The sequence below is a fragment of the Odocoileus virginianus genome, chromosome 14, assembly GCF_023699985.2.
Source record: "Odocoileus virginianus isolate 20LAN1187 ecotype Illinois chromosome 14, Ovbor_1.2, whole genome shotgun sequence".
NCBI classification, from domain to species: domain Eukaryota; kingdom Metazoa; phylum Chordata; class Mammalia; order Artiodactyla; family Cervidae; genus Odocoileus; species Odocoileus virginianus.
The window spans coordinates 974,190-1,042,462 of NC_069687.1; the positions used below are offsets into that span (position 1 = coordinate 974,190).

General features: G+C 59.5%; 2 protein-coding genes across 4 annotated transcripts; one reads left to right on the forward strand and one right to left on the reverse strand.

Moving 5' to 3' along the window:
- Nucleotides 1-8,126: 8,126 nt before the first annotated feature.
- Nucleotides 8,127-14,261, reverse strand: MRPL36 (mitochondrial ribosomal protein L36). 3 transcript variants are annotated; one of them, XM_070476444.1, is made up of 3 exons: nt 14,182-14,261; nt 10,303-10,750; nt 8,127-8,881 (listed from the first exon to the last, which is right to left on the reverse strand). In XM_070476444.1, the coding sequence occupies exon 3, from the start codon at nt 8,866-8,868 to the stop codon at nt 8,566-8,568; it is 303 nt and encodes a 100-aa protein (XP_070332545.1). In that variant the 5' UTR covers nt 8,869-8,881; nt 10,303-10,750; nt 14,182-14,261; the 3' UTR covers nt 8,127-8,565. The 3 variants fall into 3 exon arrangements, with proteins under 3 accessions (XP_070332545.1, XP_070332544.1, XP_070332543.1); XM_070476443.1 differs by lacking the exon at nt 14,182-14,261 and having other exon boundaries at nt 10,303-13,569; XM_070476442.1 differs by lacking the exons at nt 10,303-10,750; nt 14,182-14,261 and adding an exon at nt 9,271-9,393.
- Nucleotides 14,262-14,375: 114 nt separating this feature from the next.
- NDUFS6 (NADH:ubiquinone oxidoreductase subunit S6) lies at nt 14,376-19,264 on the forward strand. Its single transcript, XM_020886850.2, has 4 exons — nt 14,376-14,564; nt 15,412-15,465; nt 18,277-18,399; nt 18,907-19,264. Exons 1-4 carry the CDS (start codon nt 14,433-14,435, stop codon nt 18,970-18,972), a joined length of 375 nt encoding a protein of 124 aa, XP_020742509.1. The 5' UTR covers nt 14,376-14,432; the 3' UTR covers nt 18,973-19,264.
- Nucleotides 19,265-68,273: the final 49,009 nt, after the last annotated feature.

Consider the following 68,273-nt stretch of genomic DNA (forward strand, 5'->3'; position numbering starts at 1 on the left):
TACTTTATGCTGGTTTATTAGAAAAGAGAGTGAGATTGGGGAGTCTGACTGGATCTTGTCTGCAAACGTGCACAGCGAACCCTCTGCAGGAGCTTGGTTTAAAAGGGAGGAGGGGACACCCATCAGACTTCTTCTGGGTGCTGAGCTCCCTGGGTGCTAAGCCACCCGTCTCCATGCTCTGGGCAAATAGCTCCAATTCCTGTGTGTTCCGAGGAGGAAGAGGAGGAGAGCTTTCGCCTAAAAGCCCTTGCAGGCCCAATGGCAGACGCGTGAGAAGATGGCCTCTGAGGCCTCCATCTGAGGCTGCGGCCCGCTGGGAGGCTGCCTGGGCAGGAGTGAAAGGCTCTCGGGGTCGCAGTTCCACCTCTCTTTGCAGGGGGTGGGGGCTTCCGCGCCCCCGAGGGGATGAAGGGGAGGATGACTCTTCAGTGACTGCCCGCGTCTGTGTGCAGAGGCCGTGAGCAGGGGCTGGACCTGACAGGGTGGCTGGCAGCCGGCACCCAGTCGCGTCTGGAGTTTGCGCAGATGACCTGGGGTCACCCGTCTGTTCTTCTAGCTCAGATGGCCCTCCCGGCACTCCAGATGAACAGCTTCAGTGACAGGCATTGATTTCTCACGGTCCTGGGAGCTGGACGCCTAGCCCGGGGTGTCAGTGGACTCTTCCCAGGCCCTCACCCCAGCACCCCACCCTCGTCACCCCGTCTAAGCGTGCTCCCCCAAAGCCCTGCCTCTGACCACCACGCTGGGGTGAGGGTTTCCAGGTGGGGTCAGGGGGCCATGGGCGTCCGGTCGGTCCCGCTGCAGCGCGCCTGCCTTGTGTCTCCCCAGCTCCGCGCTCCCACGCGGTTCCCGCCCCTGGGGCTGTCTCCCTCGTGGGTCGGGGTCTCCCCCACCGTGGTCGTCGGGCGCGGCCGTGGCGGAGTCCTCTCAGAGTCCTCGCATCTCACATGGGCAGCTGGCTGGCCAGACTGATGCCTGAGCTTCTCGCTAGCCTCCCCCTGAGCAGTGTCCTCCCGCCGGCCTCGCTGATCTTGCTACGTGGCCACTGCAGGCTCCCAGGGCGGGTGTCCGGGAGGTGCCTGGAGGAGCCGGGTCCCTGGGAGGACGCTCTGGCCAGAGCCCGATGTGGCTGCCCCCGACCCTGGGCCTCCCGAGCTGAGAAGTGAGCGTCTGCTGTTCACAGGCCACAGCTTGTGGGTCTCTGTTAGGCAGCTTGAAAGGACTCAGACAGGCTGTCTAGAGAAACGAACCCAGAGGGACGCAGTCTAGGAACCGCCCTGTGAGAGCCAGGGGCCCAAGTCTGGAGACCAAGGGCAGCTGGCTCGTGGGACCCTTGTGGAGGCGTGACGTTCCCGCTGCGACCACACCCGCAGCCTGGGGACCCTGGCAGGGCATCTGTGTCGGTGTTGGGCTGGGTGCCTCCTTCTCGAGGCCGGTGGACTTGGCTCCCAGGCCTTGCCCCGGTCGGGTGAGGCCCACCCACAGCAGGAGGGTGACCCACGGGACTCAGAGGCCGTGGCTTGCATGCTTGTCCCATCTGCGGGGGCCTGCTCGTCAGACATCCAGGCCAGCGCCTGCCCCCGCCGGGGCTCACCCCTTGGCTGCCCCGTGCGCCGTCTCAGCAGTGGTCAGGTGGTCACCATGGGCACCCGCGGCAGCTGCAGACCAGCTGAGGGTCTTTCCAGAGAGCGACTGGTCGGGACCCCTGACTCAGAAACTAACCCCCAGAACCTAGAGTCTAGGTGGCACCCCTGCCGCACCAGCTCCTGGGGGCCCCGGGCCCCTGCCCCGCTCCCCACACCCTGCGTCCCTCCTGTGGTGGCCGGAGGGGGACCCTTCGCATCCCACATCCCTAGGCACTGCACCTCCAGGCCTGGGCCGGGGAAGCACTGGGTCCACCTTCACTGGGCCATGCCGGTCACCAAGGGCCATTTCCGGAGCAGGGAGACACACGCCTGTCCGCCTACACATGACCAGACCATCCCGCCTCCCACGAGTGTGCCCAGGATCCTGTTCACTGAGACTCAGGCTTCCCGCTCCCATGGCGCCATCGGAGGACCCAGAAGCCTCAAACTAGAAACTGTTCGTGCTTTGCGGCTCTGCCGGGACCACGGTGTCCCCCACTCGGGGCTGATTCTGCAACTATCTGGGCTGCCACCCTACTCATGGAGAAGCCCAGGCAGGAGCCTGTCCGCCCTGCTGACTGGTGCCCCGTGTCCACACCCACAGACGGCCCCCTTGCAGCTGTGGACGCCCTGTGTTTCCCACCAGCCCGCAGAGTTTATCCCCACGCGGGGATGCAGCCTCGGCCAAGGCTCGTGGTGCAGGCTTAGGGTCTTGATCAGAACATTTCTCTGACAGCCGGGCAGCTGGGAGGCTGTTCCCTGGTAAAAATGCTTCTTAAGGGATCAACTGAACTTGGGGTCACACGTCTTCTCCCGCCTGCCGCTGGGGGCCATCGCCCCCTCACCAAGGGCCTGCCTGCTCCCATGGTGCCTCAGCCCCTCATTTGGAGGGGGGAGTCCTCGATTCTCAGGTCTGGCCCCCCACCTCAGCCCGGCCTGGGCAGAGCACCCCTGCCACCCTCAGCTCCCTCCAGTCCCCCACCCCGGGAGCCTGTGCTCGCGGACCCGCCCAGCACACCTGGGACCCACTCCAGCCTCTGCCCCCAGGCTTTCTGCCGCTCTGCCTGCTCTCTGGGTTCCTTCCCCTTGGGGCGTCCTGGGCTGTTTCTGCCCTCTGTGACTCTCCACCTGGAAGCCTCCCCCGGTCCCCCCTACACACCTTGCTGAGCGCATCTCCCCTGCCACTATCGCAGCGAGGGGGTTCCAACCCCACCATGGGGGATGGGGCCGCTGACCCAGGGCTGAGGGTGGAGGCACGGTCACTCCCCCAGCTCCTTGGGATGCTGTCCCCAGCTCACAGGAGAGCTCCCCGCAGTAACTGGAGCCGAGGGCCGTTCAGAGTCCTCGCGTACAGGACAGATGTCAGACCTTGGCCCAAGAAAACCCAGCCTACCTACATAGATACAGAAGAACCCTGAGACCAAGTTTAGTCCCTGCAGGGAGAGAAAGGGGCAGAGCTGAGGGTGAGGGAAGAACCGGCGTGGAGAACAGACCCAGCTTCCTGGAGGCCCCAACCCCCTTGCTTCCGAGCTGTGCAAATCTGCAACTTAAGAAAGTTGTTTTTTTTTTTTTTTTAATTTTAAATAATGGGCAGATGTTTCTGGTAACTGAGGCTTGGGAGAAAGAAAATGACGCTCGGCCACCCTCGCCGCCCTGGTTATAACAACGTCTGCAGACCAGGTCGTGCCATCAGCACAGTGCAGGGACGACCGAGCTCGGCGGGGGGGGGGAGAAAAACCCTATTTAAACAGCCAGAATAACAACCCCTGCACACAGTCAGTGATTACTCCAAACACTAAAGCGAACAGCAAGATCTGCATTTCAAAATAGTAAAGAAATCAACTTCTGAAAGCACCAAGAACTGAAAGGCCAAATAAAAAGCCTTCTAATAGAAAGTATTAGAATATCAAACCAGCAACTATTATGGCATCTTACCGCTTACAATTCTTAGTAAGCAAGTTATACTGAAGTTCCTGCAGTGGATGAAGCCCTTCCTCATGGAGGGGCCCATTGCTCGGAGATGCGCGGAAGGTTCTGGACATAGATGTGTCGTGGGCAGCCGCCAGCTGGGCATCTGCTCCCTTTCTCTCCTTCCCCCGGGCAGTAGGGCCCTGAATACAGCTGGGCGGTATTTCTACTTCTCCTTTGCTCTCAGGGCAGTCTCTGGCAAGTAAACAAAGTTGCTGGGTGAATTGGGGAAAGTTGCTTAAAAGGATGAAAGGGATGAGGACAAGGGGCAGCTGGTGTTCAGTTTGTGCTCTAACCCTTCCCTCTTTGACTGCCTGGAATGTTGGACATGATAGCTGGAGCTCCAGCCACCATACTGTGTCAGGAGGTTGCCACTAGAATAGAAACCGAGACCGAGAATCATGGGTGATGAGAGGACAGAAATCGACAACTGCTCCAACAGCTCACAGTGCCCTTCCGATGGCCCTTCTCCACGCATGTGGGCAAGACCCCACACACTTGGTTCATGTGTGTGTGTGTGCTAGTTCCAGCCTCTGTCTCTTGCAGTGGAGACAACACACATTTGATTCACATTGTCAAGCTATCAGACAGGACGACTGCAATGTATGAATTCATACACCTACCAAGTGTCTGGCACATTACATAATGCAAAAGAAATGGACAAATAAGTGATGAATCACAAAGTTTGATTCACTTACCGGAGAAGACTCCTTGATTCCATCATCTCAAACAACAAACTAGGTAATTGAACCAGTAAAAGTTATAAGTGAAAAACTGGCTTCGTTTTAGAATAGGTGATTCCATATCATCAACTATTGAAAGAATCATTACACCTTTAGATAGAAATCTTAGGAGAAAGACACTCTGGACTTCCTGAAAGACTGAATGAACTGCCAGTATTTCTGCACTGTGATTCATATTGTTCTTAGTATAATGGCATCACTATATAAGGAAAAACATGCATCACTTTCTGGGGAGAAGACAATGAATCTTTCATGATGCCAGCCAGACGAAGAATCTGTCTGAGCTCCCATGTGGGAGCTGGTTGACTGGGCCCCAGAGGTTGGCCAGAGCTGGCTTCCAGACAGCTCTTTTCCTGTTTAAGTACCACACTGCCACCTTCAACTATTCGTGCAATGCAAGACAGTGCTTTTTGTTCTGTGAATTTCTCATTTTTTTTCCTGTGCTTTTTAAAACTGAAAAATGAACCTGGAGGAAAAAGTAACTGATCTCTCATTGGAAATCACAACCACCAATTACAAAACAGGACAAGATGCCTTACACAGCAAAAAAAAAAAAAAAAAAGTAAAAAGAAAAAAAATCATACAGACGCAGCAAAATGCCCTAAACTGAAAACAACACTTACAATATCCTACATCAACTTGTTGAAGACATAGGGGCAGAGCCACTGGTGACAGGAGCATGCCCTGCGGTTGTTGACATGAGCCACTGTCCAGCTGTCCTCAAGTTTAGGACAGTGCTCAAAACAGGGCAGGCACAGGATTCGCAGGAATTTGCCTGTAGATTCTCAGGACTTAAAGGATGATCAAGCTTGCTTCCAGGGAGAGAGCCTGGGTCTGGAGTTGGAGACAAAGACCAGCACTGAATATGGGCATCTTTTGCATGTTGAACAATTTGAATACATCATCTAGTAGTGATAATTAATTTAAATGAAAATTGTTTTCAAAAATCTTCGACACCACTTGCAGTGGATCAAATAGCACATCCCGCCAAAGCTACGTCTACTCAAAACCCGAGAATGCGACCCTCCTGGAAACAGGGTCTATGCAGACGTGATGGAGTTAAGGATGTCACAATGAGGCAGTCTTAGAGTAGGGGTGAGAACGCATTTCTGTTGCTTGAAGCCACCAAAGCTGAGAGTTTGTTACAGCAGCCCAGGGAAGTGACACTCCCACTTTTGCACCTAGATTATCTTGATTTCTAGTCAAGAAGATCACTTAATAAACAATGAATGAAGTGAAGTGAAAGTTGCTTAGTCATGTCCTACTCTTGCGACCCCATGGGCTGTAGCCCACCAGACTCCTCTGTCCATGGGATTCTCCACTCAAGAATACTGGAGTGGGTTGCCGTGCCCTCCTCCAGGGGATCTTCCCAAACAAAGGATCGAACCCCAGGTCTCCTGCATTGCAGGCAGATGATTTACAGTCTGAGCTACCAGGGAAGCCCCAAAAGAAAAGGTACAAAGTTCCAACTGAAAGTTGCTGAAGATTAGATCTTAGAGGTTCTCGGGACAAGGAAAAATCTCTGTAACTATGTGTGGTGACTGTGTTAACTAGGCTATTGTGGTGACTGTTCTGGAATATACACAAATATTGAATCTTGATGTTGTACATGTGAAACTAATATAATGTCATATGCCTCAACAAAAAAAGGAAGAAAGAAATGCTCAGAATAAATTATACTGGGTTCCAACATCTAGTTGATTCTGGGGCTCATGGTCCGGGGATCCCACAGCCCTCCAAGGAGACTGAGGTTGGAAAGTCTTGAATGCAAGCAGGCGCCTGCAGCTTCAGGTCGGCTCTGTGCAGTGGCTCACGGATGTCAGGTGGAGCCTGGAAAGGCGAGTGGGTCCTGGCCCGACAGTGAGGGGAGGGAAGCGGCAGGCCCCGCGTGGAGGGCTGGCTGTCATCCTCCCTGACAGACGCCCCGCCCCCCCCCTTTTTCTTTCCCCACCTTTCTGGCTCATTCTTTTCAGTAAGCAGATTGTTCACAAATGTTCACACTTTCCTCCTAGATACCACTTATCAAAGTAAGATACGAACCTAATTCCTCAAAAAATCCTATACCAAAAAGTAAACCTTCATTCCCATCCCATCCCACCCTCCCCCGAGTACTGCAGATAACTGCTGTTTTGGTGTGCTTTGCCCCAGAACCTTTTTTACACCAGTTCTCAAATATTTTTACTTGGAAATTGTTAAAGATTTGTAAGAGTTTTTTACATAAATGAAAACACGCTTTGTAGCCCAACGTCCAATTTTCTTTATATACTTAATACTCAGAAATTTGTCTGGGCTGGCGTCTGTCATAGCTCAGAGAGCAATCATTTATCTCAGGGCCGCGTGCCCTACCCTCCTGGGACCATGTCATCATTGGTTTGGCAACCCACCCCCGGCAGAGCATTTGACTGTTGTGTTTTCTGCCCTGACAAGCGCTGCCCTATGGATTCCTGCGTGTGTGCAAGTATCTCACTGAGATGACGCCCAGAGCGCGGTCAGAAAGAATGTGTGTTTTACACGTAAGAGTTGCCTGGTGCCTGCAGACACCACCACCTGCAGTTTATAGGAAACTCTGTTCGAGGCCAGCGTTCCTCCTGGATAACGTATTTCTTAACGTCTGCAAATCTGAAGGGCAGACATGCACTCCATGTTTGTCTCATTTCCTGATTACTGATGAGACAACCACATCTCTATGGGGTCTCCTGGACACGCGCCTATTCATGCCTTTCACCCATTTTTGTCAGCTCATGTGACCCTTCTCCAGGGATGCTCTTTTTGGCACCTGAGACCTTCACCCTGATGTGTGGCCCTCGCGCATGGGGCCCCTGTCTTGTTCCATAGGATGTGTGACAGTACCCCTTGCCCTGGGTGGCTGAGGGCAGCAAGAAGGACATGTCCACACCTTCTGGGGAGGTCATGGACCAGGACCTCGGGCCTGGCTCTTGGCTGGTAACATAAGAAAACCCTGGACCCCCAAGGCTGCACTTCTCAGAGGGGAAGAAAGAAGACAGGCAGGACTGTGAGCTCAGCATGGAGGGAGCCACCCTGGAGACGTGGGACCCTGTGCCTTGGATTTGGAACCTCAGGGCTGGAACTGGCTTCCCTTGGGGACTGAGAGCCGGGCCTGGGGTAGCCTCTCTGCAGCAGGATGGAGGCGAGGCCACGCGAGCCTGGGGGATCTGATGCTCTTTCCATCCGAGGGCAGTGCTGATGTCGGTCCTAATCATGAAGCCATCGACTCCTGGACTTCATGGAGCAGACGGAGGGATGTGGGGGAAGCAGAGGAGAGAGACAGCTGACTCCAGCAGGCCACTCGGCCTCCGGGGCTGGCGTCCTCTGTGCCCAGGTGTGGAGTTCACCTGCAAGGACAACCCGCCGTCTTCCTTCATGACTTCTGGCGTCTACACTGCGCTTGAAAGATCTTCACGGATTTCTGCCTCCTGACCTCAGCTGATCTTTCTGTGGTGCTGTGATCTGGGGCTCTAAGTTCTGGTCCACTGGGTACTGGGAAGAAGAGTTATGAAAGGATTCGGTCATGCTCTGACCTTTAGAGACGAGTGACTCCAAGAAGGGTGACTCAAACATTCATCCACTGTAACCTGTGATGGGCGACACTGCACACTGGCTCCAGGACACACTCTGTGGAGTCCCCAGCAGCAGTTTTGCCGACTCAGCTCACACCCACATGTGCACAAACACTCATGCACCCATGCATACAATGCACACAGCACCCACACATACATGGACACATGTATGCACACATACTTCCAGTCTCAGACCAAGGATGACAAACACATTTAATCAGTGTCCAAAATACATTTATATACATATAAACGAGTTCAGTCTTCCCTGACTCACAGCAGGCTATCCAGCCCTTCCCCGCTCACCCTGGAGGCAGGAATGCTGAGAACAGGAGTCTGAATTCACAGGCTGCAGCACGGGTGTGGCTGAACAGAAACGGCAGCCTCAGAAGAACCTGCCCTCTGACGACGGACAAAGCCAGCTTTCCCTCCACCCGACGCCTGTCCGCCCGTCCGCTGGAGCACCAACACAGCTGAGTTCACACGAGATAAGAGGGACCGGATCCCAGGTGGGGCTCTGGCTTGGCCGGATCCGGGGCCACAAGGAGGTGAGCCGCAGGCCAGGACGCAGGGAGTCAGCGCGCTGGAAGGCTGCAGGGTGTTCACGGGCCGTCGTCCTCTCAGTGCGGCAGCACCGGCTAACGGGCAGGGCTTCTACATCTGCCTCTGCTTGTGCTTCGGGTTGGTCTTGCAGTAGACGAACCAGCGCCCGCGCCTCTTCACCAGGTAGCAGCCCTTGCAGCGCTTCTTGAGGACGCCCTTGGTCTTGAAGCCCAGGGCGGGCTGCAGGCCGAGCACCGGGCGCGCGGTGAGGAGCGCGGCGATCAGGCCGAGGGGCGCGCGGGCGGCAGGACCAGCGCGCGGGGGTGCAGGCGCGAGCGCGGAAAGCGGGCGGCCCCCCAGCTGCAGCAGCGGGCCCACGGCGGAGGCCACTCTCCTTAGGAGGGCGGTGGCCATGTCGTGGCTGGACCTGGGGACGGAGAGAAGTTGTCACAGTGGCCGGTGGCTCGCGCCCCCGAGAAAACTGCCCTCCCTGCGCCCCTGCGCTCGGGACACGGGGCCCGGGAGGCAGCGTGTCCCCGGGAGGACACGAGCGCGGCCAGCCGCACGGGGTCCCGCTCTGATCCCGGCACAGAGGCCGGGATCCCCGGCCGCGGGGCCGCACGAGGCCCGCGTCCACGTTCCCCCCGGGCGGCCCGGTCCCGGGGTCACAGACCACAGGCGCGAGGTCCCATACGGTGCCCGGCCCGCGCCCGCGGCCAAGCGGGGGAAGTCGATTCCACGGGTCCCCGACACGCGCCCTTCTGGAGCTTCGAACTTCTCCCGCCTCTCGAGCCCCTCAGGACCCCCGGGACCCACCTGGAAAGAGCGCGCCCGGCGCGGCTGTGGCGCGCGTCCCCAGCCCGTGCGCCTGCGCCCTAGGCCGCGCCTGCGCAGTGGGACGGGGACGCCGCCGCTCGGAGTGTCCGCCAGGAAGGAAGATGGCGGCGGCGGTCACGTGGCGGTCCCAGCGGGGCCGGACACAGGGGCGGAGCCAAGTCGGTGCGGGGCCGAAGGTCTTTGGGTTCCTCCCCCTGTGGGCTGCCTTTCCCTTAAAACGCGGCCTTCGGTTCCCCGCGTGTGTGCTCAAGTCCCTCAAGTCCTGCCTGACTCTGTGCGACCCCATGGACTGTAGCCCCACAGGCTCCTCTGTCCTTGGGATTCTCCAGGCAGGAACACTGGAGTGGGCTGCCAGCATCCCTCCATAGAACATTCCCGACCCTGGTATCAAACCGCGCACATGCATCCTTTTTCTGGGGACTCCCTCTGCCTTGTGGGCCACAGGGCATCTAAAGGTTTTGGGGGGGCCCTGGCAGGTGGGGACTTTTCATACTATTCATGGGGTTCTTAAGGCAAGTCTACTGAAATGGTTTGCCATTCCCTTCTTCAGTGGATCATGTTTTGTCAGAACTCTCCACCATGACCCATCTGTCCTTGGGTGGCCCTACATGGCATGGCTTAGTTTCATTGAGTTAGACAAGGCTGTGGTTCATGTGATCAGATTGGTTAGTTTTTTTGTGATTGTGGTTTTCAGTCTGTCAGCCCTCTGATGGAGAAGGATAAGAGGCTTATGGAAGCTTCTTGACGGGAGAGACTGACAGAGAGGAAAACTAGGTCTGTTCTGATGGGCGGGGCCATGCTCAGTAAATCTTTAATCCAATTTTCTTTTGATGGGTGGGGCTGTGTTCCCTTCCTGTTGTTTGACCTGAGGCCAAACTATGGTGGAGGCAATGAAGATAATGGCGACCTCCTTCAAAAGGCCCCATGCACCCACTGCTGCACTCAGTGCCCCCAACCCTGCAGCAGGCCACCGCCCACCCACGCCTCTGCTGGAGACTCCTGGACACTCACAAGTGGCAAGTCTGGGTCAGTCTCTTGTGGGGTCACTGCTCCCTTCTCCTGGGTCCTGGTGTGCACAAGGCTCTGTTTGTGCCTCCAAGAGTCTGTTTCCTCAGTCCTTTGTAAGTTCTGGCGGCTCTATGGTGGGTTATGGCCACCTCCTCCAAGAGGGCTTATGCCATACTCAGATCTGCTGCACCCAGAGCCCCGGCCCCAGCAGCAGTCCACTGCTGACCCGCACCTCCTCAGGAGCCACCCAAACACAGTTCTGTCTTCGTCTCTACGGGGTCTCTGGGTCCTGGTGGGAGCCCTCTGAGCATCTCTGGTGGGCATGGGGTTTGATTCTGAATGTGATTTCGCCCCTCCTATTGTCTTGCTGGGGTAGTGCTCAAAGTAATTCTCAAAATTCTCCACGCCAGGCTTCAACAGTACGTGAACGATGAACTTCCAGATGTTCAAGCTGGATTTAGAAAAGGCAGAGGAACCAGAGATCAAATTGCCAATATCCGTTGGATCATCGAAAAAGCAAGAGAGCTCCAGAAAACATCTGTTTCTGCTTTCTTGACTATGCCAAAGCCTTTGACTGTGTGGATCACAACAAACGGTGGAAAATTCTTCAAGAGATGGGAATATCAGACCACCTGACCTGCCTCCTGAGAAATCTGTATGCAGGTCAAGAAGCAACAGTTAGAACTGGACATGGAACAACAGACTGGTTCCAAATCAGGAAAGGAGTATGTCAAGGGTGTATAGATAGTGTCACCCTGCTTATTTAACTTATATGCAGAGTACACCATGAGAAATGCTGGATTGGATGAAACACAAGCTGGAATCAAGATTGCTGGGAGAAATATCAATAACCTCAGATAGGCAGATGACACTACCCTTATGGCAAAAAAGCGAAGAACTAAAGAGTCTCTTGATGAAAGTGAAAGAGGAGAGTGAAAAAGTTGGCTTCAAACTCAACATTCAGAAAACTAAGATCATGGCATCTGGTCCCATCACTTCGTGGTATATAGATGGGGAAACAGTGGAAACAGTGACATATTATTTTGGGGGGCTCCAAAATCACTGCAGATGGTGATTGCAGCCATGAAATTAAAAGACACTTGCTCCTTGGAAGAAAAGTTATGACCAACCTAGAAAGCTTATTAAAAAGCAGAGACATTACTTTGCCAACAAATGTCCGTCTAGTCAAGGCTGTGGTTTTTCCGGTGGTCATGTATGGATGTGAGAGTTGGACTGTGAAGAAAGCTGAGCGCCGAAGAATTGATGCTTTTGACCTGTGCTGTTGGAGAAGACTCGAGAGTACCCTGAACAGCAAAGAGATCCAACCAGTCCATCCTAAAGGAAATCAGTCCTGAATATTCATTGAAAGGACTGATGTTGAAGCTGAAACTCCAATACTTTGGCCACCCAATGCAAAGAACTGACTCATTGGAAAGGACCCTGATGCTGGGAAAGACTGAAGGCGGGAGGAGAAGGAGACGACAGAGGATGAGATGGTTGGATGGCATCACTGACTCGATGGACATGAGTTTGAGTAAGCTCCAGGAGTTGGTGATGGACAGGGAAGCCTGGAGTGCTGCAGTCCATGGGGTCGCAAAGAGTTGGACCCGACTGAAAGGCTGAACTGAACTGGGGCGGGGGGAGGCGCTGGGAGAAGGGATGCAAAAATGGGAACAAAGTAGGTATCTAGAGTGCAAGACAAATAGACTTAAAAAAAAAAAGATACCAACCTGAAAACAAAATCTATAAAAAACACCTGCTTCTATTAAATAGATATCCTGGGAGAAATGTGGCGAGGTTCAGGGAAATGCGTGGAAATAGGCCCTGATCCTAACTGACTGTAGTTAAACTGACGTCCTCCAACATCTTATTATGAAAACTTCCAAACAGAGAAAAGTTGAGACATATTTGGTGAACACTCATATACCCACTGTCTAGATTCCACAGTGAACTCGCCATGCCTGTCTTTCTGGGCCGTGTCCCCTTGGACACACGTACTGTCCATGCACATGAAGGCACACAGGACACGGCCAGCGCTGCACGCGCACCGCTGACCCAGCAGCGTGCTCTGCACCTTGCCCAGGTGCGCTCGCGCCTGCCTCTTGAGCATCGGTCTGTGGACACATTTCCAATAATGTGAGGTAATCTGAGCACCGTCGCCTGCCGGGAGCCAACACATGAGACCCTACCCCTAAAAAGGCCATAGGGGAGAAAACCTGACGGGCAAGGCAAATCAGGGTTTCAGGGGTTTCGAAAAAGTCAGCTCACGAAACCCTACCCCTAACAAGGCCGTAAGGGAGAAAACCTGATGGGCAAGGCGAATCAGGTTTTCAGGGGTTTTCGAAAAGGCCAGCTCACGAGCTCCCACCCATGACAAGGTCACGAGGAGAAAGCCTGACAGGCAAGGCAGATCAGGTTTTCAGGGATTTCGAAAAGCTGCCCCCAGCGCTCACCTTAAAGATGATATCTATCTTTTTGATGCCTGCCTCAATAGACTACTCCCTAATTTCTCTGACACAGGCAGGAAGGCCTTCCCTGATCTCTTCCCAAATAAGAATCAATTTAGAACTTTAATCAATAAGTTTTCCCAGGTGGTGGTATTTTATGAGATTATTCAGGGTGAAAGGAGTGTTTTAATTCAAACTCCTTTGCTGGTAGTTTTGTTAGCCAAATGCATGTATGCGCTTGGTACTAATATGCATGATTACTTATAATATCCTAATCATAAATAGCATAAAGAACCTATAGGTGGTTATTGGGTTGTGATTTGCTTGCTGTGTTTTTGCTTGCTGTATTTTTGCCTTTAATGTGCTAAGGTTGTGTTATAAAAACCATTGTTAATATAGTTAAAGATCTAGAGAAATAAGAACTTAGCCCTAGTGTGGTAACAATGAGATGGTTGTTAATTGTCAGCCAGGAGTGCTGGGCAAAAGCTGCCTCACCAAAGTCGCAGAGTCAGTATGGGGTAAACTTCTTAGATAAACGCAACTGACAACTTTTGCAGAAAGATTAATTTTTGTATTAACAAGAATATAATTCTACTCTGTACTATTTCCCTATGACCCTGTTACCTTTCAGTTACGGTCACCATAAAAACGGAAAATAGGTACATTCACCTGACCTGCATAAAATGTTAATAGGCCCCAAGACCAGAAGATAATGTACAAGACCCTCATAAAGAAGTATGCAGAAAACACCCTGGTTTCGTGAAGGACAAGCTGACATAATGTTAAACTATCTTCCCCTTAGAAATGTACTAACTTAGGGTATAAAAGCTATGGTAAAAAATAAAGCATTGCCAGACTCTGCACCCCCCGTCTCTCTCTCTCAGACTTGGCCCTATCAAGGCTAGTCTCACGTGTCTTCTCTCTCTCTCGCCGACGCCGTTCATCCTGAGGGTACCCCCTGGATCCTGCTGAGGCTAGACCCCGGCAGTCGCCTCTCGCTGCCACACCTCCCTGGGGCCCAGGCTGTGGGCGCCCTCAGCTCCTGGAGAGTGGGGTGTGCAACCCTACCCCACCTCTGGGATTGCCCCGTGCGCCCACCGCCCCTGGCCCGCAGGGGCTGGCCATGTGGGCTGACGCTCCCGTCGGGTCTCTGCATGGGCGGCTCTGAGGGGCAGGGGGGATGCTGGGCCCGGGATCGCGAGCCGGAGCCCTGTGCAGGTGCGCTCCGGAGCAGCGGGCCCTTCGGGGTGACCGGCACGAGCGACGCCATGGACTGCACTTCAGGGGTAGTTCATTGGGCTCTGCGGCAGAAACCCCAGGACCGCCAAGAAATGTGCGCCGTCCACCAGAGTGGACGTCCAGTTTCCTCCGAGCAAGGACACTTGTCCAGCCTTCTCCGACATTCGACTTGTACCTCCCCAGGACTTCCCGTTACCGTCAAAGGGAAGCACAGCATCTCCGGCTTCCACCGTCCCGGCCCTGGCCTGGTAGGTGGAGCCGCGGCTCAGTGCTACCGGGGCGCAGTTTCCCGCGTTACCCGGCGGAGCCCCTCCTACGCTGCGCCCGCCGGCCGCATCGCGCATGCGCGCTTCCCCGGTCCAGCTACATCCCGGCGGAGCCGACTCTGCGGAAGCCGTGCGCGTGCGTCGGCGCGTCGGCGCGCGGGGTCGAAGGTCAGCCCGCAAGATGGCGGCGGCGGTGACCTTCCTCAGGCTTCTGGCCCGGAGCGGCGCGGTGACGCGGAGCCTGCCCGGGGGCGCCAGGTGTTTCGGGGTGCGGACCTCGCCGACCGGGGAGAAGGTCACGCACACCGGCCAGGTATAACCGCCGCGGCGCAGAGCGCTCTCCCCTTGGGGCGCCCAGGCGGGCGGAGCCCCGGTCCGTCCCCTAGGTCCCGCGTCCAGCGTCTGGGTGCTCTTGGGGCCCAAGTCTAGTGCCCGCGGTCCAGTAACCCAACAACGCAGCCCCCCGTTTCCGCCTCCCACGGTCCAGTCCCCCTTGGGGCCCAGGCCCCTGTATCCTCGGACCAGTCTTTGCTGTCGCGGTCCCCTGGGTCCCCGGGTCCTGGATCCGCAAGGGTTGGGTATCGAGTGGCTGAGGTGTGACCCGGGCTGAGGCGCTGGGTGTTTGCAGCCGTTGTGGTCTCACCGTCAGAGCTTCGGCGAGCTCCGAAACTAGACCGACACTCCGGGGGAACCCATTGGTTACTCTGGGGAGGCCTCCGTCGGGGTCAGAAACCGTAAATTTTGTGGGTCAAATCTTTTAACGCTTGTGTAGCGTTAAATACCATATTTAATAACTTGAGGATCTGCTGTCGACTGAAACTCAGCGTTAGGGATAATCCTAATTCCAAAGATGAGGGAGTAAGTACTTGTGATGTCGAAGGGTCACCGGGCAAGTTCAGAGGAGAGGAAGGCCCTGTGGCCTGTGAGATGGGAGGTCAGCGTGTCCGGTCCGCTGGGCCTGCTCTCCTCTGTTTCTCCCAGCTCTGACTGCTGCCTGTGGTCATGTTAGGAATCCCGCTGAGAAATGTCCGTGGGCCACAGCTCTTCAAGTGTGTGATCATATGCATGGCCTGACGTGAAGAAAACCCCTTTTCTGAAACGTCTGTGATTGATACAAAGGTACAGAATTGGGCTCTAAGTATCACTCCTTTTCTTTCCAGGTTTATGACGATAAAGACTACAGGAAAGTTCGATTTGTAGGTCGTCAGAAAGAGGTAAGGAAAAGATGTGGTAAAAGAAGGGCTTGCCAGGTGGCTCAGTGGAAGAGCACCCTCCTGGTGCAGGAGGTGTGGGCCCCACTTGGGGACTCGGGGCCTATTCCTGTCCTAGGTCCAGAGTGTCCAGGGGCCTGTGTTCATGTAAGATGTGCAGCAAGTCTCTCGGGGTTTCCTTCTTGCAACAAAGATTTGGTGTTTAGTAGAATTTGAATCTCTTTTTCTGGTTTCCAAGAGGCTTGTTTTAAAAGATTTGGGTTTATTGAAAGACTTCACAGAGTACTGAGCTCCCAGTACTGCCCCCCCCACCCGTGTCCCTGGTCTCCTCTTGGCTGAGCGTGCTTCCTTTGTTAGAAGTGACAGGATTGAACACGTGCAGAGTTTGAAACCTTGTGATTCACTCAGGTCTGCGGCTGAGGTTTCTTTTGGGTTCTCTTTGTGTTGGACATTCTGTTGGGCTTGGGCCTAGTCGCTCAGTCATGTCCAGCTCTGCGACCCTGTGGACTGCAGCCCCCCAGACTCCTCTGTCCACGGGATTTTCAGTCAAGAATACTGGAGCAGGTTGCTATTTCCTTCTCCACAGGATCTTCCCAACTCAGGGATTGAACCTGCGTGTCCCGTGTCTGCATTGGCAGGTGGATTCTTTACCCGCTGAGCCACCCGGAAAGTGCATTCTGTGGGTCTGGACAAATGCGTAGTGTCTTATATGCAAACTGCAGGGTCACTCAGAGTGTTTCACTGCCCCCCACCGCCCCCTTCCCATGCGCCCCACCCCGCTCAGCCCCCGACAGCCCCCATCTTACCGTCTCCACAGTTGGGTTGTACTTTTAGAAATAAAGTGAGTCTGCACTTAGGCTGAGGACCAAAGAGAGCAGCAGCTGGACCGTAGAGCCGCCTTCGCGGGGAGGTGGGCTGTGTCCAGGCACAGGTCTTGGGCAGTCTTGGCCAGCGGGCCCGCGTGGCCACAGCGAGTCTGCACAGGAACCCCTGGCCCTTGTCCTGGGACGGGCCTGCTGGAGAGGAGAGGACGGGGCGGGGGGCCTGCCGTGGTCCTGGGTCACCTCAGGGAGGCCGAGGGCCTGAGAGGCCAGCTGTCCCAGGTGGCGACAGAGCTGTGTTTACTGCTCTGTGGTCACGCACGTGGAGTTAGAAGCCAGTGTTTCCTGCCCGTGACTGATGGGCATCATGGCCGCCTCAGGCAGCGGGTGCGCTGGGCCCAGGCGGTGGTTAGTGTGGCCATGGTGTGGCGCTCCATTTCCGGGGGGCCCTGGGCCCAGGGCGCAGACGGCAGTGGGACAGCGTGTCACGTGTGCTGTGACCCGGCTGCGCTTCCTCCCTCCATGCCCCTGTTCTGGAAGGAGGAGCCTGGGGGCGTCAGGCAAGCCCCAGCCCAGGCTGACCGCGCGTTCCCGAGTCAGGAGTGTCCCTCCTCTGGGGGCTCCGTCGTGGTGGCCGCGGGCGGGTGGCTCTGCTCCCCCTTCCGGCTCCTGGGCCAGGAGGCCGGTGCTCTTCCCAGGCTCAGATTTTAACACCTAAGCTTCGTGCCCCTCCCCCTGCACTTGTAAAGATGGATCGTTGTTCTCCTCTCCTCACTGCAGTCTTGGGCCCTGAGGTGTGGCTGGGGGTCTGTGTAGGCAGGGCGGGGAGCCTTGGGGACCCCCAGGCAGGACACCTGTCACCGTGGTGGTAAACGGACTCTCGGTTCCTCCCGGAGCCAGAATCGCAATTACTGAGGGCCGCACTTAACAGCCCGAGTGCCTCTTCTGTGCACCTGTGTCCAGGGGCGTCCAGGGAGGGAGCCGGGACCCCGCCGCTGACTGTGTGTGACCCTGTGACCCTTGGGCCTGCAGAGATGGGTGGCTTTCAAGAGGTGGTCTGGCAGTGTTCGACCCTGAGTGTGTCAGCTGGGGCGGGACTCAGCAGCTCCATCGGATCCGATCCGAGTTTAGAGGTTGGGCAGGCTGCTGCCCGCGCTGCAGGGCTTCCACCAGCCCATGCCTGGCGGGTCTGGCTCTGGTTCTGGCTGCTGCTGGTGAGCAGCTCCTGGTCCGTCAGCTCAGATGGTGCTCTCTCGGCTTCCCGGCTGAGTCCTGCATGAAGAGATGCTGGCCCCCAAGGAGAGAGGAGAGATGCTGCCTCATTTCTGTTTCTCCACCAGCTTAAAAATCACGAGATGATTCCCTATAGTAAGAAAACCAGTGGGCTTGGAACAGCTCTGGGTCCAGCTCTGCTGTTGTGCTTTGCAGTTACTGTGCCATCGTCCCTCCTGTCCGCCACGCTCCTTACGGCCCCGTGGAGCAGCCCTTGGCCTGAGCCAAGGGCTCAGTGCCCCACTTCCTGCTCGGGGTCAAACCAGCTGTTAGCTCAGAACCAGGTCCCCATATTGAAGTGGTTGTGGGGTCAGCTGCTGCTCCTGGTCGTTCCCTGAAGACAGAAGGAGGAAGGCATGTGTGTGTGTGTGTGTACGCGCGCGCGTGTATGTACCTGTGTGTGAGGAGAAGAGGGTGGGGCAGGATGTTAACAGTGGGTGAGTCCAGGTGAAGATCAATAGGAAGTCACTGTGCAGCTGTACTTCTCGGAGCTTTCCTGTGAGTTTGAAATTACATGCAAATGAGTTAAACTTGTGTGTGCACATGTGTAATTATCTGTATTTTGAAGACCTGCCCTGATGTTTAAATGAGAAGGTGCAGGGCATCTTTGCTGGCAGTGCAGTGTGTGCCTGCGGGGGGTGGTCTACACTGACTGGAATTCCACGAGCGAGTTGAGGGTTTGTACGTGTCTGTGTGAGTGCTCCTGTCTGTCTTGTTCCAGGTGAACGAGAACTTCGCCATTGATCTGATAGCGGAGCAGCCTGTGAGCCAAGTCGGGAGTCGGGTGATATCGTGCGACGGCGGCGGGGGGGCCCTGGGCCACCCCAGAGTGTACATAAACCTGGTAATGTGCTGTTTGGCCCCAGCCCCGGTCCCTGTCCTGTTCTGTCCCCGCTGGCCGCACATGCTTGGTTCAGCCCGGCCCATGAGCCATCCACTGGGGCCGATCAGAGGGCACGCACGCACAGAGTTTCCAGGACAGGATGGAGCTTGGGGGTGGGCTGCTCCCTCTGGCAGGGCAGGCCCTACGCCCCTGCTGATCCGTCCTGGCTCAACCCCAGCCCCGAAGGGGGCCTCTGCTCAGGCCCCTGCCCAGGACGCCGCCTGCCTCATGGGCAGGGAGGGTGGGTGAGGACCAAGCCGACTGTGAACGGCGGGGAGCCCGGGGCCCTGACGAGTCGGGGAGCAGGTTGACCAGGGCCTCCAGCACAGCGTCCGCCGTCGGGCTCCGCGGCACCCGGGTGGCAGTGTGGTTCCAGGGCCTGGTTTCAGTGTCAGATGTCTCCTGCGTCTGGACTGACGATGGAGGTGGAAGATGGAAACAGGGCGGCTCTCCCTTGGGATCTTTCAGGACAAAGACACCAAGACGGGCACGTGCGGCTACTGCGGCCTGCAGTTCCGGCAGCAGCACCACTAGGGCGGCCGTGTGACCGGAGCCGGCGGCAGGGCCCGGAGAAGGCTGTGCTGGAGGGCCCAAGCTTGCAGAGTGCGCCTCTCACAGTCATCGTGGCCTGGCCCTCTGGCTCAGCTCTGCCTGGCATTCTGCCCCACCTGCTCCTCCGCGGCCTGTTCTGAAATCCCACAAAGCTAAGTACTCTTTGAAGGTGTTAATTGTCACACGTGGACTGATTGAAGTATTCTGTGTGTATTTAAAAGAGTAATGGTTACGATATATTGTTCCACAAAAATAAAATCAGGAGGGGAGAGAACAGAGGTTTGGTAGGTGATGGGGGGACCCAGAGGAGAAGGGGATGGGGGCGAGGAGGGTGAGGCTTGGGGGTGGGAGGGGGTTTACCTGAGCTGAGGGAGCACCTGCCCAGCAAAGCTGCTGAGAAAAGACGCTCCTGGGTGCGTACTGACGATAAAGCAGAAGTTAATGAAGCGCTGCAGTCTGGAGGAAGCAAGACTGTTTAAACTTCCAGGTGGAGGGACCGGCGACCACACAGGCCGAGTTCCCAGAAGGGCGCCTGTGTCCCCTTCAGCCCTGGAAGCTGGAGGTGGTAAGTGCTCCAGAGTCGGGGGTGCTGGGCACCCTGAAGGAGGGGAGGCTCCTGCCCGTGGTGTGGGGAGCGGGCTGTCAGCTGCCAGTGGGCTCACGTGGGTGTAGGATGGTGTGAGGGTTTGTGTGCCCCCGAACACGCGGGTGCTCCCCAGGCTCACCCAGTCGGAGCTGTTTGTGCAAGCACGTCAGGGGTGTGGGGGTAGGGATGGGTCAGGAGGAAAGGTCAGGGTCCTGGGGGTCTCAAGGAGGGTGGGGTGGGGATGGAGGAGTCTCCGGGTCTCCCTGCATTGGAGTGAGCGCCATGAGCCCTGACCAGGGATGGGTGCACCTTGATTTCAGATGACTGGAAGAACGTGTCTCACCTGGAAGGGCCCCTGAGGAGGGGAACCCAGCCGGGATGTGGACGCGGAGGGAACCAGGGGTGGCAGGTGGCCCACGTTTCCCAGCCCACAGCCCGGGACAGCTCAGAGTCAGGACCTGCGCAGTAGACCCAGGGAGGGGCCCGGCAGAGCTGCAGGCTGCAGGGGCCTCTCTCAGCTCATCAGCTGATGAGTGACTGATGTGAGTGTGGAGTTTTACCAACAGAAGCAGACTCAGAGGCAGAAAACATGGTTACCAAAGGGGAGAGGGAGTGGGGAGGGGTGAATCAGGAGTCTGATTAACTTACACCAGCATGTGTAAAAGAGATGAACAGCATCATGCACTAGTGCACATGTGTGTACACTAGTGTATAGTTCAGAGAGCTGTGTTCAGTACCCTGCTATAAACCATGATGGGGATGAGTATGAAGACGCAGGTGTGTGTGTGACTGAACCACTTTACAGCAGACTAAATCAACTCCAGTTAGAAAAGAAGGCCCTCCCACTTCTGTCCCCTTAGAGTATGTCCGTGTTGGGAGACTTGATGAACGCGTAGGCGTTGATTCTCTAGTCCTGGAGTAACCGAGCTCTCCTGTGGCTCAGTTTAGCCTCTGCTCCCTCTGTCAGTGTTTGTGCGCTGAGGTAGTGAAAGAGACTGGATGGAGTCAGCAGTGGGGAGAGTGAGAGCATGGCCAGGTCTTTTCAGCTGGTCAGTGTGGCCACGATCACGGCAGTCTTGCCACATGTGTGTGCTGAAGGGGGCCCTCCCGTTGCCATCACACAGTCAGGGTTAGTATGATTTCCCTTCAGCAGTCGAGCTCAGAAAGTGTTCACCATCCCTGAAGTACTGAAACATTAAATCTGTAAAAAATAATGATGTGGATCAGGCAACACTTACTGCCTTAGAACTATCAGCCATCTCTCCCAGAGGCTTAGCTCGTTTGAAGGAGCGTCTCCAACAGCCACAAGCCATTTGGAATGTAATGTGGGTGATTTCTAATATTCTCTGAACTTCTGTACTTAGAGGTTTTTATATTAAACATGTTTTAAAATCTTAAACTATTCTATTTCCATATAAAAATGTCCACGGGGACTAGGACCAGCCTCATGGGCTGGGGATTTCAGAGAAGCAACGCACCCAACAGCCTCGGTTTCACAGAGTGGCTGCGGTCACACACAGCGCCCCCACTTCCCCATCCTAACCGCCACCTTCAGATCCCAGCCTCTAAAACGAGTGCCGGGGGCACAGCCGGTGACTGTTACCTGCTGGCGAGCCCCGGACCCCACGCAGTGGGCGGGGCAGGGATCCAGGTGACATCCTGCTGAGCCCAGCGCCTCCCTCCCGCAGTGGGCAGGGGTTGGGTGCCCCAGGCCATCGGGTCCATCCCGCAGGGCCGCTCCTGCATTGACGGGGCAGGGGTCACAGACCGATGTGAATGTTGGTGGGCTGTTAGGAGTCACGTGCCCTTGCCCAGAAACCAGGCGGAGGGTGGAGGGGCTGTGAGGTCAGAGGTCCACCCCAGACAGGCAGGTGGTGGCTAGTCCAGAGTTTCCACCTGAGGTGGGTTCAGGTGTCTGCACAGCGGCACCTGCGCAGGCGGGCGGGTTAGGGCCTCCCCCAGGGCGCTGTGGTACCTGATGGTGCCCAGGGCTGCCCTGCGGGGCCCTGATCACCCCCACCCCCGGCCCATCTGACTGCCAGGTGCCAGGAGGCCGGGGAGGGGCGTGGCTTCTGCGATGGCGTTCCTGTGCATGCACAGCTGTACCTGGTTTTCTGGGCCTGTGTTCCGTTTCCCCAAACCCACAGTGGGAGAGGACTGTCAACTTGAGTCTGAAGCTGTTAGAAAATTCCAGGATAAGTGATCTAGAAGCCTTTAAATTCCCAGACATCCTGAGTAACTTGATGAAACCTCCTGCTGTCCTGCTCCGTCCAGCCAAGCCGAGAATCAGCTGTTTGTCCAGCGCATCTGACCACTGGTCACTGCACCTTCTCGTCATCAGATCCCCTGTCACGGTGGCCAGGGCCTGTGTCTGCGTGCCCCTGGTTTACTCAGCGAGGCCCCAAAAGTGCGCCAGTGCATGTGGGAAACACACAGTAGCTGTGGGGCTCGGCCCGTCCACGGCATCAGGCATCCATGGGGGTCTCGAGAGTCTCCTCTGAGGATCAGGGGGATCTGGGAGTCCAGGCAGGAACGCGTGGTCTCCCGGCTGGGAGCGACCAGGAGATGGTGCTCTGCACACAGGTGTCTCCTCCCGGAGCTGGGAGCCTGAGGCAGGGATCCCGCACCCCCAGACCCCTCCCTCCAGGGCCTCTGCCCGGCTTGTGGTGGTGGTCGCTGTCCTGGGCATGGAGACCAGACATGTGTCCCCATCTCTGCCTCTGCCCGTGACCTCGTGAGGACACCGCTCCCTGAATGTGGGGTGACGTCCTCTTAACTGGCCTCACTGCAGAGGCCCCAAGGCGAGGTTCCGTGGTGGCCTGAGTGCCAGGGGCTCCCCCAGGGCAGGGGACGCCGAGCACACTCAGCTCCCCCTGCGCCAGGCCTCGGGAAGGGGGCAGAAGCGAGGCCTGTCCTGCGGCTGCTGCTCCAGGAGCTGGGGACGGGTCTGGGGGGAGGGGGCTTGTGCAAGGAGCACCCCTGAGGGGAGACCCAGTGAGGCAGGCCAGGACCCTGTGGGGCCTTCCCAGGACAGACCACCCACCCAGTCCTCCACCTGCCTTTTGTCCGTAGAAAACCTTTAGTCACAGAAGAAACTTCATCAGAGAAGTGAGAAAAATGCAAAGAAAAACTAACACACAGTAGTAGTTTGGTCATTAAAATCTAGGACCTTTAGTTCCTTCTCGAGGGCCACAGATGATATTCCGAGCTGTGTCCTGTGAGCCCTCTTGCAGATACTGAAACCCCCGCCAGGGGGAAAAGTAACTACATCATGGCCAGACTGCAGCATGACACGCTGTCAGTCGCCGAGTCATGTCCGACTTTGCGACCCCAGGGACTGCAGCACACCGGACTCCCCTGTTCTTCACTGTTTCCCGGAGTTTGCTCAAGTTCATGTCCATTGAATTTGTGATGCCATCTAAGCATCTCGTCCTCTGTCATCCCCGTCTTCCTTCAATCTTTCCCACCATCAGGGGCTTTTCCAATGAGTCAGTTATTCCCATTAGATGGCCAAAGTGTTGGGGCTTCAACATCAGTTGTGACATGAAAGTGAAAAGTGAAAGTGAAAGTCGCTCAGTCGTGTCTGACTCTTTGAGACCCCATGGACTATACAGTCCCTGGAATTCTCCAGGCCAGAATACTGGAGTGGGTAGCCTTTCCCTTCTCCAGGGGATCTTCCCAACCTAGGGATCCAACCCAGGTTTTCCGCATTGCAAGCAGATTCTTTACCAGCTGATCCACAAGGGAAGCCTGAGAATAGTGGAGTGGGTAGTTTTTCCCTCCTCCAGCGGATCTTCCCGACCCAGGAGTTGAACCGGGGTCTCCTGCATTGCCGGCGGATTCTTGACCCGCTGAGCTGTGAGGGAAGCACGGTACCACAGTTCTGAGAACTGGTCTCAAGGAGGTTGGAGCAGCCTGACCCAGGGACTGAAGACTAACTACCAGAACAAGGCGATGCTGGTCAGACCACTGGTGACAGATTTCCAGACGCCCCTGCTGTTGCTGCGTGGGGCCCCTCCGTGGTCTACAGACGCGTGTGAGCACTGATCGTCTCCTTGGGGCTCAGACGGTAAAGAAGCCAGCTGCAAGGCAGGAGATCTGGGTCCGATCCCTGGGTCAGGAAGATCCCCTGGAGAAGGAAATGGCAACCCACTCCAGTATTTTTGCCTGGAGAATCCCATGGACAGAGGAGCCTGGCGGGCTGCAGTCCGTGGGGTCGCAAGAGTCGGAAACGACTGAGCGACTGACACACACTTGTCGGTGGGGAAATGGCCTTTGAGTAGGAGTCTGGCCTCCTCTCCGGTTCCTGGTCTCTGAAGTGAAGCACACGTTCCTTTCCCACCAGTCTGGCGCCCCTGACATGTGACGGGGAGGTGAGCGGGGCCCAAATGGTCATTTTTTTTTTTAGGAGGCGGCCACTAGGCGCCGGCCCGGAGCCTGGGCTTTTCTAGGGCTCCATCTGAGCTGGCGCCTGAAACGGCACCAGAAACAATTCTGAAGCCCCCTGCCTTCCCAATGGTAGTTCTCTGTTCTGCTTTCAACTTGCCTGCTTCTCATATTTGAGATGGGGGTTTCTTTTTTTTTAATATTGCTACTTTATTATGTAATATTTTTGAAGATATATTAGATTTTTTTTTTAACTTTTCATCTTGTATAAGAATAAAATAGAGTATAGCTGATTAACAGTGTTGTGACGGTTTCTGGTGAACAGGGGAGGGACTCCGGCACACACATACATGCATCCATTCACCCCCAAACCCCCCTCCCAGCCAGGCTGCCACCTAACAGTGAGCAGACTTCCCCGTGCTCTGCCGCAGGGCCTTGCTGGTGGTCTGTGTCAAATACAGCAGGGTGTGCATGTCCATCCCAGACTCCCAACTCCCCTTCCCCACCAGCTGAGTTTCTGTAGGCAGCAGAGTTAACCCACTCTGCCAACCTCTGTCTCTTCGTGGACATATTTAAACCATTGACCCTGATTTGTTATTGATCTGGGGCTCACAACTGCCTTTTTGTGCTGTTTTATTTCCCCGGGTCCTTTGTCCCTGCCTCCCTGTGGGCCGCCCGGACACGTGTCAGAGCTGTTTTCACCACTGGTTTTTGAGCCTGTCTCTGAACACCTCTTCCTGCAGTCACTCCAGGCAGTGGTGTGTGTGGGTCCCATGGGCTGCCGTCTCAGTGGGCTCAGCGCTCCAGGGGGGTGTGTGCCCTGGCTGGCCCTGGGCTGGCATGCAGGCTGGGCCATCCCGCTGCTCAGCTTTGTGTCTGGGGCCCGGGAGGGGAAGGGCCGCCAAGGACTCTGCCCTGGCCTCCACCCCCAGGGCCGAGGCCTGGCCGGCCTGCCTCCCTTCCCCTCGCAGGGCCTCCCGGCCTTGGTGTGGTGTGTCTGCAGTCTCCAGCCACACGGAGCAGGACGGGGAAGCGCGTCCATCTGCTGTCTCGGACGCAGGGACCATGCCGTTCACACGTGGGATGGGCGACACCTGGGCCTTGGAAGCGACCGCGCTCGGCTGTGAATCTGGCCTGGAAGTGGGACAGGAAGACCCAGAACAAAGAGGGGGCTGGTGGGGGGGTGTGTGACAGGCAGCCCCAGAGTGGCCCGGGCCAGGGTGGGGTGGGCTAGCACCTCCCCAGTGGGGCCCCTCCCACCTGGCCCGGGGAAGGGTCAGCTTGCCAGCTCACAGCCCACGGCTGGACACCAGGCACCTGCCGGATCCCTGCAGAAGTCTTGTGCGGCAGCAGTGTCACGTGACTGCAGGGCCACATGGCCCTCAGTGACCTCCCCAGGCAGCCAGGCCGACAGAGCGGCTGGCCGAGGGAAGGCTCAGCAGGGCTCCGGATGCGGACGCGGCCTGCTGGCTTGCCCTGTCCCCCGCGCGTCCCTGAGTGGTGGCCAGAGCCCGGGCCGAGCCCCTGAGGTCAGATGCCAGGGCCTGCAGACCGGAATGCGTGTGAGGATCAGCTGCCCCCAGCGTCCGGCTCAGGACACTTCCGGGACAGGGGCTGCTCCTCTCCGCAGCCCTGGGCTCCGGGGGCTCCCCGTATGGACCTGCCTTCCTCGGTGAGATCTGATGACCCGGGAGCTGCCCGCCCGAGGTCATGAGCACCCAGGACTGCTGCGCGTCCCTGCTGGTGAGGCCACGAAGGGGGCCTGAGCCCGTGGCTGGTGGGGGCGGGGGCCCCGGGGCGGGTGTGTGAGCTGTGCCCTGGACTCTGGCCTGGTCCCTGTCACAGGTGCTGGGCGGCGCCTCCCTGAGGGGGGCTGGGGTCCTAGCAGTCACTCTGCGGTCACTGCGCCTCCAGGGTTCTGGCCGCCTCCCAGAGCCCCAGGCACTCAGACCCCTCAGCCTGCCCTGCCCCCGGGGCCCCCGGGGAGGCGGCCTTCATGGGGGAACTGGTCCTGCAGCCACGAGTCCCACGCAGCTCCTGAGTCTGCAGCAGGCGGTCGCCCAGCAAGGGTGAGCTGATGCTTCAGGAGGAGGGCCGACCGCGCTGTGGGGAGCAGGTGGGGCTCCCGCGGACCCGGCACGGAGTGGGGCTGCCAGACGGGAGCCGTGCCTCCTCGGGTCTCGGTTCTCACCGCCCGAACACACGGAGCGCGGAAGGCGACGGCCCGCTGATGTGCGGAAGGATGATTCTTTACACTGAGCTCTCTGGCAAAGTGAGCCTCTAGCCTCCTAATTTAAACACTTTCCAAGGAATCAATAGTGTCTGCCGGGGAGAGAGAAGAGCCATCACCCAGAGCGCATCAGTCCAGTTCAGTTCAATCGCTCAGTCGTGTCTGACTCTTTGCGATCCCACGAACCACAGCACACCAGGCCTCCCTGTCCATCACCAAGACCTAGAGTTTACCCAAACCCACGTCCATTGAGTTGGTGATGCCATCCAGCCATCTCATCCTCTGTCATCCCCTTCTCCTCCTGCCCCCAATCCCTCCCAGCATCAGGGTCTTTTCCAATGAGTCAACACTTTGCACGAGGTGGCCAAAGTATTGGACTTTCAGCTTCAGCATCAGTCCTTCCAATGAACACCCAGGACTGATCTCCTTTAGGATGGACTGGTTGGATCTCCTTGCAGTCCAAGGGACTCTCAAGAGTCTTGTCCAATACCAGAGTGCATCCCCCGCCCACAGTCAGTCACCCTTCTCCTCTTTCTGTCTGGACACGCGTGTGGCTTTCAGACGTGAGGATGTCAGGGCGGCGTGAAGGGACAGCGGTGTATGTGCAAGACTGCCTCCTTCGTTGTGGGAGAGCCTCTTGGAGGAAGCGTGGGGTGGGGGCAACATGCAGAAACCACGCTTCAGGGCCACAGCTGTCCTGGGGCAGCGAGGGTCTCCCCGCCCGGCATGTCACCTGGGATCCTGGTGGTGGCCGAGGCCGCCTGTGGGGTACAGGGAGATGGGGTGACCCCAGGGCGCCACGTCCGCCAGTCTTGGGCACCTGGGCCGCTGCGTCTGCTGGTCACAAGGGCCAGGACCGCCAGCTCCGGCCGGGAGCCCGTCCTTGGCGGACAGCCCACCCCAACTTCCCAGGGGTCATACTGCCTCTCACTTCTCCGTAAGGATCAAGGACTGGAGTTGTTAAGACTGCGAGTGGACGGGGTGCAGGGGTCTAGCTCCTCATGAGTGCGGACAGCCCGAGAGCAGCGGGAGGCGGGGGCCGGGCCTGGAGCGCAGACCGTCCCCGTCGGCACCCCTCCACCTGCCCGCCTGTGTGGAGCCGGGGGGCCAGGGCACCCCGAGTCCGGGAGAGCGGGGAACAGGCCAGCAAAGGTGCTTCAGGAACAGGTGCCCAGCTGGGGGCAGGAGGGGACAGAAGGGACCCCAGGGAGCAAAGATGTCCCGGGTAGGCAGGCGTCTCCTCTGGGGACACGTCACGCCGTGCTGCAGGGGCCGCTGGGCAGAGGGCGCTGCCCCCTCCCCAGAGCACCCTGCATCCCCTCCTGTGGGTCCTCCCATTTCACCCCCCGGGGGTGAGGAAGACAGAAACGCCTGTTCCCTTGGACTCAGGAGGTCTCGCACGTGGGAGACGCTTCAACTTTAGACTTTCACTTGGGTCGCATTTGCACCCCCTCCCGCCCCTCAAAACCTGTCATCCTATGATCCTGGAGAGTTTTACTGGAAACGGATATTAAGTTCACTGTAACAAGCTCAGGAAAGACAGCCGTCTGTGGGTTAGTGGTGTCTGGAGAGGGTTAGACGCTGGGGCCTCCATCGAGCTGGGCTTCCCCCGAAGGGCTCTCCACCTGCTCTCACAGCCGCCGAGATGGGTGGGGGCTCCTGAAGCCCCAGGAGAGCCTCCTGGGGCTGGGCTGGGGGCGCGGGGGCACCAGGCAGTGGTCTTCCCCGCCCGGCCTCCCTGTTCTGGCCCCAGAGGCGCCCCCTCCCACCGCCGCCCAGGACAGCTGGCTGAGCGTCGTCTGTGGCCGGCACCCGGTAAGGAGCAGGGGGACGAGTGCACACCGGCCCTTCTCCCGGGAGGCAGGTGCAGGGACCCTGGCCCCCCCACCCCAGGCGTGGACGCCCTCGGACAGCCTGAGGATGGGCCGCCGGATGGTGCCAGCCCCGGCCTGTCCACCAGGGGGCAGTGGTGCCTAACCGTGGCCGCCCTCCCCCGCGGGGCAGCCCCCTGGGCTGGAACCCTGGAGTGGGCAGCCCGCAGCAGCTGACACCCTGCCCCGTCCAGGCAGGGAGGCCCAGGCCTCCCGGAAGTGATGCTGCCCACCTGGGGCGAGGCAGGGAGGGTCGGGGTTGCGTCCTGCGGGCTTGGCTCCATTCTGCGGACAGGACCGACCAAGGTCCCTGCAGCAGGCTGGCCGTGGCCTTGACCCCAAGACTGGCGCCATGTCCCCTGGTCCCTGCTCTGCTTCCCTTCGGCTCGGACATCCCTCTGAAGCCGTCCGGCAGGACGTGCTCTCCCTGGGGCAGGAGGGGAGGGTTTCCTCCAGCCGGCAGAAGCGACATGTCCAGTCCAGCGGGGGGTCAGTGGGGGCGACTGCAGAGAAACAGCCGGTGAGGGGCTGGGCTTCTGCGTGGGCGTGGCCACCCGCCTCGGGCACCTGCTTACCAGGGGTGGTGATAGGCCTGGCCTAGAAAGGACCTCGCCAGGCTGGGAGCCCCCGATGTGAGGGCGTCCCTCCTGCTGGATGGGCGAGGAGGCGGCGAGCTGACCTGCTCCCGCCTTTGCTGACCGCTCAGCACGTCCTCTTGGTGTTTCTTGTAAGACGGAGCCACTGACACAGATTCTCAAGGTGTCCGGTTTGGGAGGGCGGGGGCAGCTGGGATGGAGTCTGGTGCCTGGCGGCCCTGTGTGGCTGATGGCTGGGCCCTCCCGCCTGGCAGGCACCCTGTCCTCGTGCTAAACTGCGCCAGGCTCCTCAGAGGCTAATATCAGTATTACAGTACTAATTTATTAGACACGGAGAGATTTTTAAATTTCATTTTTGTGCAGTTATTTAAAATTTAAAACGATAACGTCTGACCCAATTAAATTTCAGCTGATCACTCTCCAAATGCACAGTCTTATAAAATATAAATGAGGAATCTTAAGAACTCTTATAACAACTTAATTTCCGTGTAGATGATCTGCTTTTCAGGTTGTCTAGGCATAAAGCAGAGCTTAGGAAATGCAGAAAGAAGACAGAAACTAGGCTGATCCAATTCTGAAAATTATCTCAACTATCTCACTATCTGGGACTGTATCATGTGTCAAATTCCTTCTGTTTTGTAATAACAAGGTTTTTTTATTTGGCCTTTCTCTTGGGGGATTTCTGGCCTTTTCATAATTTAGAGGCTCCAGCGGAGACAGCCTGTTTTTCCAGCCTCTGGGCAGGTCCCCGGGAGGCTGGTGGGGCTGCCAGCCATGCCCCATCCCGCCCTGGGCACTGTCTCCCCACTGGTTCGCGTGTAGACCCGCCAGCCTGCCAACCTCCAGCAGCGAGCCTCCCTTCCCAGAAACACAGCTTGCGTGGCCCCGCTAGAGGGCCTGGAAACCCACCTGGTCCCACCAGGCTGGACGGTCAGCACGGCCACCACCCAGACCCTCGACGAGACGCTAGGCAGAGCTGGCCTGCTGTGACTGGTCGGAGCAGGGCCAGACACCGGCCAGGGTGGGGCCTCCACACGAGTCCACGCGCCCCGTCTGGGTCATGTGTCTCATAGAACCTCCTCTATTGGGCAGCTGTGGTGTCACGTGGTCCAGACGCTCAGAGCCGGAGCCTCCACTGGGGGTGGACATGGGACCCAGGGCCACAGGAGCTTCTCCCGCACGTCGGCACTGGGCAGGATTAGGGTGGCCCCGGGCGTGGGGAGGGGCAGTGTGAGGGTCCCCGAGGACACCAGGGGTCCCGTTGTTCAGAAGATCGGAGGTCTCAGCGCTGGAAGGAGTTGGTCCTCTGTGTCCCGATGATGACTTGATTGGAACACCCAGGAGCCTCAGTTGCCAACATGGGGTCTGGGGAGCAAGTCCCACTCGGGATGCAGCCGCGGGGGCCATGGCCGGGCCGCCGCTGCCCTGCCTGGCTCTGGGGCACCAGCCCCGACTTTGCACATGAGTCCCCTGGAGGCTCAGGCAGGAGCCCAGAGACTTTTAGCTGCCCTTTCACATGGGCCATGCGGTCACGTGCCCCTGACGTGATGGGTAGCTCGGGAAATGGACGGGGCTTGGCTGGGGCCGGGTGTGGGGCTCACCGTGTGAGGGCTGTGGGCATCGGGCCCGGGTCCCCTTCCAGGGGAGAACCCCGTGTCTACAGCACGGGGACCCACAGCATGCAGTGGTCCTGGGCCTGCTTGTCTCTGCCCCGGGCATTCTGGTCCCTGTGACCAGGCGTCTTGGCAGCTGCTGGGCGGCCAGCAGACGTGGGGTCTGAGCCCACCCCCTACCTGGGCCAGAGCCCCTTCGTTGGGCTGCTGTGCAAACTGAAGCTTTAGGTCAAATCTAGTCTGAGACAGTTTGTCTGCTGAAAGGACACTGGAAAGCTGCCATTCCATTTCATTTTGCTTTTATGGCTTATAAAAGGCAAGAAGAGAAATCGTTGGTAAGACCGATGGTCCTGACCTCAATGCTGAGACAGAGGAGGGAACGGCTACGTGGAGAAACACACCTGGACTTTCCCTGGCAGTGCTGCGTGGACGCATGTGGCCTGAGAACACGGTCACAGAGGAACTGATGGCAGATACTGCGGACGCGGGAGGCACCTCCTGCCCTGGGTCAGCTGTGGTCAGACTGCGGTCAGCGAGGGGGCAGGGGGCGGACTGACGGGGGGCCACCCTGAGTGCCGTGGAGATGCTCGGGGTGCCCCGGACGTTTAGATGTGGACGCGGCAGGATGGGCGGGGGCCAGGCAGATGTGCAGGACGCCCCTGGTAACGTTCCCTGCCGGGGCGAGCCTGGCCTGCGTGGACAGCGACCGCGCCCAGGGGGTCCACAAGCTCTCTTTCCGCCCCTCCCAGACCAGTGGGGACACGGCCTGCCTGCTCGTCTGTCCTGACCCAGGAGGGCCACCCCCCGAGGACCTGTGTGTTCTGCTGCTGGCCGCTCCCCCGCCCCGACCCCACCCCGACCCCGGCCCTTCCACCTGCTGGGCCCTCCTGGCCGTCTGGACTCTGCGTGCTGCCTGCTCGGCCACAAGGCCCAGCCCGCAGGGCAGAGGAGCCCCCCGCGGGGGGAGGGCCGTGGCGCTGGCCCCGGATGGCAGGACGTGCTTCAGGGCCTCTGCCTGCGCGCTGGTCTCTGAACATGTGGATGGGTCGCATCCCAGGGGCCGTGGGCTCTCGAGGGCGGGCTGCCTGCTGTCCCTCAGCCCTGGACTGTCCACAGGGGACGTGTCTCCAAGGTGGGCTTCTCAGCACCCCCCACACACCTGTCACGTCCACCCTCCCTCCACAACCCATGCCAGCACCTAACTCTCCCCAACCTCAAATGTGTCTGCTGCCCGCCAGCTCGTCTCCTGAAGAAACTCTGTCCTGAGATGACCGTGGTCATCCTCTCCCGCGTTTCTGGCTCAGCGGCTGCCTGTGCCGAGCCCGGGGTCTGGAGGCTGAGAACCAGCTCTCGCAGAGGCTCCCTCCGGTGGGTACCTGCTCCTGAGTCCTCGAAGGGGGCTCCTTGAGTTTCCTGCTTTGTTACCAGGAGGCATCCCAGGGCCCCCAGGGCAGGATCACCATGGCAACCCTGGGATCACCCCCTTCGGCCTCCCTCCGCCCCGGGAAGGCATGCAGTGTGGACCTGACGCAGGTGAGATTCTGTGCAGTGTTGGCGGGGGCCCTGGCTGGAAGGATGCGAAGGGCCTGGGATGACCTGGGGGCTCCCGAGGAGGAGGGGGCAGAGGAAGGGGAGTGGGGCGGGCTCTGGGCCCCCAGCCTTGACTCCGGCGAGAGACATGTGTTCCTTGGGGGCTGCCGACCGGGATCCAGTGGGTCTCTGGGGCCCATGCGGACCTAGTACGCTAGCCCTCCCAGACGAGCGATGCCCGGGGCTCACCTGCCGCCCAGTGTCCCCCCCGGCGCCCCGCCTCCCACTGCTGGGGCCCTGTGGGCCGGTGCTTTGCCCACTCAGGGCTGCCGGGAGCTCCGCTGCGTGAACATGAATTGTGCTGGGCACTTAGGTGGAAAGACATCCTCGTCTGTTAGGCGTTGGCCCTCCCATCCAGCATCTCTGCTGGATGGTCTCTGCTCCTCACACACGATGCTTCCTGTCTTCCCGGCTTTAGCAGTCCACCCTGCGCTCCACTCTTCTGTCTGTTTGGTATTATCAAGAAATTTAAATTCCCTTTGTTCTCCTCTGTCAGCTCTTCTGGTTCTATTTTTGGCTATCTTTTTAATTACTCTGCTGGGGGCTGGTAAAGAATCCGCCTTGCAATGCAGGAGACCTGGGTTCAAGCCCTGGGTTGGGAAGATCTCCTGGAGAAGGGAAAGGCTACCCACTCCAGTGTTCTGGCCTGGAGAATCCCACGGACTGTATGGTCGCAGAGTTGCATGGACGGGGTCGCAGAGTCAGACACGGCTGAGCGAGTTTCACTTCCCCTTCCTCCCTTCCTGGGAGTTGCACAAGGCGCTCGGCTTCTGTGGCTTGACGAGAGGCTGCGTGAGCACACAGCAGCCTGCGGGGGGCCCCCGCTCCCCTCGTCCGGTCCTGACGCGTTTTCCTTCTGCGCTCTGTGAGCTCACGAGTCACTAGTGTTGCTGTGCTTTCAGTGGCCGCATCCCACACTTGCTCCAGACGCAGCTCATTTCTTCTGGAGCCTTCTGTGCGCCCATCGGGGTCACGGTCCTTCATTTCAGAGACTGTCCTGGAGTGGTTCTCGTACGGATGACGTCCCCAGGCTTCGCTTCCCATGATTTCTGACACAGGCGCTCACTGAGCTGAGGCTCAGGGCAGCGGCCCTGCCCTTGGTGCTTCAGAGGGTCGGTCCTGTTGTCTGCCGGCTCCCCGCCTTCCTCCTGCTCGAGGGCGCAGTCTTGCCCAGAGGCTCTCGTCCCCGCGCACCTGCTTCACGCAGTTTGTGCCCATGTACCGAGGGGCACAGCCGGGGGCCCCGACGCCAGGGCCTTCATCCCGCTGGGCTGGAGGACCACGTGGCGTCTGAGAACAACACACTCGAGGAAGCACCTGTGCAGTGAGCCGACTTTAGGGCATCCTCAAGGTCTCCCCAAGACCATCTCTCAAATCAACACTCCTCTCAGCAGGCGTAAGACTCAGCCTTCTCCTCAGCCTGCCTGGCACTGGGTAGTGTTGCTCATTTTAGCATTTTTCCGAGTGCTGGTAAGAAGTAAGACCTGCTTTTCTGGGTTACAGGGTTGGTTGTTTTAAACCAGTGGTCGCCTTTATCCCATATCCACGTGGCCCCTGGGTGGGTGCGTTGGCCTCCGTTTGTTTCCTGCAGGCGAGAGGCTGGGTGGGCGTTCTGTGCTGTGTGCGTGCGTGTGCGCGTGTGTGCGTGTGCGCGCGCGTGTGCTGAGTGTGGTGGGTGTGGGCTCAACCTGGGTCTCCCGCCCTCCTCAATGGCTCCGCAAACCGCCGCCCCCCCAACCACGATGCACTCTCGGCTGCTCCACGGTTGCTTCTTACCCAGCCCTCCCCTCATGTCTCGCGTGGGCCTGGACACGCTCAGAGGAGAGTCCTCCACCTGGAGAGCATCCCCGGGCCATCTGTGGATGTCCCTGCCTGACTTCTGCTGCCTGCCCGTCTGGGGTGCACCCTGCAGAGCTGAGGAAGCTGCCAGCTCAGAGCTGTTCCTGAAGCCTGGAGATCAGAGAGGAAGCCGGGCAGCCCTACGTCCTTCCACCTTTGCCCTGGACCAGACGATGCTGAAGCTGTTCTGAAGCATGTCTGGGGCCGATGCCTTGCAGGTTGATTTAAACGGGGGATCTTCCAGCCTTTTGGGGGCACTAACCCCTCTGTATTCCTTGTTAAGTGGACCCCAGTTACAACATCCTTGTCATCCAGCTGCCACTGGAGACTTAACGTTGATACAAATGAGCTGGATGTATTTTCATTATTTTCTCCACGCATCTCTGCTCGAGGCCTGGGTACCCCTCTGAGGGCACAGTGCCTCCCCACGGGCACCCCAGCCTGAATGTGGATGACCCCTCCCCTCCTGTCCTATCCAGGGAAGCCTCTAGACCAGAGCCCCAGTGTCCACCCCCTTCTCTGATGGATGATTCACTGAGGAGTCTTTACGGAGGAGAGATCGGGCCTGTGGGCTGAAGCCGGGAGGTTCTGACATGGGGAGGCTGGGGCAGGGTCCCTGACTCCCGCACTGGCAGGCGTGGGCTGTGCTCTGAACTCGGATGTGAAGTTCAAGCACTTTCTTGGTGCCATTACATCTTAGTTACTAGTTAATAACTTTTTGTTTTACTGGGTTCCCACAAAACCTACAACAATCAAACACTTCCCACTATGGCCACTGGCTTTCTGAAAACTCAAACCACATCCCTTCTCATTTTTATTATCAATATATTTCTTAAGTTCTCTCCAAATGTGACTTTTTAAAAGATCTTCTATGAATCTAGACATGACAAACCTAGACAGCATATTAAAAAGCAGAGATATTACTTTGCTGACAAAGGTCCATCTAGTCAAAGCTGTGGTTTTTCCAGTAGTCATGTGTGGGTGTGAGAGTTGGACCATAAAGAAAGCTGAGCACTGAAGAACTGATGCTTTTGAACTGTGATGTTGGAGAAGACTCTTGAGAGTCCCTTGGACTGCAAGGAGATCCAACCAGTCAGTCCTAAAGGAAATCAGTCCTGGGTGTTCATTGGAGGGACTGATGTTGAAGCTGAAACTCCAATACTTTGGTCACCTGATGCAAGGATCTGATTGTTTGGAAGAGACCCTGATGCTGGGAAAGATTGAGGGCAGGAGCAGAAGGGGACAACAGAGGATGAGATGTTGGATGACATCACTGACTCAGTGAATGTGAATTTGAGCAAGTTCCAGGAGATAGTGAAGGACAGGGAAGGCTGGTGTTCTGCCGTCCATGGGGTCACAAAGAGTCAGATACGACTGAGTAACCGAACAACAATAAGATGTGCCTCTTAGCTAAATATATTAATTTTTCAAAGGAGGAAACAGCTCTGAGAGAACCTCTGCTGGCTGTGGAGTCACAGAGCAAGGGTTCAAAGGCCCAGCTGGTGTGGGCCCCACCCTGGGGCTCCTCCCGGCCCCCAGCCTCAGCCACGTTCTTCCTGCCGGTGGGCCCCGCCATGCAGCCAGCTGTGAGGCCTGAGCCGCCCTGTTTGCCCACGTGGGCCTGGGGCTGATGCACAAGGAGCCAGAGTGTAAATACGGTAAATATTTTATTTAGGACAGTCTATGCCAGCTTGAAGGGCTCGTTTCAATTTTCTCTCTCCCTGTCACTCTGTCTCTGTCTTGCACAGCACAGGCATGCTCCTGCACGCACACACACACACACTCACACACACACGCACACAGACACACACACGCCCACCCACACATGCGCACACACACATGCATGCACACATGCTCACAGATGCTCGCATGCACACACAGACACACATGCACACACGTGCACACACAAATGCTCGCACACATGCACACACATGCTCACACATGCATGCACACACATGTGCACGCGCTAACACATGCACACACTCATGCACATGTGTGCACACGCAAACACACACACATACAGGTGCACATGCATGCACGCTCACGCACATACACACACGTGCACACACACACATATGCATGCACACACTCGCACACGCTCTCACATGCACACACACGCTCACACATGCACACACGCTTACACACATGCTCATATGCTCACATACACATGTGCACGCACACACACACACATGCATACCCACGCTCACACAGACACACACACGTTCACACACACGCTCACATACACATGCACACACACCCATGCACACGCACACACGCTGACACGCACACTGGCACACAGACACGCACACTCGCACACATGCACACCCCCCCAACACCCACACACACCCTCAGACGCCACTGGTCCCTGAGCTGCGGTTCTGTGCATGGCGTCCCTCCCACAGCTGACACTGTGAACGCCTTTGACACCCTCGCTCCTGAAATCCTCAGAAAGATTCCCTAGGAATCTCTTCCCCCGCTGGCCTGGCCTATTCCAGAGCTTTTGTTTTGTTCACTTAAGAATAATGGCCTTTCTCAATTTCCTGAATGAGTTAACATCTATAAAGCCCTAGAGGAGGAGCCGGTGATGGTGAGGATGACACAGTGTGTGTCGAACAGGAAAGCAGACACGTTCTTTCATTTATCCCAATCAGGCCCTTTTCTCACTTTATTTAATCATGTTCATTTTATCATCATACTCTCTTTCATCCCCACCCTAGTGTCATTTTCCTATCACCCTTCCTTTAGGGAGAACCCATTCTAAAGGATCCGCCTGCGATGAGGGAGACCCAGGCTCGATCCCTCGTCAGGAAGGTCCCCTGGAGAAGGCAATGGCAACCCTCTCCAGTGTTCTTGCCTGGAGAATCCCATGGACGGAGGAGCCTGGCAGGCTACAGCCCACGGGGTCGGAAGGAGTGGGACCCGACTGAGCGACTAGCACTCACTCATTCTGAAGTGTTCCGTGTGGTTTTGACTATGTATGTATACCTGAAAGAAGTGGAGCATTACTGTTTTTGTATTTAGGTTTCAGTTTATGTAAAACTGTTAGGCTCTAGCTCTCCCATTTTGGCCACGCTGGTCCTCACGGCTGAGTGCGGGCCTTCTGCAGCCGTGGTGGGCGAGGGCCCCTCGCACTGCAGGGCACCGGCTCCAGAGTTCAGTACCTTCCGCAGTCCTAGTGCTGAGGCGTAGTTGCCCTGCGGCACGTGGGATATTTCCCGACCAGGGCTGGAAACTGTGTCCCCCACACATGTACCCACTGTATCCTACGTGACTGTCTGTGCAGTCACAGACATCCAGGTGACGCGGTAGAAAATCAGGAGGAGCAGACGCTGTCCATCACTGAGCGTGACGGCTGACCTGTCACAGCGTGGCCTGCTTTCCTCACAGCAGGAGGGCTAGGCCCGCCCTCTGAACGCAGGGTGACCGCGGGGTTTCCCTGTGTTGTGTAGGAAATGCCATTTTGCTCCATGACGTTCTTAACGACCGATGCAGGAAGCAGGTGGATGACGGTCCCTCGTGGGGATGAAAGGCCCCTTGTGGCACGCGCACAGACCCCGGGGGCTGACGTGTCTTACGCGTCTCACGGGGGCCCACGGCTTCAGTCAAACGCAGTCTGCTAAGTTCTCAGCCATTCTCAGTAAGGGGCTCAATTGGTGACTCATTAGCAAAGCGCTGACTTATTTGATGTAAATATTACTATAACAGAGGTTATGCTGTGCTCCCTGAAACACTTTGCTGTGATTTCATGGATCTGGTACATGTTCTGAGTTAATCTGCTTCATGCCGGACACTCCACCTGCTGTGGCCGGTATCTGCGTCCACATGGGGACACCTGGGTGGAATTTCACGTCAGGAGGCCAGTTCAAATGCAGGTGAGGCCCAGTGAGCCTGAGTTTCCATGCCCGGCTGGGACCAGTGTCCACGCCCTTGGCTTTCTGGCCCTGAGTGCTGTTTCCCATTCCTTCCTCTGTCCCTGCTGGGGTGTAGGCTGAGCCTGTGTCTTCTGTGGCAAAGGGACTGGCGCGTCAGCTATCAATTTCCACAGTGATGCTGTGTAACAAACACTCCCAAACGCAGCGACTGGGAGCAGTGGACATCTGTTTGTTGATTAGTGTTTGGGCCCATGGCGGGCAGGGCTTGGGGGGCTGTCTTCCTGCCCCAGCTGTGTCTGGGGTGCCCAGCTGTAGGTCAACCTAGGATGTTCTCTCGGTGGGGAGGGGAATGGACACCCCAGCCCTGAGCTTGTGCTCTGGGTGGTACCCTACCTGCAGCCATCTGGGCCGCTTTCCTGCTAAAGTGCTCTCCCGCAGCAGCAGGCTGGCCAGCCCATGGTCAGGAGGGGTGGGGGGCAGGCTTTAAATACTTTATTCCAAGGTGGTGTCCCAGGGAGACCCCAGCCCACCTGAGGATCCCGGGCAGGGCGGGGAACCGATGCACGGTGGGGGTGGGTGGCTGAGAAGCCACATGGGAGGCAGAGAGGAGTTGAGGGCACGGCTTTGCCTTACCCCCACCTGGCCCGTTGGAGGAGCTGGAGCCGGGAGGAGCTAGGCACCTGGGAAATGGTTGATTCTTCCTCTGCGCCGTCCAGTAGAAAGGCCAGCTGGGCACCCCCCTACGGCTGATGCAGGCCAGGCCAGGGGAGCCGACCTTGGGCCTGGCCTCCAGGGCCTTCAGACAAGGGTGTGGCAGGATCGGAGTGGCTCCTGCAGCCCAGGACACTGGCCTGGAGACGGGTGTGGGCTGGGCCTCTCCCAGGACAGGGAGGGGGCCCCTGGGACGGCTGGGACCGTCTCCCCCCGTCTGTCTCCCCTGCTCCTCCCGGGGGGTCCAGAACCTACGCCCCTTCTCAAGCTTGTGGCCCCAAGCCAAGTGGATGGAGGGGCTGGCCTCACATGTGCGCCATCTCCCTGCAGCCCAGGGAGTCACCCCCCACCCCCAGGAGGCTGGCCCAGGGGTCGTCATCACTCGCACTGACATTCCCAGGGAGTCACCCCCCCATCCCCAGGAGGCTGGCCCAGGGGTCGTCATCACTCGCACCAACACCCCCAGGGAGTCACCCCCCACCCCCAGGAGGCTGGCCCAGGGGTCGTCATCACTCGCACCAACACCCCCAGGGAGTCACCCCCCACCCCCAGGAGGCTGGCCCAGGGGCCGTCATCACTCGCACCAACACCCCCAGGGAGTCACCCCCCACCCCCAGGAGGCTGGCCCAGGGGGTCCTCATCACTCGCACTGACATCCCCAGAACCGTCTGCTCCCTGTCTTCCTTCCCCCATGAACCTTGGAAGCTGGACTTTCCGTGAGAATCGTCATGGGGGCTCAGGGCTGGGGGTTGCCTGGTCTTCCCGTGTCCCTGGGAAGTTCTGGACGCTCATGTGGGTGCTAACGGCCTGTTTGCAGAGATGAGGCTTGTTTCAATCACGCTGGGCCTCTCCCCCGACGGGCGGGAGGCACCTTATTAGCATCGCGGGTCTTGCTGATGCTCCTGCTGATTTAGTTTTATTTCTCTCTGCATGCACGTCTGTGTCCTCAGAGTGACCGATGGCCCCTCCGTTAATAAGTGGAGCTTGTTCTGGGGCTGGAATGGCCGTCACGTGCCCTGGAGGCGGCGCCCCGCCAGTGGTTGACTTGAAAAGTTTGTTTGGCTGAGTCAGTGGTTTACGGCTCGTGTGTGCGTGTTTGCTGAGAGGAGCAGGAGGCCCGCGGGGTCAGCGGGGCTGTCTCAGTGACTTTGCGTGGAACCCACTCAGAGGTGGTTTCCTGGGCTAAAATGCACTCCAGGTCCAGCTGAAAATTCCAGAAATGATCTCCTCTAGTGTGGCTCAGGCAGGGGCCTCGCTGCTCCCTGGGGGGGCAGGAAGGGGTCCCGGGTGGGTCTGTAGTGGGCAGGTGTGGACCAGGGGCCTTCTGTGGGCTCGGCCACATGGACACAGCAGGAGCAACTGGATCTGGAGGGGGTCAGCGGTGAGGCCTCTCCAAGCCTGCCCCCTGCGTCGGGCCCTCCCGTCTGTGCCTGCCCATCCCTTCCCCAGGTCCTGGAGGAGCCCCCGGCGCCCAGCACGCCCTCCCGAGGGGTGGCCTTGCAGTCCTTGGGGCACGCCTGGCGGGGGAGGCAGCCCCACGGGCGTCTGTGCCTCCCGGCCTGGCCCCAGCTCTGATGGAGGAGGTGTGTCTGTCTCGAGCCCGCGGTCGGTGCCATCGTGGCCGTGGGGACTGGCTGCTGGCCCTGTTCCTGCCCTGAGCGCAGCTGCGGGCACTGACCACCCCTCGGTGCATCCTGCCCCTGGGCCGTGGATCTGCTGGCCATAGGGTCGCCTCCTTCTCCATCAGCGCTGGGCAGGGGAGGAGATGCTGTCGGCGGGGCCTCCCAACACCACTGCTCACAGAGGGGCAGCCAGGCGGCCTGGGGCCCCTCAGAGGGGCCGTGCGGGGAGGCAGGCTGGGATGCCCCCCGACCCACCACCCCACAGCCATCTGGGACCCCCTCCCAGCTGCGCTGCATGGGCAAAAAGAAATACAATCGTCTAAAAGTTATGGTTGCGAAGGCTTAAACCAAACCCCTAAGAGCAAAGCAGAGCTGAGCAGACCTTGCTGTCCCGGGTCTGGTCTGGGATGGGTGTCAGAGCCCCCGCCCTGTTCCGATTCGCTGTTCACACGAGCCCCCGGTCATGCTGTGAACGGGGGGCCCTGTCCTCTCTCGGAGCTCGGGGGCCGGATGGTGGGCGCCAGCGTCACCTGGGCTCTGCACTGGCCTCGGCTGTGGGCTGGACCGTGGCCCCCAGACTCGTGTGCAGGTGTCTGAAGCCCGGAACTTAGGGAAGGGGCTCCGGGTTCCGGGACAGCCAGGCCCTCGGGTGGTTCTGATCACACAGACCGGGTCTCTGTGGGAAGACGACATCGGGGCGTGGACACGGGAAGGCCCGGCCGTCCCTGAGGACAGAGGCCGCAGGGGCACCGGCGCCAAGACCCCCGCACGCACAGCCTGCAGGCGGTGGTCTGAGCCACCCCACCCGACCCGCCTGCTGGGCCAGGAGCTGAGGCCCAGCCGGCCTGCGCGGGGCTCTCAGGGTGGGGGTGGCGCGGGGTCCTGAGGGTGCCCTGAGAGCAGCAAGCAGTTCCCCGAGCTTCACCACCAGGCTCGCAGGGACTCGCCTTGCCCCTGGCAGTGCCTCTGCCTCTTCCTGGCGGCCTGGTAGCCACTCTGCAGGACGACTTTCTGCAGGTCACTGCGGAGAGGGGACACACGGCCACCCCCGCCCACGCCGCCAGCCTCTCCTTCCTGGGGAGCAGGCAGGACCCCGCCCAGCTTGGTCCACGCCCTGGGGCCCCTGTTTGGTGAGGGCCTCCCAGGAGAGTCCGCCCGTGTCTGCGACAGCGGCTGTCAGAGATCCCCACCAACACCTGTCGGGGGGCCATGGGCTTTGGGGGCCGGCCCTGGAGGAGGACCATCCTGCGTGGGCCCAGCTCTTGGCTCTCTTGCCCTGGGAGGGAGGCTCTGGGTGAGAAAGCTGGCCCCCCCAGCCATGCCTGGCCCCCCATGTTCATGTCCTTCAGTCTCTGTGGTCGGAAGGCCTCCTTGAACACAGGGCGGGGGGGACGCAGGGCCCGGCTGGTGGGGAGGCAGCTCATCCTGAAACGGTGTCCCCCCAGCTCTGCCTGGATGAATCTGGGGACTCGGGGTTCCCAAAGGCCTCCCCGCCCAGAACTGTCTTCAGAGGAGGGCAAATGAAAGAGCTGTCATCCCAGCCTGACCAGCGTGGGGGGACTGAGGGGCCGCACAGGCTGGGCTCACCTGGCTGGGCTCACCTGAGCCTTCTTCCGGGTCCCCGAGGCCACCAGGTGTCCATGCTCCTCCCCTGTCCTCCAGCACCTGGAGACCTCAGGCGGATGGTGGGTGAGGGGGCGGCAGCCTGCCGGCCTCGATCGTCCTTCCATCGGGGGGGGGCGGTGATGGCACAGGATCCGGGGTCCCCTGGCCTCTGGAGTTGGGAGCCCCAGCGGTCAGTGCCCACTGACTCAGAGCGGGGGTCTCCAGTGGTGGCCCTTCCCTTCCTTCTGCGTAGCATGCAGGGCTGGGGGAGAGGGGGGCGGACATCTGAGGACCCAGGCTCTGCAGCAACCCCGGGCGGGCGGGCGCCATCTGCGGCCTGGCCGTGAGCAGTGCTCACTCTGCAGGCCCTTCCACAGCCCGCAGGCCCGGCCCTCCGTCCTGTCCTCGGGGCAGGCTCATCCCCGCCCTGGACTTTCCTGGCCGAGTGGAGCCGGTGGCCCCTCCTGCCTTCACCATCCAGACTTCTCCCAAAGGTGCCAGGCCAGCCACTCACACAGCCTCCCCGCCCCCATGATGGCCCTCAAGCCCACGAGCCCTCGAGCCAGTGCCCAGGAGCCTTGGCAGGAGGGGAAGCCACCAGGGCAGGAGGGGACAGGCGCCTGCCTCCGTGTTGCAGGATCCCCACTGGCTTAGCCCCAGGCCCTGGCTTCTGGGGTCCCTGGTCCACGGGCGACGCCTATGTGCTGACCCAGAGCCCCGAGAGCTGTGAGCCGCCTGGGTCGCCACCCGCCACCCTCCGGCCTGGCGTTTCACCTCAGCTCCCGAGTCTGCAGCCCGCCACCTGCCCACTTGGCGTGGTGGATGCCGTGACTCAGCACCCGCAGGCTGGGCTACCCAGGACGGTGCCAGGGCGCCCTCCATCCATGCCAGGCATCCGGCTTCCTCTTCAGAAGGCCCCGTGGCCCCTCCCGGTCCTCTCGTTGCGGCCCTGGGTCCCCCGTTTGTCCTGCAGCCATCAGAGGCGATGGGGATGAACCACTGTCCTGATGTGGGCGACGGGCAGGCACCGACGTTACCCACTCGCAGCAGGAGACGCACGCTCGGATCCCAGCAAAAGGTCACATTTGCAAGAAGTAAAGAGGAAACACGGGTAATTGGTTCTGAAACTGCATGCTGATACCTCGCCCTGAGAGGCGAGCTGATGGGCTTGAAGCCTTTTTGTTCAGGTAATTAAAGATGAGATTTTGTTACATCATTAAAAATGAGGGCAGGCGAGCTGCTTTCTCAGATACTATAGCGTTGTCACAGGAGGTGCGTGGACCCGGCCAGGTGGGGTGCTTGGTATGTGAATAACGGACTCATGGTCCCTGACCCTCTTGGCTGGAGTGGAGGCTGGTGGGGGGCTGCTCAGAGCTGTGGGGACCCCACCACAGGGTCTGGGGAGGAAACCCACCTGTGCCTCCAAACAAGGCTCTGGCTCTCCTTGTCCAACCTGAGAGAAGGCCCACAGACCTGCTGGGAAGGCGCATGGAGGACGAATCTGGAGGCTCTCCCCCGGGGCGCCCCTGTCCTCCCTGGCCAGGGTGACCGATGCCACCCATGGGCAGAGCGGAGGTGCACGTGGTCCGTTCAAGGACCACCAGGACCCATCCTGGCTGTGTCCCCAAGGCTCAGAAGTGGTTCCACAGGCAGCCCACCCCACGACAGTCCCCCAGAAAATTGGATGAGAGCTTTGTACCAGGAAATCCCACTGCTGATAAAACCCGAGGTGAAATGTCACACCTAAAAATAAAATTAGGCATGTTCTGTGAGTCTTGTTTATTTGTATACTGTTTTTCTTTTCTTTCAAGCTCAACTACATTTGCAGGCACTTTCTTCAAACCTGCCTGTGACGACTTTGTGGAGGGCGGGGAGCAGAGCTGGTCTCCAGAGTTCGGGCTGATGTCCTGTCTCCACGGTGGTAGCTGGATGCTGCCTGGGGGCTGGGCGTGCTGTGGCCACCTGTGCCTCGCTGACCACCTTCCTGCTTAACCGGCCACACGAGGTCTGCCTGCATCCTGACGTCCAGCAACGGGTCTCCCTTGTAAATCCCCTGATGAAGGATCAGACGCCTGCAAATCCCACTGTCATCTTTTGATGAAATATTTTTTGTTGCTTAGAAGAAGAAAAATCACCATATTCCAGATTTTTATTTCTTAAAGCACAGTTCTCAGTAAACATAATTCTTCTCTAGACACTTTAAGTCTATAAACATAGCAATTGGTTTCTACCCAGATTTTAGGGTTAATACAACATATACTGTGGTAGATATTTTTTTGGCCTTAACAAAAATAGCTATTAATTGAATTCCAATTTTATGTAAGAATAGAATTCTGTGCCAGAGGGATGGTGGTTGTTTCCTCATAAAGTTCCCTTCATAGTCTGGATTTCCAGGATTCTTATTTTTAGCCAAACAACAATGAAAAAAACAACCACTGTATTGAGTTTTCTGCTATGATTTGCAATTTGTTTTCTTCAACCTGACAGTGAAATTAGCTGAAAAATTTCAAGAAGATAGTAAATTCTGCAGAAAGAGGTGTTGTTTTGGCCAGTACAAAAGCCCCACAGGAATGAATCATGGTTTTCTGATTATTTCCGGGGAGTGACCGCTGGCTCCCCTGACCGTGGACTGTGCGCAGCTGTCCTGGTTTGTCTCTGATGACTGTGGAGTGAAGCTGCTGACTGAGGGGCAGGGGCCTGAAACCCACTCTCTGACCCTGACGGCAGGCGGCCAACAGAAGCCCCCCCCTCCAGCCAGACGCTCGGCACAGGTGGACGCGTCTGCTGACCCAAGCCCACGTCCACTCAGCGGGGACCAGCAGGAGCAGACCTGGGGGACCACCGAGGCGGGCCTGGTGGGAGCCGCCCCGGGCCTGCGCTCAGCCTCAAGCCCGAGGGAAGCGGAAGTTGCCTGGAGGTCACAGCTGGAGGAGGGCATGGCAGCCCCGTCCAGTGCTCCTGCCTGGAGGGCCCCACCGGCAGAGGGGCCTGGCGGGCCACAGTCCAGGAGCCCCAGAGAGGCAGACTCGGCTGAGTGAGCTAGCAGGCACCTGCGCACCTGGCTGAGCCAGAGGAGCTCACCTTGCCCCGTCGCAGCCAAGAGCGAATCGGGGAAACACGGGCGCCTTTCCCGCGCTCGCTCATACCACCCCGAACTCCCCGTGGTTAGGCTCTTAGGGGCCCCCACGCTGTGCCTGTCTGGGTGGGGGCCCGCGCTCCCTGCGCTGCCCAGCGGGCGTGGGGCAGTGGCCCTCCTGGGGACGGCCTCGGACCAGGGGGCCCGCGCTCCCTGCGCAGACCAGCGGGCGTGGGGCAGTGGCCCTCCTGGGGACGGCCGCAGACCAGGGGGCCTGCGCTCCCTGCGCAGACCAGCGGGCACGGGGCAGTGGCCCTCCTGGGGACGGCCGCAGACCAGGGGGCCCGCGCTCCCTGCGCAGACCAGCGGGCGTGGGGCAGTGGCCCTCCTGGGGACGGCCGCAGACCAGGCCTCTGTGCTGACCGAGCCTGCGCGGTCCCTCGCCCTCCGCTCTGACACGGGCACGCCTAGACTCTGCCCCCACCATGACCCGCTCACTGTCCAGAGCGTCAGAGGGCCCCGCACACGGGCAGGCTCAGTGGCTGTGGCCCCTCGCCTGGCCCCCGGCCTGTCTCCTGCCTTCCCGAGGAGACACTGGAGCCAAGGCTACAGTGTCGTGGGGGCCTCTCGGAGCTTTAGCTCCCAGCTTGTAGGATTCCTGACACAGGGGTGGGGCGAGGGGGTGGTTGGGGGGGAACTCTGACCCCTGGGAGGAAAAGTAGCTTTTCAAATCCACAAAGTGGAGCCAAATGAACAGGCTGCCACCCCGGGGACCTGGTGGGCGTGCAGCGGTCTGGAGGCAGGAGGTAGCCCTTCTCTCTCTCCCGGACTCTTCCCAAGGATGCCCTTCAGGTGATGCTGGGCAGACCTGGGGGGGGGGGGAGGGAGAGAAGGGGGGAGGGGAGGGGAGGAGGAAGTGGGGAGGGGGAGGGGATGGGAGGAGTGAGGAGAGGGGAGGGGAGGGAGATGGGGAAGGAGGGAAGGAGGGAAGGAGGGGAGGAGAGGAGGAGGGGGAGGGGAGGAGGGGGAGGGGAGGAGGGGGAGGGGAGGAGGGGGAGGGAGGAGGGCAGGAGGGGGAGGAGGAAAGGAGGGGAGGAGAGGGGAGGAGGATGCCTCTGGCAACCCAGCCTCCACCATCCCCCAGGCCTCTGCATTCTAACACCTACCTGGTCTCCCATGATTGTGCTAATCATTTCAATGGGAAACAATCTTTGTGTTAGTAAGACTCAGGTTTTGATACATAAGAATCCAGTTAATTGACTACTTATATGAGAAAAATGCCGAGTCCTGATATCAAGTACCTGATAAATACAGTACAGTCTAACACTTGAGCTGCGCTTTACCGCTTTACCGTCTGGAGAGCCTGCCATGAATTATGGATTATGCTGACCCAGCCATGCCTGTCTGGGCAGGCTTCCTTGTGACACAGCCACTGAGTTCTCATTTTGAGTCAGTTGTTGTCACTCACAAGTTTTAAGGAAAATCCTTGTCGATTTTAATATCAGGGAAGTTATTTTTATTTTCCTATGAGTCTAAAAGTCTGTTCAAGTCAGTTCTATGGTTTGGGTTCTTTTTTACTGGGTCATTTGGGCCGGGCAGCAGAGAGTGTTTTTGGGGGGGAGAGCGGGCCTGGGGCTCAGATCCCAACAGGATGCACACCCTCCAGGGAGGCAAGGAGACTTAGAAGCAGGGTCCTGGCCGCCCGCAGCGGGCAGGGGCAGTGTCTGTCTTATGAGGGAGCTGACAAAGTCCTGCTGCGTGTTATTGAAGCCAGATTCATTTAACTCTAAACCGGGTTTCCTTTCGTCCATCCTGCGGTCCTCGGAAGGTGAGAACAAGTGAAAGTGTTAGTCACTCAGTCACGTTCGATTCTTTCCGACCCCGTGGACTGCAGCCTGCCAGGCTCCTCTGACCGTGGGATTCTCCAGGCAAGAATACTAAGTGGGTTGCCATGCCCTCCTCCAGGGGATCTTCCTGACCCGGGGATCGAGCTTGCATTTCCTGCCTTGGTTGAGGATTCTTCACCACCTGAGCCACCAGGGGTTTCCTTTTGTCCACCCCGTGGTCCTGGGAACCCTAACCTAGTGTGCTATTTCCCGGAAGCGGGGGGAGCTCCCAGGGCCCAAGCAAACAGCAAGCCCTTGAGACAGGCTCTGTGAAGTGGGCTGGTTTGGTTTTGGCATCCCAGAGTCTCCCTCAGAACCCGTCTTGGCGCGCCATGCTGAAGACGGGTGGGTTAGAACCCACATCAGACTTCCCTCTGCGACTGGGGCTTCCTCTCCAGCTCACGGGAGTGTTTCAGACGGTGGCTAAACCCTGTCTCCGATGGAGGCGGTGTGATGTGGTCGATGGTGGTAAATGGAGCGTGCCCGCCACCCCCTAGCCCCATCCCGGAGGTGTAGCTCTGGTGGACTGGGTCCTGCCTCCTCGGACCTTGCAGCTGACTTCCAGCGAACGAGGAGCCTGCGGCCCCACTGGCAGGGATGACCGAGCCACTTTCGGCTGGGTGACGGATTCCTAAAGGCGACGGCGTCGTCTGTGTCTCATTAGCGGAGAGGCTCATTCTCCCCACTGTCAAATGAAACAGATTTTGAAGATTTTCGCTCATCTGGGGGTTTGGGTCAGAAAAATTCTGTGGCTTATAAAGTCATTTGTGCCCCTGTTGAGATTGTATTCACAGTGGAGGGGTGACGCAAAGGTCAGCTATAACTCCGCAGTTGCGTTTTAGCTTCGAAAAAAATGTAATATTGATCGATAAGAAAATGGAAAAGCACGACTATTAGCGCCTGACTTGATCTTCTCTGACCTTTACCCGCCACGCGCATTTTACTCTGAAATGTTATGCCGCCGGTTCAAAAGGTTTGCCCTGCTTAGTCTCCTGTTTAGTTAACACGCGGCCGGCCCCTCCCTGTGACGCGGCACCGTCTCCCGTGGAACTGCCTCCTCACTCCGTCGTGCTTTCTCTGCCACCCAGAGCGGCTCCCACCGGATGCCAACTGGCTTGCTTGGAGCCCCAAAGTGTGGCATCAGCAGGCACTGGTTCCGCCGTCCTGCGTGCTCTGGAGTAAATCACTGAGGCGGGAGAGCCCTGCATGCAGGAGTGTCCCCGTGGGCGGTCGCTGTGTGCCAGGGATGCGGGCCTCTCGGGAGAGCCGGCCGTGTGTGCGGAGTGCTGTCTGGGTGGGAGGCGGAGGTCAGGACCGGTCCATGCAGGGACCACGCTGGTCTGGGCATAGATGGGCACTCCAGGGCCAACACGAGCCCCGAGAGTGTGGGGCCGCCCCGACGGGGCTCCCGAGTGCTGCCTGGGTGCGGCTGCAGTCCACTCGTCCATCGCCCTGTGAGAGGGGCAGCGTGCTTCCGCAGCACTTCCTCGGGATGGGGGCAGACTGCATGCCGACTACAGGGTGCAGAGAGGAGGCCAGGCTGAGCTCAGTGTGTCAACGGCTGGGCAGGGCTTTGGGCAAGCTGAGGGGCCCTGTCCTGGGGAGGAAAGAGGCTCCCAAAGTCGGGCCCACCCAGAACCTGTGACTCTGATCTGCTTTAGAAGTGGGGCCTCAGTGGATGCGGTCAGCTTAAGAAGAGGCTGTGGCGGGTGAGGGTCAGGCCTGAATCCAGTGGGACCAGCCCTTGTGAGAGGGACGCAGACACAGAGCGACGCCACGTGAGGCCTGCAGGGCCGCGGGTGAGCCAGACGCCCCCCACGCCCCAGAGGAGCAGCCCTGCTGGGCCTCCGTCTCTAGCTTCTGCGCTTCCTTCTGGCCCAGAACTGGGGATGGCATGTCAGCAGACGTAGCCACCCAGTGTGTGGATAGGATCGCAGGCAGGACTCCGGGAGCAGAGGGGTCCTGGGCTGTCTCCCCGGGTGACGGGCGGGGAGGAGCCCCCACCCCAAGGCTCTCCCCACCTCCCCTCCCCGTACCCCCCAGGCAGTGAGTGCCCTGGCTGGGCCCACGCCGCAGCCCGCCCCGGGTGAGGGGGCAGACCCTGCCTGTGGCCTGGGTACACCGTCCCGGCTCCCACACAGAGGGGGCCCTGCCAGGAGGGCAGAGCCGGAGGGAGAACTCGGGGCCCCCAGCCTCTCCCCTGGGGAGATGTCACCCACAGCCCATCTCCAGGGACTCACCTGCTGCAGCCTCCCGAGCTGTGGGAGTCAACCTGCATCTGTGGGTCTCCGTGATGGGGGCTCCCTGGTGTGGGGGGCTCTGTGGTAAGAGGGGCTCCGTGGTGAGGGGGGCTCTGTGGTGAGGGTCTCTGTGGTGAGGGCCTCTGTGGTAAGGGGGGGCTCCGTGGTGAGGGGGCTCTGTGGTGAGGGGCTCTGTGGTGGGGGGCTCTGTGGTGGGGGGCTCTGTGGTGAGGGGGGCTCTGTGGTGGGGGGCTCTGTGGCGAGGGGCTCTGTAGTGAGGGTCTCTGTGGTGAGGGGGCTCTGTGGTGGAGGGCTCCATGGTGAGGGGCTCCGTGGTGAGGGGCTCCATGGTGAGGGGCTCTGTAGTGAGGGTCTCTGTGGTGAGGGAGTCTCTGTGGTGAGGGGTCTCCATGGTAAGGGGGCTCCATGGTGAGGGGCTCTGTGGTGAGGCTCTGTGGTGAGGGGGGCTCTGTGGTGATGGTCTCTGTGGTGAGGGGGGCTCTGCGGTTTCGGTGTCGTTGCTGCTGGGGGCTCCGTGGTGAGGGGGTCTCTGTGGTGAGGGTCTCTGTGGTGAGGGGGGCTCCGTGGTGAGGGTCTCTGTGGTGAGGGGTCTTCATGGTGAGGGTCTCTGTGGTGAGGGGCTCTGTGGTGTGAGGGTCTCTGTGGTGAGGGTCTCTGTGGTGGGGGGTCTCCGTGGTAAGGGGGCTCCATGGTGAGGGGCTCTGTGGTGAGGGGGTCTCTGTGGTGAGGCTCTGTGGTGAGGGGGGCTCTGCGGTTTCGGTGTCCTTGCTGCTGGGGGCTCTGTGGTGAGGGGGGCTCTGTAGTGAGGGTCTCTGTGGTGAGGGAGTCTCTGTGGTGAGGGTCTCCTTGCTGCTGGGGGCTCTGTGGTGAGAGGGCTCTGTGGTTAGGGGCTCCGTGGTGAGGGGGGCTCTGTGGTGACGGGGGCTCTGTGGTGTGAGGGTCTTTGTGGTGAGGGTCTCTGTGGTGAGGGGCTCTGTGGTGTGAGGGTCTTTGTGGTGAGGGGGGCTCCGTGGTGAGGGTCTCTGTGGTGAGGGGGTTTTTTGGTGAGGGTCTCTGTGGTGAGGGGGGCTCCGTGGTGGTCTCTGTGGGAGGGGCTCTGTGGTGTGAGGGTCTTTGTGGTGAGGGGGGCTCCGTGGTGAGGGTCTCTGTGGTGAGGGGCTCTGTGGTGTGAGGGTCTCTGTGGTGAGGGGGGCTCCGTGGTGAGGGTCTCTGTGGTGAGGGGTCTTTTTGGTGAGGGTCTCTGTGGTGAGGGGGTTTTTTGGTGAGGGTCTCTGTGGTGAGGGGGGCTCCGTGGTGAGAGTCTCTGTGGTGAGGGGCTCTGTGGTGTGAGGGTCTCTGTGGTGAGGGTCTCTGTGGTGGGGGTCTCTGTGGCGAGGGGCGCTCTGTGGTGAGGGTCTCTGTGGTGAGGGGCTCTGTGGTGGAGGGCTCCATGTTGGGGCGCTCTGTGGTGAGGGGCTTTGTGGTGAGGGGGCTCCGTGGTGAGGGGGCTCCATATTGTGGGGGCTCTGTGGTAAGGGGGCTCCCTGGTTCGGCGGGCTCCATGGTGGGGGTCTCCGTGGTGGAGGGCTCCATGGAGGCAGCGGGCTGTCGGCCCTGCTCAGCCCCCCTCACCCGCAGTCTCCGCTCTCCTCGGCCAGGCGCTTTGGGCTCTGGCCCTTCTGGGGGATGGGGGCAGGAGGGGCCCAGATAAGGCCTCTGGGCAGGTTATCTCCAGCCCCTGAGAGGCTGAGAGGGGAGTGCTGTCATCTGGGGCACAGGGCGCCCTGGGTCACGCAGGGCCTGACCTCTGTCAGCACCACCTCTGAGTGGAGACCAGGCCCCAGACTCGCCCGGGAGCCACGAAGGGCCAGGCGGTGCCTGTTGTCGGGGAGAGAAGGAACCAGCTGACGGGCAACAGCAGGCCAGGGAGTGGCATCCCGGGATCGCCTTCCCCTCGGGTTTTGTTAAATGTGCGCTCTCTCATCTTCCAGGAAAGAGTGTTGGAAGGGTGAGGGCAGCTTCTTTGTGACATAGGCATTTCTCTTGACCACAGTTTCTGCATCCCTCTGTGTGTAAATAGCCTGCTGCATCGGAACGACTCTGACAGAACCTCCATTTATTCACGCCAAACACAGCCTCCTGACCCTGGAAGTGCCGCCCGGCAGTTTCATCTGCCAGGAAGCAGGCTCTCCCGCAAAACGATGGTTGCTTTCTACTTCCTGTGATCACTTTCATGGTTGGGAGGGTGATTCCATACAGTTTGCGCTCAGCAGTGCTTTTCTCGGTAGGCAAGGTTTCCACACCTGGACATTCACACTCAACTCAGCGTTTAGAGGCTGCAGTGGTGGGTGGGAAGGACGCCTTCCTATGGAGAATTCAAGATGGTTTTGAAGCACCTAAAATGCATCATATTTTATTCAGCCACCTACACATGTGTGGCATGGCAAATTCCCTACTACCCCTTAATAATAAAAGTGATGCAGGGTTACTCACCGGAATCATAACTGGATTTTATTTCATTATAAAGGCACCTTGTTGATATTTCAGGAGGTACATTCCATTACTCATTCCTTATACATGTGCTGCCAAGGTAATTTTTCAGGGTGAAAGAGATGTGATTCACAATCTTTTAAAGAGGAGTTTTCTAGATTATAAATTCCATTCTAGCCTAAAAAACTTATCAAAGTAATAAAAAGCCTGATATCTTGGTATTAGGAGAAAATGTACTGTTTTGTTTTGTTTTTTGGAAAATGTACTTTTAAACAGTATAAGCCTATAAATTGCATTCTGTAAACTCTGCTCAGAAAATGAACTTGGGTGAACTGAGAAAGGTGTTTTTGCTGCTGCTCTGAGAGACCAGCGGAGCCGATCAGCCCCCGGAGTAGCATGGAAACCACTGAGTTAGCGCTGTATTCCAGGAGCAAGAGGGATTTTAAATGAACACCTACAGTTTCTGTTTGGATGTGTGTTGGGGGTGGAGGTGCAAATAGGTGAGAACAAGTGTGCAAGAGCCACACACCAGATGTCCACTGGATGACAGCTGAACCCGGGGACATGGGAACCAGCTGATTCCGGGACCTAAGCCTGAGATACTCTGGGTCTGCCCTCTGCAGGCTGCACACATTTCAATGCCACGTGCTCTGAAAATGGTTTTTTGGCTTTGCCCCTCATCTCTGGGAATCCCTGCCTTTAAATTGAATTCCAGTGGAAAACTAGTCCCCCCAGGAGCTGCACTGGTGTTAGAGGGACCCAGGGTCTGAAGAGTCTGGATTGGGAGGTCCACTCTGGGGTCTGGGGCTGGGCGGTATGACCCAGAGTTTTTCTCAGTGGCTGAGAAGAACTGACTCAGGTGGACCTTCCCCATCACCACGTTGGACCTGAGCTGCAGACCCGAGGGTCAGCCAGGAAAGGGGGGGCCCACCACCCCTCCCCCGTCACCAGCGTTTCTTTATGAATGAACTTTTGGACAGATTCAACCTGAGTCCGCTCAAGCCCTCCTGATGACCGTCCATGTGAGAAGACAGCCTTTCCACGGTGGCCAGGGAGCCAGGGGCAGTTACCCGAGCTTTTGGTCACAGAGGGGCCTGTTCCTTTAAACACCTGAGTCCAGGTGCGGGGGAAGGAGGAGCCAGCAATTGGGGGGGACAAATGACCACAAGCTGGCTGGACAGCAGGGGGCGCATCCTTGAAGCCCAGGGAGAGGGGCTTGGAGACCCTCGGCGGTGTGCAGCTCAGTGAGGTGCTGGAGAGGCCCCAGACCTCCCTGCCTCGCGGGGTCCATGGGGGCCCACAGTGGGCTCACTCCTCTGTCACCCTGTCCCCTCTGGGGCCCCCAGCTCCCGTGCCTTGCTGCCCAAGCTGGCATTCCAGCGTGGCCTGGCCTGAAGCTTCCTCCAGAGCCATGCCGCCTCGCGTGGGGCCTGGCTCTGAGGGACCCACAGGGCAGGGACATGCCCTCGCCAGCCCTGGGGTACACCGGGCCCTGCCAGGCCTCGGGCCGGCCACACGCCGCCCACCGGGCCAGAGCCGCCCTGCAGGACAGGTGCGGGCAGACGGCAGGGTGATGTCAGGGTACAAGGGGCAGTGCCCCTCCTCCCGCTCCCCCACCCCTCTCCAGGCCCCCGCCTCCCCTCTCCCGGCCCTCGTCTCCCCCTCTCCCCCCCTCCCGGCCCCTCCCCCCATCCACCCCTCCCTGCCCTCCTGCCCCCTCTCCCGCCCCCTCCCCTCCCCCCTCCCTGCCCCGTCTTGTCAGCAGCCCCTCCCTAGCGCAGTGAAACACATGGTTCAAGCACAGCCTAGCAGCCCCAGGCGACATGGCGCAGGTGCAGAGCCAGGTGAGCAGGACACGCCCCTCGTGCGCCCACAGGTACAGCTTCTCCGTGCCTGGCGCTCCAGGCGCTCTTTGTGGCATGAGCTGCGGTTCGCCCGGTGCACACGGGCACATGCGTGTCACCGCTGTGCGAACCTGGCTCTTTCCTCCTGAGGCCCCGAAGGCCGCCTCGGTGAGCGGGGCGGGACCAGTCAGCATCAGCCCACTGGCTGGAGTATTTATAGAGGGACTCGCCACGCGGTTCCTTAGGGAGCAGGCTCCGCCGTGCACACACACACACACACACACACACACGAGCGCACACGCACACGTGTGCATGCATGCACACCACCCACTTTCTGCGGGCCAGGCGCTCAGCCTTCCTGGGGTCTCAAGTGGATGTGGTGGGGGCGGGGGCGGGAAACCGGCCTTGGAAGCTCTGAGCTGCCCGGAAGCTCGGTGTGTCTGGACCTGCGTCTCTGCCCGCTCACCCTCAGCCTCCGACGTGCCGGCAGTGACAGCTGGAAGGCCGGAGGTGTCGGCGAGGTCAGCTTTCTTCACCTCCCGCTGTCGCGTCTGACCCCTGCCACTGTGGCATTCGGGGGCCCTCCCCGCAGCCGTGGCCTGCTGCAGACAAGAGCCAGCGGCTGCCAGATGACAGCCGTCAGCGTCCGGAGCGGAGCCTGACCTCGGAGGCACGCGCTGGGGCATCCGCGCCGGGGCCCTCAGCAGCCATCTGGCGCATTCCAGAGGCTCTGGTGACCCTAGGGGGGTGATGGGCGTCTCTTCTGAAGGCCGGCCCGCCCCGCCGACCCCGGAGAAGGGAGGGCCAGGCCCCAGTGGCTGGGACTTTAGTTCCCAGCGAGCCCAGCCTGAACCAAGCTGTGAAGGCCCTCGATGCAGGGACAGGAATGCGAGTCCCCCAGCAGCCTGTCCGGGCCTGCAGGCCTCTCCCTCCCTGCACCTGGCTCAGCTGCCTCTGGGCCTTCTCTGGCTGCTGGGGACACATTATCTAATAAAAGATAATTTTAACGGGCTTCAGTACAGGAAGAGGAACGAGAACGTGAGTTCTATCCAATGACGTTACCTTATTCCTCCTTTCTTTTTACTAAAAAAAGAAAAACTGATAGACTATTTTTTGAAGAAGTTTTAGATTTTCAGGTAAAATGGGCAGGAGGTGCAGCGTCCCACTCGCTGCCCCGCCCCCGTTTCTCTGTTGCGTCACTGGCCCTGGGGTGGGACCAGCATCACCACTTCTGAGCCAACATGGACAGGATGCCGAGTCAGAGTTCACACCAGGCCCATTCCTGCTGTTCCTTCCACGGGTCTGGACTAATGTGTAGAGACTCGAGGCCCAGTCACAGCATCACACAGAGTGCTGTCACTGTCTCAAGTCCAAAAGAATGGATGCTTTTGAACTGTGGTGATGGAGAAGACTCTTGAGAGTCCCTGGAACTCTAAGGAGATCCAACCAGTCCATCCTAAAGATCAGTCCTGGGTGTTCATTGGAAGGACTGATGTTGAAGCTGAAACTCCAATCCTTTGGCCACCTGATGTGAAGAGTGGACTCATTTAAAAAGACCCTGATGCTGGGAGGGATTGGGGGCAGGAGGTGAGGGGACGACAGAAGATGAGATGGATGGATGGCATCACCGACTCGATGGACATGAGTTTGAGTAAACTCCGGGAGTTGGTGATGGACAGGGAGGCCTGGCGTTCTGTGGTCCATGGGGTCGCAGAGTTGGACATGACTGAGAGACTGGACTGGACTGCACTGGACTGGACTGCATTGGACTGGACTTAACTGGACTGGACTGGACTGAACTGGACTGGACTGGACTGCACTGCACTGCACTGGACTGCACTGCACTCCACTGCACTGCACTGGAGTCGCCGTGCGCCCCTCTCTGCCCGCCCCTGGCCCCACGGCAGCCTCTGCGCCGTCGCTGCCTCTGTGGCTGTGCCGTCTCCCGGTGTCACCGGGAGATGGGCTCTGCAGTGTGGTGCCCGCTCGGAGGGGCCTCTTCCACTCAGCAAATGCGTTTACGTTTCCTCCCGTCTCTCACGTTTACCTCTGCCTCTGAGGCTTCCCGTGGGAGACGTGGTTCCTCACAGGCCGGCCCCGGGGCCCCGAGCTTTCTCACAGGAGGGGTGCCCACAGCAGCCCCCCCCCCCTTCTCTGGGTGGTTCAGGACATAAAATCCGTTCCCCTGGTTTCCACATGGAGTTCCCCGGGGGTGGCTCCAGGCACGGGATGGGGGCCGGCACACTTATTTTCCCTTTAAGTTGATCAAGAATAGGCTGCCTCCAGGACTCAGGCCCGCCAGCTCAGCACGGCTGGAACCCAGCACGGCACCCACACCCAGACACGCACACAGCGATGCCTCCACGTGGAAGCTAGGGTCCCCCGGAGGTGGGGACCACCCTGCCGCCCGGGGGCCTGGCGGGGGCAGACCCGGGGACACGCGAGCCCCTGGGACCACTGAGGGGCCACACTCATTCGTCCTGTCTCCCCGCCGCCCCCGCCGCGAGGCCAAGGGAGCCTCCTCCTCCATCCTGGCGACCCTGCGCTGGGGTCTCTGAGGGGCCAGGAGGGCTGCGCCCAGCCCATTTCCTAGTCCCCCTCGGTGCGTGGGGGCTCGGGGGCTGGACCTCCGCTGGGTTCCTGCCTCCACCGTCCAGGATGGTCCGCCTCCCTCACTCCAAGGGCGCGTGGGCACCCTGAGTGCCTCCCACCATCAGCTGGTCCCCTGGCGGGCTGAGCCCTGGGGGAGAGCAGTCCTCACACCACGGCCTGGGCCCCCACGTGGCCATGGCTGTCGTGGACCCCACGCTGCCGCCGGCTTCAAGTCTGACCCACGGCCCAGCTGGAAAGTGTGATTCAGCTCTGGACAGCTTCCGCCAGGCTCAAGGCCCCGATGGACAGGGCCCCTGTCCCCAAGATGCAGGAGTCGCAGGAGAGGACAACGCCCAGAGTGACCGCTGGTTGGCCGACACGTGCCTGCTTGTGGCCTGAAGGGCTGGCATGGTGCCTGGCCTGGGCCGAGCATCGGGGTAGTCCTTGGCGAGTGGGGTGTATTGGGGGCTCCAGATGGGGAGCTGGGGAATGGGCAGGGTCTCCTGCTGGCCTGGGCGAGGAGCAGGGCTCTCTGCGGAGGTCTGCCTGGAGGCAGGCGCTGCCCAGACCTCGCCCACCCAGCCGGATCAGGCCCCAAACACCCTTGTTGGGCACATTCTGGTCAAGTGAGAGGTGAGTGACCGGGAACCTCTTTCTCAAAGGGCAGCTGGAGGAAAGTGGGCCTTCACAGTGATGGCGGTGTCTGGCTGTGGGGGCAGCCTCCGCGGGACCCTGAGACGCTCACTGCGGCCCCGAGGTGTGGAGCTGGCTTCTCCGGAAGAGAAGCCCCGACAGAAGGCTGACCCTCGGCGGGCCGCAAGGGCACCCTGACCGTGCGGGCCGCGGGTGACTCAGGTCGTGCGTGACTGCGCTGCAGGCTGGCCTGAGGGAAGCAGGCTGCCTTCTTCCAGGCCTCCGGAGGGTGCTCGGGGCGTCTGCTTGCGCACTGTGGACGCACCTTCCCACTGCCCGAGAGTCCGCGGCTCTGACTCCTCAGCCCTGGGGGCCACTGGCCAATCTGCCCGGGATTTAATCAGAGCCTGCGGAGGCCCCTCTTCCTCCATGTCGGGTCTCCCGTGAAGCTGTCCCAGAGGGCGTCCTGGCAGGGGAAGGAGTTGGGGTGGAGGGTGTGTGCAGCTGTGAGGAGAAGCACTTTCTCTGCACCTGTGAGATGTCTTGAGGTGAGGCAAGGGGCAGCCCCGTCTTCCTCTGCAGGACACGCTGGTGGCCGCCCTCAGCGAGCTGCTCGGGGGCTGCAGGGTGGGCTCGCCACCCCGGGAAGGCATGGGGGCTGCCTCCCCTCTGTGTGCACACCCAGCCCTGCAGAGCTCGCCTCGGGTCCGCGGGGCAGCTGTACCAGGTCCCTGGTCCTGTGTGTGTGTGGCACCCCAGCCCCCGGGGCATGAGGCCACGGGCCACCAGCCCTCCCGCTCGGAGCCCGTAAATCTCTCCTGCAGGGCCCCCGCCCAGACTCAGCGCCAGCGTGTAGCTAAACGGTACTATTAGTGCAGAGGAAATAAACGGCCATTTCCCTCTGCAGATTACACGTAATTGTGCTTGGGCTGTGTCAACCTCAGGTTTAATTGGTGTGCGGGCTGCGCGGCGTGAAGTACGGGATGTGTAATTTATTTATGTAATAAAATGTGTCGTAACCGAGAGGGGGAAATAAAGGGAAAAATAATATGTTTCACACCATAATTATACAGCAAAGTTCAAATTAGAAATACTGCTTGGGCCATGCGCATCCTCTGGGCCAGGGAAGGGAAGGCAGTTCAGATTCTTAGAGGACAGGGTTCTGAGCCGAGTGCCGTGGACAGACGGGGTGGGCCTTGAAACAGAACCTTCTGGCAAGGTGGACGACCTGCACTGGGGTGAGGGGAGGGTCAGGAGAGATGAAAAGCTGGGAGTGTGGGGTCACGTTTACTTCCTTCTGACATAAACACAACTCTCGTGAAAACAGTTCCTGAGACAGAAAGACTTCTTCAGAAAGGAAGGGAAAAAAAAGATAAATCACCCCACTATGGCTCCCTGTTTATCTAAAGCTGTATCATTAAGCTGGAATTCTCATGATAAGACACAAGCGAGGAGCAGGGCTGCAAGGTCCGGCTCCGTGAGACATCTCCCGGGCAGAGTTGCTGCTTCCGTCCGTACCTTGCCATCTGCAGGGCGCCTGGAAGGACCTGTGTCCCCATCCCCCAGCCCAGGGCTCCGAGGACTCCAGACGCAGGAATGAGGGGACCCTGGGGGCTCCTACCAGGGCCCTTGGGGGGGCCGTCCTGAGGGGCTAACTCACATGGTCCTCGCAGACTTGCACCCGGACCAGGGCCCCCCTGCACGGCTGGGCAGCCTCCTCCTTGGCGTGGTGCTGCTGCCGACTGTGTGTGAGGGGCTCAGGACGACAGTGCCCAGGGCCTTGGGATGGACAGGACCCACGGCCCCGTCCCACCTGAAAGGAATGTTCTAGACCCCTCAGAAGATGGCTGGGGGAGACTTCAGTCCCTGCCCCCAGGGCCAGCTGACTCTCTGAGAGTGAGCCCCACCCAGGCTGGTCCCGAGGAGCGCACCCCCTTTTCCGTGGGGCCACAGCACCTGCTCAGGACGGCTGCGCCCTCGACGTCCCCCTGGCCCTGCTCCCAGGGAGATGACGCCGTGGCATTGCAGGCTCTGTAGGTGTGTCCACCCTGAGCGCCCATCGCGGTCCAGGGGGGGTCCGACCGCCCTGCAGCGCTGGGCCCAGAGGTCCACCGAGCTCATCCTCACGGGCGGGACACGTGGGACCTGGGACCTTCCAGTCCGAATTTATAGCGGTGCACAGACGCCTCCCGAGGCTTGCTGTCCCCATGAAGGTCAGCAGACGCCTGCACATCTGAGGTTGGGTGGGAGGGAAGGGCAAGCTGAGGCTAGGGTGAAGGTTTCGGCTTATGTGCTGGGAGTGAAGTGAAGTGAGAGTCACTCAGTCATGTCTGACTCTTTGCAACCCCATGGACTGTACCTGGAATTCTCCAGGTCAGAATACTGGAGTGGGTAGCCTTTCCTTCCTCCAGGGGACCTTCCCGACTCAGGGATCGAACCCAGGTCTCCTGCATTGCAGGCGGATTCTGTAGCAGCTGAGCCACAGGGAAGCCCGAGAACAGCGAAGTGGGGAGCCCATCTGCAAGAAGGAGCAGCACTGGCCCCTCAGGAGAGAGGAGCCCCTGTGTGTCCCTGGGTTTCCAGCAGGTGCATGGAGAGCCTCCCCCGCCCGGAGCTGGTGCTGGGGTCCTGGAGTCACCAGCCCCCTCCAGTGCCTGTGGAGGGGGCAGGGGCTGCGGGGGCTGGGCAGTGTCTGCAGGTGGTGACACTCACTCTACACCTGGGGAGCCCGGCGCGAGAGGTGGGTGGGCGCCTCCTGGGTGCCCTCTCAAGTTGCCTGTGTCCCTCTGTGGGCACCTCCCTGGCAGGGGCTCCCAGGCCAGTGTGGAAACCCTCACAGGAGGCTGGATGTTTGCTTGGGAAGGGTTCCTTCCCTCCTTCCACCCCTGCAGGGGTGGGGGTTCTGGGTGCATCAGTCCACAGGGTTGCACAGGCTGCCAGCTGGAAGACCGTGGGTGGGCACCGACAGGCACCTGCTGGCGCTGCCCTTCCACCCAGTTTCTCCTCCTGCCCCCTCCCTGCCCCACCCGGCCTGTCTGTGAGGCTCCTACCCAAGGACAGACTCTATAAGCAGCCTCAGCCTTCAGGGACCCAGACCGGACATCTGTGCCCAGAGCAGCCCCAGGAGGCAGAGAGGGCGGCTCAGAGCTGGAGCGCCACAGGGTGGGGGGGCGCACTGCTGGGAGGGCGGGGTCCCTCAGTGTGCAGGGGGGAGTGGGAGCGGTCCCTCTATGGGAGGGGGAGTGGGCGGGGTCTCTGATGCAGGGGGCAGTGGGCGGGGTCTCTGTGTGCAGGGGGGAGTGGGCGGAGTCCCTCTATGGGAGGGGAGTGGGTGGGGTCCCTCTATGTAGGTGGAGAGTGGGCAGGGTCCCTCTGTGTAGGGGGGGAGTGGGTGGGTGCAAGGAGTGGGGGTGTAGTGGGGAGCCCCTGTCTGTCAGGGGTGTCATGGACAGGAGTCCTCAGAGTGGCCCATCCCCAAGGTGCAGAGGCAGGGAGGAGGTGCAGGGTGCCCGAGAAGGAGGCGGCCCAGGGACCCCAGGGTGGTGGACGGCGGCCTTGGCTGGCTACAGGGACCCTCGGAAGGCAGTCCGGTCAGGTCAGCCAACGCCCCTGAAGACGTGCTGCAGTCAGAGCCTCCTGGAGACCTAGAGGCAACCCAGGCGACCAAGTGTGATTCGACCTTTCCCTGGCGTGGGACACGCGGTGGGCAGCTGCAGGAGCCCTCCCCCAGCGGCGCCCTGGGTCCACGGCACCCCCGAGGGCAGGAAGATGGCCACCATGGACCCTGCCTGGCACCCCCACCCGAGGCATCACGTCTTCAGGTAGCCTGTCCTGGCCGAAGCCCTGAAACCACACCGGCTGCTCAAGAAAGTCAGTCAGAAGCAGCACCGCCGGATTCCAACACCGCTCAGACCATCAGGGCCACCTCGGTGTCCTGAAGAGCCCACGGGCTGGCTGCACCGCGCGCCCAGGCAGCCAGGCTGCTGGGCCTTGGCAGGGCCGCGGTGAAGGTCAGGGTCAGGCAGACGCCGGGGGATTCCCACGGGAGGAGATGCAGTCACTTGGGGCTCCTCCTGACCCTGGACAGCGGGAGAGGGGCCTGCTATGGGGCAGAGGGTAGCTGGGTCTACCTGCTGACCGGGCGCGAGGAGCCCAGAGGATGCACTGTGTCTCGTTCCCGCCTCCCCCTGGGGAGAGCAGAGAAGGCGGCAAGCCCGACGGGCGGGCAAGTCCTAGGAGACCGTCCACCCCTGCTGCCTTTCCAGGGTCAATTTTTCTGACCGCCAGGGAGAATTGCAAAGATGCGCATAAAAAAACAGCTGGTAAACTCTGCGCAGATTCTGCTCTGAAGGAGGGCATCACACGTGATTTTCCTTGTCTTGGATGCCCCCTGTCCTCCCGGCTCTCAGCAGAGGCGTCCGCGGTGACCACCCGAGACAGGAGAAATGGCCGCTGCCCAGGGCTGGACGTTACTGCTGGACGTGGGTCACCGCTGAGCCTGCCCCTCGGCCAGGAATGGGAAGGGACGAGGGTGGGGCCGGGAGGAGTGGGCGGGGCTGGGGGCGTTTGGGGGTAGTGCTTCCAACACTAAGCCTATCAGGGGGGTCTCGTGGGCAGGGTCACTGGCAGTCTGACCACTCCAGGGGGGCTTCCGGCCCTCTGTCCTTGGCAGAGCTGGTGAGCTGTCAGTGGGGGTGGGGGGCAGCGAGTGTGCTCACGAGAGCCCACTGCCTCCCACCCCCCCTGCACTGCCCGGTCCAGTGTCCCCCACTGGCCCCCCGTGCGTCCCGGGTTCCCAGGAACCAGCGTCAATTCTGACCCTCTGTCCTGGTGGCTCAGACGGTAAAGAACCCTCCTGCAATGCAGGAGACGTGGGTTCAATCCCTGGGTCGGAACGATCCCCTGGAGAAGAGAAGAGCCACTCCAGTATTCTGGCCTGGGGAATCCCACGGAGAGAGGAGCCTCTAGACTAGAGAGTGGCCTCTAGTCCATGGGGTCGCAAACTGACGGACTAACATTTTCACTTTTTTTTCATTTCACTTTTCACCGACCAGCTGCCTAGAAGTCCCCAGGAGGCCTGGATGTGTCCTCCCTGGAATGGCCCTTGCAAGGTCCCTTTTGGGAAGGCTGGGGGTAGATTTGCAGTAGAAATTACTGGTACTGTCCCTTTTATTATAAAAGTTAAGGAAAATTTGAATTGGTGGGTGTTTGAGTCCCAGGAACGCCGAGATTCACTGATATCATCAAGGATCTCTGTGGGCCAGACGGGTTTGGGCAGGCCTGCTACCCACCTGGGTCCCACATCAGCCCTGTTCCTTGTGGCCAAGAGCGGCCCCTGATCTCGGCCCCCCTGGGACCCAACCCTGTGGGGTGGGGCCCGGCTGAGGCGGCCTGCCTCTGGTCACTGGTGGCCTGCAGGGAGCAGCCTGGCGGGATCTGGGAGAACAGGGCTCTCACTCCGCCCGTGGCTCTTGACACATTATGGAAAGATGTTCTCTGGCCAGAGGGTGAACTGCACAGTAAATCCACTCCTGGGGTGTTTCTGGCTCTCTTGGCACTGGGGTTCTTTCCTGCCAGTGCTCTGACATCATTTCACACCAGCCTCCACCCCGCCCGCATTTCCATCGGCTGGTCACAACCTGGAGCGGCTCTCGGTCTCTTGCACCGATGCCAGGCGTCCAGGACACAGCATCAGGCAGTCGCCCCTGGAAATGCGCCCTGAACCTCCACTGCGTGCCTGCCAGCCCAGCCTGGCGCCCTTGGGGCCCATCAGGTGTGTTCCCCAGTGACGGCTCTCCCTGGGTGCACGGCTGTCCCCACTGGCTCAAGCGTGCCCCTGATCCTGGGCACCCCCAGGGTTTGAGGCGGGTTCGGGCTTCCCAGTCACGGCAAGTGATAAGGGACACAGGTTCTATTGGGAAGGAGGGGGTCCACAAGGGAGGGAGGAGAAACGCCCGGGGTGTTGGGGGACCCAGCCCCGTCCTGCCGTCTTCTGCCTTCCTGGCCCCTCCCAACGCCATGCCTTTCATGTCAGAGGCTGCGCGGGGCTGAGTCCAGCTGCGCCTGGAGCTCGCTGCCCTGCGGCAGGCCCAGCCCTTGTCTCCGGTTTCCAGGAATTGTGACCTTTCTGCTACTGGTGATAAGGGCTTCTTTTGGGCCAGTGCAGACGCTCCGGGTCCTTAGGAGCTCCGGGCGGGGAATGCGGGGCCTGGGGGTCCCTAGCGTCCAGTCCCCCTGCTCTGGAGAGCACACAGCCCGCGGGCCATCAGAGCCGCCCCTGCGCAGGCACCAGGCTGCCGATGACCGCAGCCGATAGCCAGCAATTACTTTGTTACCTTGAGCGAAAACCAACCTCCAGCACTCCATTTCCCACGGCAGGAGGGTACCCTTCATCAGATCAGGAATCTGCCTGGACTTCTGTCCCCAGAGGAGGAAGCCCTGGACGGTTATTAGGTGGAGAGCATGCTTCCACAAAGGCGGGAGCTGCTGGGTGTCCCCCCATCAGCCTGGACGCTGCAGACCTCCCCTCCGTGGCCCAGCCCTGACTTGTAGGCTGTCCCACCCTCCTGTCTCTCCCCGCTGCCACCCGCCACCACCGCCTTCTGGAAACCCAGGCTTCCTTTCGGCTTTCCCTCCCTCCCGGGAGCATGCTCACCTGGACCCTTCAGGGGCCCGTGGGTGCGAACGGCGGTGCCCCGTGCAGGCTGGGTGGGCAGGGGCTTGGGCTCCCCCAGCATGAGGCTGCTCTCTGCTTCCTCCTGCTTCCCCGGGGTTGTGCACACAGAAGGCCCTCCAGGTGTAACACAGCCCAGCCCGTCGGTTTGGACAAAGCCTTGTTCTGACAAGGACCTGTCTGTTCTAAGACCCCAACACCCTGGAATAGGCCTGATGCCCCAGCTGGGCCCCATGTGCTGGGCAACGTGACAGCTGGTCGGCCTTGCACACAGGCTGGGGCTCTGTGGCCCTGAGTGGCGGTGACTGTGGGCCGCACACAGCGCCCAGGTCTGGCAGCCCCCGGCCCCCACCCTCACTCACCTGCTAAGCTGAGATCCCGGGAGGGTGGCATCTGGGGCAGCGAACTGCGGCTGCCACTTCACAGGGAGTGCATTATTCTGTCCCCTTTCAGAGAAGCCTTGATGAGGGGGACCCCGGGCCTTGGATGGTCCTGGTCATCGGTGCTGCCCAGGCCCAGGGCCCATTCTGACGGCAGGTCTGGGTCGGAGGGCTCCACTTCTCTGCTATGGTCACTTCTTGTTTTCTGGCTTGAGTGAGAAGTCAGGTGAGTGTGCAAAATAAAAGCAGAAACAATGTCCAAGAGCAACGTTGTGATGAGAGAGCCTGTATGTGCTTTTCTCCGTGTGTGTCAGTCACTCAGTCGTGTCTGACTCTCTGCGACCCCGTGGACTGTAACCCACCAGGCTTCTCTGTCCACGGGATTCTCCTGGCAAGAATACTGGAGTGGGTGCCATGCCCTCCTCCAGGGGATCTTCCTGACCCAGGGGTCGAACCCAAGTCTCCTGCATTGGCAGGCGGATTCTTTACCAGCTGAGCCACCAGAAAGGGAAAGAACTGAAAGTCGCTCATCAGTGTCTGACTCTTTGCAACCCCACAGACTATATACAGTCCATGGGATTCTCCAGGCCAGAATACTGAGTGGGTTGTCATGCCATCCTCCAGGGGATCTTCCCAACCTAGAGATCAAACCCAGGTCTCCTGCATTGCAGGCAGATTCTTTACCAGCTGAGCCACAAAGGAAGCCCAAGGATACTGGAGTGGGTAGCCTATCCCTTCTCCAGCAGATCTTCCCGACCCAGGAATCAAACTGGTGTCTCCTTCATTGCAGGTGGATTCTTTACCAGCTGAGCCACCACGGAAGCCCTCGATGTCACGGATAATAACTTATTTTGTACTTGAAACTAGAAGAATAAAATGAATGGTCTCTGGCTTCCAGAAGCACAGCTAGACAGCTGCACACACGGACACCACCCGTCACCCCTCTCAGAACCCCTGCAGCCGCCCTTGTTGGTGCACAGCAGAAATGGGTGAAAAGCTGCAACTTTGCTGATAACCCCCGTCAGCCCGTCCCCCTGCCGCAGGCACTGTGGGCGCAGAGCGGTTCAGGAGCCAAGATAAGGGGAAGGACCCGGCTCGCGGGGAGGCTGCCTTGTCCTCTCCCAGCAGACCGGCAGTGGGCTCACTGCAGACCCTGGGCTCCGGGGACACAGCCCTGCCTGGAGGGTGGCCGGGCCTCCCAGTCCCCTGAGGCTCAGCCGGGGAGTCCCCTGGTGCAGGGAACTGGGCACTGGGTCATCGTCGAGAAGGTGAAAAATGGGAGCCCTCGCCCCCTTTCCACGCTGAGCCCCTGCAGCCCGAGCAGGTGGTGAGCCGGCTGTGCCCCGGGCTCACTTGGCCTTTGTGCTGACCTTGGGTGCTGACTTGGGTGGCACCCTCACACCCCAGCCCCCTCCAGCCACCGCATCCCAGCGATGGCCAACTCTGCAGACAGAGGAGAAATGTCCCTGCGGCCAGAGGCCCTGCCTGCCAGGGCCAGGGGCTTTCCTGGGCCCCGCGGGCAGGCCTGCCTGGCACAAGCCCGTCCCCATCCCCTGCAGGCCGGGCGGCGCCCATGCCCTTGCTCTCCCTGGCTGACTGGGGCAGGCCTCCCACCCCGGTGGCCAGGGGGTCTCCAACATCTAACTGCACACAACCGACTTTCCCTACCCGAGTGCCAAGTAGGAAGGAAGGTCAGTGTGTGTGCCAAGGCACTCCAGTCATGTCTGACTCTGCGACCCCATGGCCTGTAGCCCGCCAGGCTCCTCTGTCCATGGGATTCTCCAGGCAAGAATACTGGAGAGGGTTGTAATTTCTTTTTTCAGAGGGTCTTCCTGACCCAAGGATCAAACCCACGTCTTTTATGTCTCCTGCCTTAGCAGGCGGGTTCTTTTCCACTAGTGCCATCTGGGGAGGTCAGGGTGACCCGTATTTTGGAAGCCTTCCCAGTCTTCGGTGTCCACCTGGCCCTCCAGGACCATGTGTTCGCAGAGACACCCAGAAGCTGGGTCTCACCCTCGTGGACAGACAGGAATGTCCACTTGAGACCACAGAGCGGCAGAAGCAGAGGTGAGCCCCCGCCCCCGGAGTGGACTCTGAGGACCCAGGACAATGCATACACTTGTGTAGTCCCAGGAGGGTCTGTCCCTGGCCCAGGACACCAGGAGCCACCGTCAGGGATGCAGGGACCCACCTGCTTGGCCGACGTAAACGAGGCTCCCCACCCCGCCCGAGCGCTGCGGCAAAGCTGGAGTCACTGCTCAGGCTGATGCTGTGAACCTCAGCTGATGGTCCAGGTTAAGAGTCTCCATCATCACACTCACTAATCAGGTCCCGTCTGTTGTCTGACCGTGATGGGTGCGGTCCTGTGACCCGTGTCAGGGTCTGGGGTCTCATGGCAACTCTTGGGCAGGAGAGTGGGGGTTGGGGCCCCAGGAGTGTGTGTCCAGGGCGATGCCAGGCTCCACAGGCCTGAGCAGCCTGCGGCCGCGGGAGCCTCCACAGCCCTGGGTATGCCTGTGGGCACATGTGGGAGTGTGCATACCATGTGTGTGCACCTGTGTACTCACATGTGAGCATGTGTGTATGCATATGCAGGTCCCCTCCCATTTGTCTAATCCCAGAAAAGCTCCTAATTCTCCTGGTTCATCTGTGAGTCTCCCTGACACTGGATTCTTCCCTGACGGGTCGCGCTAGAGCCCTGCGGGATGTGAGATCATCACAGGAGACGACCTTTCCTCCTGCTGCCTTCATTCTGGTGGATTACTGGATATTTTCCTCCAGACTGCACCCAAGCAAGCCAGGAGCCTCTCAGATCCAAGCGGGCAGCCTGCACCAGCCCTGCCAGAGCAAGCTGGGGGTTTCGGGGCCCCAGGGGCAGGCAGCAGGGGTCTAGACGCGAGCCCCTCCTCACTCACCACCCCCCCAGGCTCTCCCCAGTCTGGCCCCTGGTGTTGCGGGCCCAGCCTCCAACCCACTTGTGTCCTGTCTCTGGTTAAAATGGGCACTGCTCCTGCGGGGGCCTGGCCTGGACACTAGCCCCCCTCCAGCCCCACTCTGTCAAATCCACCTCTCACTGGGACCCAAGCCTGGGCCGGGGGAGGGGCCCCTGGTCAGCACAGCCAGGGAGGTGGTGAACCAGGGACAAGAAAGGGCCTGTGTGGACCTCTGCTCCCTGGGGCTCAGTGACCCACCACCCTGACCCTGAGCCATCTGCTGGCCCCGGGTGGAGGGAGCGCAGCACCTCTGGTGCCCACTCGCTGCAGCAGAAGCAGAATCATGGCCGGGGCAAGGCCGTGGTGCCCCACGCGGTGCAGGTGAGGGTCCAGGCCCATGTGGGGACCCCTCCTCTGCCCTGCGCTCGCGCTGGGTGGCCGGCGCCTTCCTGCCCTGTGGCTTCAGCTCAGCCCATCACGGTTCTGACCCGGTGGGGCTCCTGAGGCTAGATCTCCACCCTTGCTGATCAGACTTGGTCAGACTGCGCGGTGGGGGGCTGCTGAGCCTTCCCTGAGCCCTGGCTGAGGAGACGGGTCTCCTGCCTTGCTTCTTAGAATCCTGAGGGGGCTTGGATGATGCCAGAGAGCCTTCAGTAAGCTGAACCTCCAACAGAGAAGCAGGTGTGTGTGTGTGTGGGGTGGCAGTTGTCTGGTCCTGGGGCTTCAGATAAACCTGCAGGCTTCACCCAGAGCCAGAGTCCTCTTGGCACAAGGCACTTTTTCCACAAGTGTTTCTTCAGAAAGCTGATGTTGGAAGACACCCCCAACTAGCTCTAGCCCCCCCCTGCCCTCCCCCTCCCCCCTCCCCCCTCCCCCCTCACCCCCTCCCCCCTCTCCCCTCTCCCCTCCCCCCTCCCCCCTCCAAAGACCTGAGCCTAAGGTCAGGAGGCAAGGTCAAGGGGCTTCCTTCCCCAGGCTTTGCGGCTTTCCCACGAGGCCACCCCCAGGGAGGGGACTTTCCTGTTTCATCCAGGCCAGGGAGGGGTAGGGTCTTAGCCCAGTCGAGGCTCTCAGGGAAGTGGGCCCTGAGTGCGCAGCGCGGGGCGGGGGTCTCCCTGCTGCAGGGACACCGGGCTTTGTGGGCCGCCCCCTCGCTTCTCCTCTGGGCTATCCCCTGCCTTGCAGGCCCGTCCACTGTGGACCGGCCGGCCCTGCACCCCTGGGCTGTCGTGGGCGGGTGTGGCCTCAGTTTCCCTCAGTCTGGCGTCCACTGCTTTGGGAGAACGGGCCCTTTGCAGGAGGCCAGCCAAGAATCCTTGCTCCGAGACAGCGTGAGCCTTGGAAGAGCTTGCTGCTTCTAGCTCTTCGGTTGTCTTTGGGAAAGAGTGAGACAGACAGATGTGAAGACAGAGAAGGGAGATCGAGAGAGGTGGGAAGGAGGGAAGAGGCAGTGGGGCGCCCAGGCCACAGCAGCGTAGGCCGGAGCCTGGGGAAGGAGGCGGCATAAATCCCTGCATAATCTCAGGAGACGACCACTTTAAATCTTAATTGGTTGCCTTTTAAATATCATTTAAGGGCTGGCTTCCCTGCCTCTCTCTCTAGTTAAGAAGGTGTCGTGTCAAACTCCATTACCTTGCTGGACGTCTCTCCCTTTAGTTAAAAAAAAAGAAAAGAGAGCAAAGGAAAAGAACAGAGGAAAAAAATGGAGCCATCAGTGGCGGGTGGAGGGTCGATAAAGCTTTTAGATTTGGAGACGTTTTCAGGGAGCCCATTTCCCGCGGCTAAGAGCTGTTAATGGTGCTTAAGGAATTATCTTAGCGGGCCGGCGGGAGGGCAGTATATTTCCCGGGCCTGTTCCCCTGTCGGGGCTGGATATGCCGCTGTCAGATTCGCTTAATGAAAAGTAACGCGCCGCTGATTACAGTTTTATTTGGGCTCTATGTAAAGAGCGCCGTTAATTTAGCGTCCCCTCCTTGGTGTGTTTGAATTCTCCACGCCTGAGCGGCTGAGAGCGT

What these genes read in the sequence shown, in the direction of transcription:
- MRPL36 (XM_070476444.1), bottom strand. Translation starts at nt 8,868, where the DNA reads ATGGCCACCGCCCTCCTAAGGAGAGTGGCCTCCGCCGTGGGCCCGCTG.
- NDUFS6 (XM_020886850.2), top strand. Translation starts at nt 14,433, where the DNA reads ATGGCGGCGGCGGTGACCTTCCTCAGGCTTCTGGCCCGGAGCGGCGCG. An exon ending in AGGTCACGCACACCGGCCAG is followed by an intron (nt 14,565 to 15,411) that starts GTATAACCGCCG and finishes TTTTCTTTCCAG; the next exon opens with GTTTATGACGATAAAGACTA. An exon ending in CCAGAGTGTACATAAACCTG is followed by an intron (nt 18,400 to 18,906) that starts GTAATGTGCTGT and finishes GGGATCTTTCAG; the next exon opens with GACAAAGACACCAAGACGGG.